This window comes from Gossypium arboreum, chromosome 11 (genome assembly GCF_025698485.1).
Source record: "Gossypium arboreum isolate Shixiya-1 chromosome 11, ASM2569848v2, whole genome shotgun sequence".
Lineage (NCBI taxonomy): Eukaryota > Viridiplantae > Streptophyta > Magnoliopsida > Malvales > Malvaceae > Gossypium > Gossypium arboreum.
In genome coordinates, this window is record NC_069080.1 from 21217405 (window position 1) to 21289493 (window position 72089).

General features: G+C 32.8%; 2 protein-coding genes and 1 long non-coding RNA gene across 4 annotated transcripts; all 3 read left to right on the forward strand.

Moving 5' to 3' along the window:
- The first annotated feature begins 26885 nt into the window (after positions 1–26885).
- LOC108473801 (receptor-like protein kinase FERONIA) lies at positions 26886–30299 on the forward strand. Its single transcript, XM_017775567.2, has one exon. The coding sequence runs from the start codon at positions 27314–27316 to the stop codon at positions 30059–30061; it is 2748 nt and encodes a 915-aa protein (XP_017631056.1). The 5' UTR covers positions 26886–27313; the 3' UTR covers positions 30062–30299.
- A 2012-nt stretch (positions 30300–32311) lies between these two features.
- Positions 32312–37842, forward strand: LOC128284380 (uncharacterized). Of its 2 annotated transcripts, XR_008274809.1 has the most exons (5): positions 32312–32520; positions 32636–32675; positions 33890–33961; positions 34087–34195; positions 37518–37842. It is a non-coding gene; the product is annotated as an uncharacterized LOC128284380 (long non-coding RNA). The 2 variants fall into 2 exon arrangements; XR_008274810.1 differs by lacking the exon at positions 32636–32675.
- An 18192-nt stretch (positions 37843–56034) lies between these two features.
- LOC108470805 (putative receptor-like protein kinase At5g39000) lies at positions 56035–59100 on the forward strand. Its single transcript, XM_017772279.2, has one exon. The coding sequence runs from the start codon at positions 56285–56287 to the stop codon at positions 58955–58957; it is 2673 nt and encodes an 890-aa protein (XP_017627768.1). The 5' UTR covers positions 56035–56284; the 3' UTR covers positions 58958–59100.
- Positions 59101–72089: the final 12989 nt, after the last annotated feature.

Sequence of the window (72089 nt, forward strand, 5' to 3'; positions counted from 1 at the left end):
GGTTGAGTGAGTGTTAGAGTAACTCAAGGTTTTGGGTTTGGGTCATCGTGAGTGCGTTTTGCAGGAAAAAAATAGATTTTGTTTTGTTAAATGGTAGTTGGTTTTAAAGTTAAAATTTATAACCAATTATAATATTTCCTTTTACTAATTATTATTATTTGATATATAAATTTTTTTTATTGGACATTTTTAGTTCTTCCCCTTTTCTTTGTTTTCTTTATTTTGGCTCTTCATTGTCTTTATTATTCAAAATGGGTTGCTGGGGAATTTTGGAGAATCACTTTCTCATCGTCAAAGTCGGTGTCGGAGCCTCGTAGATCGTAAAATAGGTGTGGGTTACGTATCTTTTTCTATCTTATTTATGAATTCTATCTCGACTTTATGAAAAGTCAACATCGTGTGTGTGAGTGTTCACTGTCTTATGCTTAGAAGTTGTGTGTTTTGGTTTATTTTCGATCTATCGAGGGCTAGGAAGTGATTCGTGGCTGATAGCACATTTTTCAAGGCTGTTTTAAGGTGGTTTCATGACCACACGGGTGGCCACACGGGTGTATGTCGATACATACGGCCTTGTGCTTTTGGGAATTAAGGTTTCTGGGCTGATTTGAGCATCACATGGCCGTGTGGCCAATTTGGGGAAATTAGTCAATTTTCACACGACCATGTCCCCTAGGCACATGGGCGTGTGTGGTTGGGAATTAGGGTTTGAGTGATTTGGTGCCACACGTCTGGTCACACGACCGTGTGGCTAATTTAGAGATTTAGGGATCCCATATAAGTATGTGTTTTGGACACACGGCTGTATCTGGTGGGCAACGACCATGTCAGCCCTGTACTCAAATTTAGTGCAAATGGATAGAGAGTTACATGGCATGTTCCCACGGTCATGTCCTTGGTTCACACGGCCGTGTGCTCCTTCTTATATGGGCGCTTGACATCCCACACAGCTTAGGCATTTCCACACGGCCAGAGCACACGAGCGTGTGGTCCAAAGACACTAAATTTTATTTTTTGTGTGTTTTACGATTTGAAAATGTGTCTATGTGTTTCAACCTTGGCTAAGTCTTAGAAAGGGTAATTAAGACTTTGATTTGGGCTGCGGCTTATGTGATATATGTAATTGTTGTGTGAGATGTTTGATTCTGAACCCGATTTGCTAGGTGTGTGTACATATCTGTTCCTATCTGACAGTCTGTGGATGTGCTCTTTGTTTTCTGTGTTAATGTATACATACATACACTTGCATAAAGTTTTGGATGGGATTGTAAAGTGAAGGGAGTTTGATTTTGATATGATCTGGCATTTTTACTGCAACATATTCGTACGGCAATTTATCGTATTGTACTGCATGTGGGTCAGTTTGCTGCGTACTATATTTTGATCTGGTTACAACTGCAACCGGACTATACAGCGGATTACCACATTGCACTTTACAGCATATACGCCAGCTCTGCTGCGTATTAATATCTGAGTGGATTGGTCTACATATATGGTGTGTAGGGTTGGACGGACCTACAGGGTCCTATATGGTGTGTTTCGGTTGGTTGAGCTTAAATAGTTCTTATAGGGTGTGATCAAGAGACGGAGAGGTGTGTCGGCTGGATGGGTGAGTTTTATTACTTGATTGCATTTCTTACGCATCTATTTGTATGTTTTGGGTGCTTGACTATTTGACTGTACTTTGTCTGTCTATTTGTGCATTGGTGTGCTCGAGTGCTGTGTTCTGTGGGGACGTTAGTTCCAAGTTTCTTTCTGAATCAGTGAATATCTGTAAATCTGATGCAATATTGAATTGATTTCCGTGATTTGTTTTTAGTCTTGATTCGGACTCACACTGAGCTTAAGTGGCTCACCCTCTCTTGTGTTTCCTTTTCAGGTGCATTTTAGAACTTTGACGTTGGACTCGGCATACGGAGGTTTCAAGCAGTCTTAGTGGGAAATAAACTATTAGTTTGTGTTTTCAGTTTCTATTTTGTTATTCAGTTTCGAAATATAAGGTTTTATAAAACTGTGGTATGAATTTTGATTTAAGTTTTATTCGCTTTTATTCTGCTTATATATACTACCTTAACTGTAATTTTACTGACTAGATTTTAAATGATTAAATATTGCGATTCGACATGTCAATTGTTTTGTAAAAATTTACCCACGATCACTTCGATGATCAATGTGACATCCAAAATCCGGTCTAAATTTCTAGGCTAGGTTTAGGGTGTTACATATATTGTGGGTATGACGCTTTCTAATATTGTGAAGTCAAATAATTATTTCAAACATCATTATTATTTCAAATACACATGCAAAAATATAATACTAAATTTTACTACACTCATGATATGGATTGAAAAATAATTATTACACATAAAAAATTATATTTACTAAAAATAATGATATTTACAATAATTATTTGATTTTATAAATAAAATATTTATTAATTAACAAGATGAATTAAAAAACTTGAAAACAATATAGTTATTAATTATAAACATTAATTAAAAATAAAAAGCTTGACACAATATGAAACAAAAACACATATTAATGCTTATAATAAGAGGAATTGAATCTAAGACTCAATGATGAAATCACAATTATCTATCCATTTTACCAAAAGAGTTAATATATTAGAAATATTAATTTAAAAAATTTAAAATAACATGAAATAAAAAATACAAATGTATGTAAGAGAGGAATCAAACATAAGACTTAAGGACAAAAACACTAACATTTAACTATTTGAACAAAGAATCTTAGTGATCAATTTTTAATGAAAACGCATCCTATAAGACACGTTTTCAGTTTTCTCTCTCCAAAAACAACCTATTTTCATAAATATTAAAAAACGGCCTATTCTCAAAAATATTACTTGGCATAAAGTAATTTTTTTCTTTTTCCTTTTCTTTTAATTGAATTATGATGATAGGATTTTCATTTTTCTGTTTGCTATTAAGTAGCATGGAAAAGTAAAAGAGATAAAATAATAACCTTCATTCACTTAACCTACCATTAGCTAATTTACTTTGTCTGATAAAGACTAAAATAAAATTTAATTTAAGATCTAAGTTCTATCTTTTCCTTAGTTTCTTGACAACCAAACATAGAACAAAAAAAAATAAAATGAAGAAAGAAATCTCAATATTAAAAACAAATCACAAATAAATTTCAAACATTTCAACATTGAATAAGGTGGCAGGTGGTGTTATGCCGATAGGTGAGCTTATCGGAAAAGGTGGGATCATGGTCATGATTTGTTGTTACCATCGTTAGGTTCCCTCTTCTTAGAAAGGATTTAAATGTCGACGATATTACTATTGAAATATTCACGTTGCAAAAAAAAAAAGTATTTTGGACTAATTATAGAAGTTCCTAGCTTTAGTCAAAAGTTAGAAAAATGTCATATCAATAATCCGTTAGTGAATTAATGGAATTTTTAATGACAGTGATCAATATGAATAATTATCTTAATTAAAGTAACTAAATTGAAAAAATTAAAGTGACTAAAATATATGATATAATTTACCTATTTTTTATATATATATATATATATATATATGAGATTTGAACTTCCTACCTCGTTATAATTATAAATTCAATTTTAACTATTAAAAAAAATCTAATTTTATCATTTTAACTAAAACATTATTTAATTTCCATTATAACTTTTTATAAATGTATCTTTTTCACATTCATGTTAAAAGTATCATAATTTAACAGTTATTATGCACTTTTCTTTTGCTAGCTGTCCCTGTTGACTTCCTATAAAATTAAAACCTTTCTCTTTTGAAAAATAAGAGCCATGTGCACTTTGATAAGGACAGTCTCAATCAAAATTTGGGATTTAATTAATTTATTATTATTTTCCTTTGAACATTGATTTAAAAATTGGATTCAACTTTCCTCTTCATAATGTTAATTGAATGTTGATTTGTTTGGATGAACGTCTATTTTTAGTATAGTATGTTTAAAATTTTTATTTTACATTATAATATTGTTATAGTATTTAATTTCACTATTATTATTATTTTTACATTAATAGTAGTTAAATACATCACCATCTAAAAGAACTATTACTAAACTTAGTCAGCAAAATGATGCTAGTAATCTCTATATTTTATCAAAATGCTTTTAGTCACCCTATAAATGGTTTTTAATTTCTTTTTCCATACTTTATAGAATTTTCAAACTCAATCTAATTTTAAGTTAACTACATGACGAAGATCAATATCACATCAACAAGTCAATGTTTATCTCAAAATTTCACATGGAAGAAAAGTGACATAATTTTATATCGGATAATTTCTTTTAAGAAAATAATAGGATTAATAGGAATCATAAATAATAATAATAATAATAATAATAATAATAATAATATGAGACATTATGGATAATGAAAATGATAATAAGATACAATAAATTGATGCATAAGTATCATATTGACTGAGTAATCTAAAAAGAGAATAAAGATAAACTTATACGACTTCAGAAAAATTCAAAAGCAAACTAGAGATGCATCACTTTAATCAAATTATTAAAAATTACATCATCACCCTGTCATCATTAAACTAACTTGACAATGAACTCTGATCAACTAAGAAACCACAGCCAAGAGACCCACCACAATAGTGGTGTACAAAAGGTCAAATCTCATTTCAATTTTAAAAATACAATCATTATGCTCTATCTTGATAAGGTCTTCCGAGAACAGTTTCAAATAAATTTGACGACACCCTTACCTTGACGTATCTCATATAAATGCCACAACATGACTAGAAATTAAAAATTAAATCACAACTGTTTTCAAAGAAAATAGAATAAAATGTATAAAATTATAAATAAATAATGGTAAAATTGTACTTTAAGCGCCAAAATGATAAAATTTTAATTTAGTCATTTAAAAATATAAATATATTAACTAATACAATGTTGAAATTATATTTTAACTTTTATCAAAATTTATAATTTAATTTTGCCTCAAAAAATTTTCTCGACTTCGTTCTTCATTTCTTTCGAAAACTATGAAAATGTAAACAAAAATTAAGATAACGTAGTCTAAAATTAAAAATAAAAAGATAAGAGAATGTTTTATTACAATTACTTGACGGTTCTAGTTTATTTATAATAAAATTTGCTGAAATTAAATATTTGTGATTTATATAAAAATTGGTGTTAACAAAAGTCTTAAGAAAAATATATATTTTCCCAAAATCAGTTCTTGTTCTCTTGACAATAAGTAAATATTGATTCGCTGATTTGTTGATTATTGATATGATTCATAATTTATTATTTTATATAATTAAAATTACGTCTATTATTTTTAAATTCTAAATCCGCTAGTTTTCTCTTTTAGCTTCTTCCCATCTATACTGTAAAATAAAAAGAATATAATTACCAAGCTGTGTCTAGACAAATAGCTAATTATATGTCTTAGCAAAATAAAATGTATGCTTTTTTTCTGCTTAGATGTAGCAAAGAATAATTACTTAACTAAAATCAAGAAATAAACAAGTGGTGGTGCGAAATCTTCATGGCAGCTTCTGTTTGAATGGATTGGTTCACTGATTTGCTAGTTGGATAATTCTGATAATATTTTAAGATAATTTATGGTTGTCGTGATGTGTTGTTAGAAACAAATTATTTGGAATCGTTGCATCATGCTAAGGGTACTTTGATGATATAGTAGCTAGATTCTATGTCATTCATGCCATGCAAGACCTATTACGGTGAGATTGAGATATTGATATTAAGCATGTGTACCGAGAATGCGATAGGATAACTGATTGCTTAGCAAAAGCTACAGAAGGAATGGTTATTGGCTACCTCTTGATTTTGTATTGAATGTGTTGTATGAAGATGTTACTGATTTATCTTTTCCTAAATTGATTACTATTAATAACTTTTACCCTCCTTAATAAAAAAAGATCGTTTTTCTTATTTTAAAATTTTCAATAAAATAATATGATTTAATTTAATGAAAAAATACTTATCTACAGTAAGGTAAAGAGAAATTTGAAAAAAATTGAATATCAATTATTGGATGAGAAAATGACTTTTTATAGTTGTACATCACAACTGAAAAGAGAAAGAAAAAGAGTCCATGACTCAATAACTTTGAATAAATCAATCAAATAAATATCACTGAAGAAACGAGATTTATTATCTAAACAAACCTAAAACAGATTATCAAATCCTAACAATTCCTCCCTTAAACTAAAAATGCTCTAAGCATTTAGTTTATGTCAAGTTATGCATAGACACACAAGAATCTTCTCAGCTTACAAAACTAATCCAACTTAATAGGTTTGGTCATCACATTTGCTAGTTGATCCTGTGAGTTACAATGCACCGGTTTAATGTTGTCAATCTTTGTCAGGTCTCGAAGGAAATGAAAACGCACATCAATATGTTTGATGCGACCATGCACTACTGGATTTTTGGAGAGCTTGATTGTCGAGCTGTTATCACAAAAAATAGTGATAAATTTCTCATGATTCTTGTCCAATTTCAACAACACCCTTTGTAACCATACTGCTTGATATGCACATGATATTGCATTAATAAATTCAGCTTTAGTGGTGGATAAACTAACTACTAGTTGCTTTTTAGAAGACCATGAAATTACTCCCGAGCTTAATAAAAACACATAACCATAGGTACTCTTTCTATCTTTTATATCTCTAGCATAGTCATATTATCAATAAAAGCAACAGGTTCATCTTCTCCTCCCTTTTTATAGAAGATTGCAAACTTAGTGGTACCTTTTAAGTATCTCAAAGCTCGTTTCACCACTTGCAAATGTAGCTCGGTAGGATTTTCCATGTATCTACTAGCAAGACTCACCACAAACATCATGTCTGGCTGTGCTGCAGTAGTATACATAAGACTACCAATAACTTGCTTGTAGCAAGTCTTACCCACTTTGACTCTATCTTCATCCTTTGAAAGCTTGGATCTAGGGACTAATGGAACCTGAATAGGATTACTTTCATCCATTCCGAAAATTTTCAGCACCTTTGATGCATACTTATTTTGACTAATAAAAATGCCATCAGATTTTTGCAACACTTCAATACCAGGAAAATACCTCATCCTCCCAAGATCTATCATGTCAAATTCATTCTTCATAGAATTTCTGAACTCAATTATCATTTGCTCATCATTACTAGAAACAATGAGATCATCAACATACAAACTAATAATTATCATTTTCATGTCTCGCCTTTTATGAACAAAGTATGTTCATAATTGTATTTCTCAAATCCTTCCTTCATGAAGTAAGCATCTATTAGGCTATACCAAGCACATGGAGCTTACTTATAAAGTGTTTTTTTTTTAGTTTGTGCTGAACGTAACCACTTGGCTACTCCACAAAAACATTTTCAGTTAATTCACCATGCAAAAATGTTGATTTCACATCTAGTTGGTAGATAGTCCAACATCTTTGAGTTACAAATGCTACAACTGTAACACCCCCAAACCCAACCTGGACGTTATGGCCGAATCTAGCTATATCACATGATAGGGTGGTTGAAAACTAAGTTAACGATAAAACCATTTCCATCTATAAACATTTAATTAACTAAAAAAAATACGCGTGTCCACTGTTTTGACTCAAATGTATCTTTTTAGTGGAAGCTTTAGTAATAATTTATTTTAAGTAGAACCGTTCTTCTTATGGAAAACCTTAGTTTTTTTTTTAGGGGGAAATTCGTATTTTTGTTATGTGGTAGTTTTAAGTTCGTAAAAGCGGGCAAAATTCTCAAAGTTAAAACAAAATAGTCTATAGAGTCCAACTACATAAAAATACCCCACAATCAAGTAAAACCATAAACGAAAGTAAAATAGTCTATAATATGTGTGGCCACCGTCGAGTCCTCCGCTGCACCGAACCGTCAAGTCTAGGGATTACCTGTACATATTAAATAGAAGGTGTGAGTTTATTTAAACTCAGTGCGTAATCCTCACAAAAAAATGCATACAAGCAATTAGTAGTAAATAGTCAAATGCAATCTGGGGCCTAAGCCCATTACAATTTTAGTAGTAGTTTGGGTTTTAGCCCATTTTAGTCCAGTATCAGATATGTATTAAAGCTTTAGCCCATCACAGTATCAGTAACGTAAACAGTAATCAGTAACAGAGTCCTACCCACTAACCTCTACACATCATCTCCGTCCATCCCTACACTCCATGTGGGGTTTAAAACACCACCCATCCCTACATTCTAAGTGTAACGACCTAATTTTCAGTGGTGTCGGAAATGGTGATTTGAGATCACTAAATTCGATAAATAAGATTGAACAAGATAGTAATTTAATATTTATGAGTCAAGTAAGAATTTAGAAGAATTTGTGAAATGGTGAAATTAGTGAATTAAAAGAATTTATTAGGTTAAACGGGTCAAAAATGAAGTATCGAGACCTCAAAGTCGAAAATCGAGCTATAAATATTTTTATAAATATTTATGGAGTGTCATTGAGTTAGTATTAAAGTTTCGTTAGAAAATTTTAACGTTTGGATGGCTAACTAATTAAAAAGGACTAAATTGAAAATAGCACAAAATTTGTTAAATTGTGAGTAAATAGCTTAAGTATTTAAAAAGATGGATTTAAAGAGCAATTAGACCCAAAGGTTAATGGCTGGACAGTTTGGGTATGAAATAAGCAAGAAAACAATATGAACAAGGGGCAAAATTGGAAATAGATAAAAGTTAATAGTTAAATAATGATGTAATTGAAAAATCTAGACATTTCTTCATATTTTCTCAGCCAAAACGCCATAGAAGGTCTGGAGAAAGCTGGTTTTTCATATTTTTACATCATGTGAGTTTAATTCTTGCTTTTTCTTGATAAGTTTTATGTTTTTATGACTTTTACAATTAGGTCCACTTGTAGAATTCATTAGTTTTTGATTTTATGGGTGAAATTGGAAGTTACCCTGGATGGATAAGGGAATTTTATGATGAATTATTATGAAATTTAAGTTCTAATTTCATATTAAGGTGGTTTTATTAAGTGATTTTGATAGGAAATGATATTTAGGACCTAATTGTGAAAAAGTTGTGAATTGAAGGTTGCTGTTGAAATTCAGAATATAAAAGGTTTTGAAATAGTTTATAATGATAAAATAAAGTGTTAATTGAGAAAAATTAGTTCAATTGATGGGTGAATTGAGTAGGGACTAAATTGTGAAAACTGTAAATTTTGGGGTAAAAGTGCAATTTCGAAATTTGAACAGCATAAATTGTGAAGTGAAATAGAAATCAAATAAATGCTAATGAGTAGAAATATTTTATATTATAGATCAAGAATCCAAAGAAGAACGAGGAAAAGAAAAAGTTGCGGAATAGTCCCTAAATTTTAATATCTTCTACAAATTAGCCAATTAAGTTCATATGGTTGGAATTAGATGTTTATTTGTGAATGATTGAAGTTTATAATGTGTTATTATATACGAATTTGTTGTGGGATTGTGTAGATTTTGTTAATGAAAGAATAAATGTGGAAATGCAAATTAGGAAAAACGCAGGATTGAGTACGTTCGTATCGTGACGTGTGATGAATTGACGGATAAGACCATGGTTGTTCCATGGAAAAGTGTGAAATGTAGGTATGGTATCATCCATACTGAGTTGTGAAATGTAGGTATGGTATTATCCATCTTGAAATGTGAAATGTAGGTATGGTATTATCAAATCCATCTTGAGTTAAAAAATGTAGGTATGGCATTTCCCATACCGAGTTGAAAATGTAGGTATGGTATTTCAATGAGAAAAACCATACTGAGTTGTGAATCGTGGCATTGAGCAACGACGTACTCAATTTCGTAAGCCGTTTCCTAATTTGATTATAAGAAATAAAAGAGAAGTGATCCAAATGAAAGAGATTGAGTAGTTATTCTTGTTGAGCTCAACTATGTGAATTATTATAATAATGGTTGTGAATCGCAGGAAACTTTAGTAAATGTTTTGGTATTGTTTGGAAATATTATGTTTGGTAAGCATTACTTTTAACCTATGAACTTACTAAGCTTCAATAAGCTTACTTGTGTGTGTTTAATATTTTATGTAGATTGACTTGAAGTGAAGTGGGTAGATCGGATCAACACAACAAAGCACACTATCCAGATCAATTCCGGTAGCTTTTGTTTTATGTTTGAAGATTTATATGGCATGTATAGAGTTTAAATGAAATGAAGTAAAGATGTTATAAACTAGTTAACAACATTTTGTACTAAAACAGTTTTTGGTTAGTAGCGATAGTTTGAGTTTGAAAATTTATCATAAATCATGAAAATCTAATTAGAGGTTGAATAAAATAGGAAATTAAATTTTATTGAATCTAGTTTCACATAGAAGAAACGGTGTAAGCAAAAGGCTTTCATATCGGAGATATTTGAATTTCGTGAGACAAGGTCGAGTGATTTTGAACTCCCTGTTCGATTTGTAAAAATCATTAAAAATTGTAAAAATTAATTAGGAGTTCTACGATATATGTATGGATTCCTTATTGAGTCTATTTTAAGAGAAATAAACGACTTGGTTATTTTAATTCTGTACATGGAGAAATTTGGTTCGTAGTGAACAGGGTCGAGTAGCTAAACCACAAAGCAGGGAGACTTCAACTAATAAACTGTACTAATTGGCCCAACCAAAATTCTAGAAAAAATTAGTAAGTAGATATATGAGCCTAGATTTGTGGAAAATTTACGGATTTGGATTTCGAGTTTTGTAACTTGAGATATGATTTTTTTTTCATCTGTAACGCAGTTGGACAGCTTGTTTGGAAAGTGTGATATAAATTGTTTGAATTTGTTTAAGTGCTCAAATAAGTTTAGTAATGCCTCGTGCTCGACTCCGGCGACGGTCTTGGGTAAAGGGGGCATTACATTTATTGGTATCAGAGCCTGGTTTAGTCGATTCTCGGAACAAATTTGATGTGTAAAGTGTTTAAAAATACATGCCATATAAATCTGTGATAGTGTGATGTGAATGATCCGATCTAATTACTAATTTTTGTTATAGATTGTAAAGATGTCGATAGACCCGATGGTGCTAGTCGGGAAGAGGAAGTTAATAGTAGAATCTGAGACTTACGAGTAGGGAACAAGTGGTAATGTCCCGATTTCTTTGATGAGAGAGGAAGAACTTAAAAATATGATTTACGGATTAATGAATCAGTGGTATCATGAAACAATACAAGGAAGAAGTCAGGCACAACAACCTCCTCCTCCCCCTACTGTACCACCAGTTACAACCCCGGTTGCTCCTCCTTTAATAGATGAATCTAGCAAAAGAACACCAATTGAAAAACTCAGAAAGTTTGGAGCTGAAGAATTTCGAGGGAGATCGGACGATGATCCGGTTAAGCGAGTATTGGTTAAAGAGTTTGGAGAGAGTTTTTAAACAGATGATGTGTTCTCCGGAGGACTATTTGGGATATGCAGTTTCGCTATTGAAAGAAGAAGCGTATAATTGGTGGGAAACCATTGAGGCAGTGGTACCTGCAGATAAACTTACCTGGGAATTCTTCCAAAACGAATTTAAGAAGAAGTATGTGGGAAAGAGATATTTAGATAAGAAGAAGAGAGAATTTCTTGATCTTTGACAAGGGAATAAAACAGTGGCCGAATATGAAAGAGAATTTGTGTATCTCAGTAGATATGCTCGGGATGTTGTACCGACAGAGGAAGAAATGTGCATTAGATTTGAAGAAGGGCTTAATGATGAAATCAGAATGATGATTGGAGGTACAGAGATTCGAGAATTTGTGATTCTGTCTGATCGAGCTCAAAAGATGGAAGAAGTGTATAACAGAAAGATGCAAAGAGAAAGAAGAGGTAAAGAGGTATACAAAAGAAGTTTCTCTAGACCAACTTCGACTTTTCCAGCCAAAAAGTTCAGAGATGATTCTGGTCGACCTATTACAATCCCGGAACGATCGAATAATAGTAAAACGACTCAACAAGATGTCGGAGTAACTAAGAAACCAAAGACTAGTGTTAGTAGTGTGCAAAATATTCCGAGACTTAGATGTAAAAATTGTGGTAGATTTCATATTGGTGAGTGTTGGGGAAGAGCCGGAGCTCGCTATAAATGTGGTGGAACTGATCATTTTATTCGGGACTGTCCTCAATTATTAAAAGAAGATAGAGAACAAGGGAGAAGCAAGCAAATACTCCTCGAAAGGTAAACATTGGTCAAAGTAGTACTCTGGACTGTTCATTCCGAACGAGAGATCTGCACCGATCGAGAGACAAGAGTACTGCGTACATATGCTATCCGGCAAGGGAAGAAGCTTCGCTCCGGATGTGATAGCTGGTAATTTCTATCTTTTGATGATTCTGTATGCTTTAATTGATCCCGGATCTACACATTCATATATTTGCTTTGCATTAGTGTCGAAAAGAAAATGATGTTGAGTCCATCGACCTTGAATTGCAAGTCGCTAATCCACTAGGGCAAAGTGTGTTGGTTAATTTAATATGTCGGAATTGTCCACTTTGAAAATACAAGGCTGTGAATTCTCTGCTGATTTAATGTTGTTACCTTTCCGAGAATTTGATGTTATTCTTGGAATGGATTGGTTGATTGAACACGATGCCATAGTGAATTGTAGAGAAAAACGGATTGATTTAAAATGTCAGACAGGGGAAATAGTTTAGCTGAGTTTGGGGATAAAAAGAATGATGTCAGAATTATTTCAGCCTTTACAGCTCGAAAATTGATTCGGAAAGGTAATGAAGCATTTCTAGCTTATATTCTTGATACTCGGGGTTCTGAATTGAAGATGGAATAATTGTCGATTGTTAATGAGTTTCTTGATGTGTTTCGAGGAATTACCGGTTTACCCCGGATCGTGAGGTTGAATTCACAATTGATGTAATTCCGCACAGCTCAATATCAATAACACCGTATAGAATGGCACCGGTGAGTTAAAAAGTTGAAGACACAGTTGCAAGAGTTATTGGATAAAGGGTTCATCGGACCGAGTACATCACCTTGGGGCGCTTTTGTCTTATTTGTGAAAAAGAAAGATGGTTCGTTGCGATTGTGTATTGATTACGAGCGGTTGAATAAGGTAACAATTAAAATAAATATCCATTACCTCGTATCGATGATTTGTTTGATCAACTGAAAAGTCTGCGGTGTTCTCAAAAATAGACCTTAGATCTGGGTATTATCATTTGAAGGTTAAAGAGTGTGATGTGCCAAAGGCGCTTTTCGAACTCGGTATGGTCACTACGAATTTTTGGTAATGCCTTTTGGTTTAACGAATGCCCCTGATACATTTATGGATTTAATGAATCGAATTTTTCAGTCTTATTTGGATAGATTTGTGGTGGTATTTATTGATGACATATTGGTCTATTCAAAGACGAATCCGAACATGCACAAAGACTTGAGAATTGTACTACGACTTTGAGAGAAAAACAATTATATGCGAAATTTAGTAAATGTGAGTTTTGGCTTCATGAGGTTGGATTTCTGGGTCATATTATATCAGCTGAAGGAATTCGTGTGGATCCAAGTAAAGTTTCGGTAGTGGTGAATTGGAAAACACCGAAGAATGTAACTGAAGTGCGAAGTTTTCTGGGATTAGCAGGATACTATCGCCGTTTTGTAAAGAATTTTTCCATGATTGGTTCACCAATGACTCGTTTATTACGAAGAATGTTGAGTTTATGTGGTCGATGAATGTCGTGAGCTTTGATCGATTAAAGAAAATGTTAATGAAGCTCCGGTCTTAACTCAACCGAATCGGTATACCGTATGTTGTGTCTGATGATGCATCTTTAAGTGGTTTGGGTTGTGTGTTAATGCAGTCGGGAAAGGTAGTGGCTTATGCTTCACGGCAATTAAAACCACATGAAAAGAATTACCCTACACATGATCTTGAGTTAGCTGCAATTGTTTTTGCCTTAAAAATTTGGAGACACTATTTATATGGTGAGAAGTGTTATATGTATACGGATCACAAAAGTTTGAAATACTTAATGACTCAGAAGGAACTGAACTTAAGACAGAGACGGTGGTTAGAGTTCTGAAAGACTATGATTTGGTTATTGACTATCATCCAGGAAAGCTAATGTAGTTTCTTGATGCCTTGAGTCGAAAGTCATCCTTGTTTGCACTTCGGGCAATGAATGCTCATTTGGCTCTTAATGAAGAAGGTGTTGTATTAGTAGAATTGAAGGTAAAACCAATGTTTCTTCAACAAATTCAGAAGCTGCAGAATGAAGATCCAAAATTGGTGCTGAAACGGCAAATGGTTCGGGATAATTTAGATTCGAGTTCAAGATTGATGATGAAGGTATATTGCGCTATCATAATAGGATTTGTGTTCCAAATAATTCGATTTAAAGAATGATATTCTTTCGAAGCACATAATAGTATGTATTCTATTCATCCGGGTAGTACAAAAATGTATGGTGATCTGAAAAAGACATATTGGTGGCCTGGTATGAAAAGAGAAATTTCAGAATTTATTGCAAAATGTTTGATTTGCCAGCAAGTTAAAGCAGAGCATCAAGTGCCAACGGGTTTATTACAACCCATTATGATTCCTGAATGGAAGTGGGAGCATATTTCAATGGATTTTGTGTCAGGATTGCCTGTGACTCCAAGAAAGAAAGATTCGATATGGGTGATTGTTGATAGATTGACAAAGTCAGCACACTTTATTCCAGTCAGAACAGATTTTTCACTTAATAAGTTAGCAGAATTGTATGTGTCAGAGATTGTGAGACTACATGGAGTTCTAATATCTATCATTTCAGACCGGGATCCGAGGTTTACTTCAAGATTTTGGAATAAATTGCAAGAAGCTTTAGGCACCAGATTGAATTTTAGTACAGCATTTCATCCTCAAACAGATGGACAGTCAGAGCGAGTGATTCAAATTTTAGAAGATATGTTAAGATGTTGTATACTCGAGTTTGGTGACAGTTGGGAAAGGTATTTACCATTGGCTGAGTTTGCTTACAATAATAGCTATCAGTCTAGTATAAAAATGACACCATTTGAGGCTCTTTATGGTAGAAAATGCAAGACTCCATTGTGTTGGTGCGAATTGAGTGAATCAAAATAGTTGGGGTTGATTTGATTCAAGAAACCGAAGAGAAAGTCCGGATTATTCGAGATAGTCTAAAAGCGCTTCAGATCGTCGAAGTCATATCTGATTTAAAACGAAGAGACATAGAATATGCAGATGGGTGATCGAGTATTTTTAAAAGTTTCACCATGGAAAAGGGTGTTACGATTTGGTAAAAGGGAAAATTAAGTCCGAGATTCATAGGGCCATATGAAATTGTGGAAAGGGTTGGTCCTGTGGCTTATCGTTTGGCTTTACCTCCGAACTTGAGAAGATTCATAATGTGTTTCATGTGTCCATGCTAAGGCAGTATAGGTCAGATCCTTCACACGTAATTCCCCATACTGAAATTGAGCTTCAACCAGATATGACTTATTCAGAAGAACCAGTGAAGATTTTGGCTCGTGAAGTTAAGGAATTGCGGAATAAAAGAGTACCATTGGTTAAAGTATTATGGCATCGACATGGTATGGAGGAGACAACCTGGGAAACAGAGGAGTCAATAAGATCACAATATCCAAATCTATTTTCAGGTAACAAATTTCGAGGACGAAATTTTTAAAGGGGAGAGTTGTAACTACTAATTTTCAAGTGGTGTCGGAAATGGTGATTTGAGATCACTAAATTCGATAAATAAGATTGAACAAGATAGTAATTTAATATTTATGAGTCAAGTAAGAATTTAGAAGAATTTGTGAAATGGTGAAATTAGTGAATTAAAAGAATTTATTAGGTCAAACGGGTCAAAAATGAAGTATCGAGACCTCAAAGTCGAAAATCGAGCTATAAATATTTTTATAAATATTTATGGAGTGTCATTGAGTTAGTATTAAAGTTTCGTTAGAAAATTTTAACGTTTGGATGGCTAACTAATTAAAAAGGACTAAATTGAAAATAGCACAAAATTTGTTAAATTGTGAGTAAATAGCTTAAGTATTTAAAAAGATGAATTTAAAGAGCAATTAGACCCAAAGGTTAATGGCTGGACGGTTTGGGTATGAAATAAGCAAGAAAACAATGTGAACAAGGGGCAAAATTGGAAATAGATAAAAGTTAATAGTTAAATAATGATGTAATTGAAAAATCTAGACATTTCTTCATATTTTCTCAGCCAAAACGCCATAGAAGGTCTGAAGAAAGCTGGTTTTTCATATTTTTACATCATGTGAGTTTAATTCTTGCTTTTTCTTGATAAGTTTTATGTTTTTATGACTTTTACAATTAGGTCCACTTGTAGAATTCATTAGTTTTTGATTTTATGGGTGAAATTGGAAGTTACCCTGGATGGATAAGGGAATTTTATGATGAATTATTATGAAATTTAAGTTCTAATTTCATATTAAGGTGGTTTTATTAAGTGATTTTGATAGGAAATGATATTTAGGACCTAATTGTGAAAAAGTTGTGAATTGAAGGTTGCTGTTGAAATTCAGAATATAAAAGGTTTTGAAATAGTTTATAATGATAAAATAAAGTGTTAATTGAGAAAAATTAGTTCAATTGATGGGTGAATTGAGCAGGACTAAATTGTGAAAATGTAAATTTTGGGGTAAAAGTGCAATTTCAAAATTTGAACAGCATAAATTGTGAAGTGAAATAGAAATCAAATAAATGCTAATGAGTAGAAATATTTTATATTATAGATCAAGAATCCAAAGAAGAACGAGGAAAAGAAAAAGTTATGAATAGTCCCTAAATTTCAATATCTTCTACAAATTAGCGGTAAGTTCATATGGTTGGAATTAGATGTTTATTTGTGAATGATTGAAGTTTATAATGTGTTATTATATACTGAATTTGTTGTGGGATTGTGTAGATTTTGTTAATGAAAGAATAAATGTGGAAATGCAAATTAGGAAAACGCAGGATTGAGTAACGTTCGTATCGTGACGTGTGATGAATTGACGGATAAGACCATGGTTGTTCCATGGAAAAGTGTGAAATGTAGGTATGGTATCATCCATACTGAGTTGTGAAATGTAGGTATGGTATTATCCATCTTGGTGTGAAATGTAGGTATGGTATTATCAAATCCATCTTGAGTTAAAAAATGTAGGTATGGCATTTCCCATACCGAGTTGAAAATGTAGGTATGGTATTTCAATGAGAAAACCATACTGAGTTGTGAATCGTGGCATTGAGCAACGACGTACTCAATTTCGTAAGCCGTTTCCTAATTTGATTATAAGAAATAAAGAGAAGTGATCCAAATGAAAGAGATTGAGTAGTTATTCTTGTTGAGCTCAACTATGTGAATTATTATAATAATGGTTGTGAATCGCAGGAAACTTTAGTAAATGTTTTGGTATTGTTTGGAAATATTATGTTTGGTAAGCATTACTTTTAACCTATGAACTTACTAAGCTTCAATAAGCTTACTTGTGTGTGTTTAATATTTTTATGTAGATTGACTTGAAGTGAAGTGGGTAGATCGGATCAACACAACAAAGCACACTATCCAGATCAATTTCGGTAGCTTTTGTTTTATGTTTGAAGATTTATATGGCATGTATAGAGTTTAAATGAAATGAAGTAAATATGTTATAAACTAGTTAACAACATTTTGTACTAAAACAGTTTTTGGTTAGTAGCAGTAGTTTGAGTTTGAAAATTTACCATAAATCATGAAAATCTAATTAAAGGTTGAATAAATTAGGAAATTAAATCTTATTGAATCTAGTTTCACATAGAAGAAACGGTGTAAGCAAAAGGCTTTCATATCAGGAGATATTTGAATTTCTGTGAGACAAGGTCAGAGTGATTTTGAACTCCCCTGTTCTGATTTGTAAAAATCATTAAAAATTGTAAAAAATTAATTAGGAGTCCTACGATATATGTATGGATTCCTTATTGAGTCTATTTTTAAGAGAAATAAACGACTTGGTTATTTGAATTCTGTACATGGAGAAATTTGGTTCATAGTGAACAGGGGTTAGAGCAGCTAAACCCTAAAACAGGGGAGACTTCAACTAATAAACTGTACTAATTGGACCAACCAAAAATTCTAGAAAAAAATTAGTAAGTAGATATATGAGCCTAGATTTGGGGAAAATTTACGGATTTGGATTTCGAGTTTTGTAACTTGAGATATGATTTTTTTCATCTCAGAACGCAGTTGGACAGACTTATGCGGAAAGTGTGATATAAATTGTTTGAATTTGTTTAAGTGCTCAAATAAGTTTAGTAATGCCTCGTGCTCGACTCCGGCGACGGTCTCGGGTAAAGGGGGCGTTACACTAAGTAGTATCGAATAGGGCATATATTCAGTATATGGTAGCTGAGCTACAAGATAAATAGGCTTAAATCCTTTCAGTACACTTCCTCCAAATATCATCATCCCAGCCCAATGCAATGCAAACATACAACATGTCATGCTTTTATGCAACCATCAATCATACGTGTATATATATATATATATATTAGTAATCATGTATAATTTATCATGCATCACATACACTCAGATCATATATTTAGGGGTCTAGGTAACGCTTACCGACCCTACAGTAGGTTCACAGTCGACTTGGGCGACCCGTGCAACCCTAGGAATCATTTCAGATAAATGGGCTTACACGCCTATGTGGCTTGCCCGTGTGGGCCCACATATCTGTATGGCCCAAATTGGCCTTGGCCTTGTGGATTACACGGCTTGGCCCAAAATCCCACACGCCCGTGTAGACTACCCGTGTGGGCCCACACACTCGTGTCGCCTACACGGCCCAAATCAGTCTAGCCCATATGTCGCATACGACCTACCTGGCCATCACACAGGCGTGTCTTGTACACACGGCCTGGCCTCGTCGATCACATGCCCGTGTTATGGCACACGGCCTACCACACGAGTGACCACACGCCCATGTGGTGTCGACAATAACCTCATTTTCTGCTTTTTCGAGTACACACCTAGTTTCGTTTGAAGCTAAAATGATCCCCGAGCACTCCATAAACTATAAATGATAATCCAGAGTCTAATTTCAGTGATACTCATGGAAACTAAACGAATTTATAACAAGACAAATGACTTTCAACCATTAAAATCCTTACCTCAGCTCGAATAACAAGAACTTCGCACCCTTAAAATGTTAATGGCTGATCTCTAGCCCCTCGATTAACTCCTAAACAGCAAAAAAACCCTTCCTTAACCAATATTCAGAATAATGTTAGAATTCAAAAAATACCAAAACTTACCGAGCTATCGCAGACAAAAGCCAATAACGAAAGAGAAACAACAAAAAGAACAAAAGAAGAAGTTTGATTAAGGAGATAACAAGGCAGAGAGACGAGGAATTACAGTAAAATTTTAGCAGCAAGAAGGGACAAAAAAGGCAGCGGCAACCAACAAAACAAAAAAAAGGAAAATAAGCAGTGGTAGAGAGCAGAAGGAACGTCAGTTTCCTGAAGAGAGAATTTTGGAGAACATGTGAGTTTTACCAAATCCCTAGTACATCAAAACCCTTATTTTTCTCCCACAAATCCTACTAACATCCCCACTACTTGGAGTCCAACATCAGCACAACTCTAGCTGAAATTAAGAGTAAAAATTTTACCTTCTCGCCGACATTGAGAATTAAACACATGACCTCCATCACCCAAGACTCCAATTAACCACCAGACTAGCAGGCCAATTCTAACATACTTTTGTAAATAATTAAATATATGTCCACTCCCTAAACACAAGGTTTAGATCAGAAAAAAATATTAAAATTTTGCCTAAGCTAGACTTGAACTTGGGACTTCTCATACATACCAAAACACATGACCACTAAAGCAGATACACAATTGTCACATTTCCACAAAACCCGAAATAAAAATTTTGGGGCGTTGCAACAACCATTCAAGTTGTTTCCATACGAGTAACAGGGGCAATTCTTTAATATAATCTACTCCATGCCGTTGTAAATACCTCTTCACAACAAGTCTAGCCTTGTATTTATCCACCTCTCCAGTCTCATTAAATTTGGATTTATAAACCCACTTCACTCCTACCTTTTTTGCTCCATTTGGTAATTCTGTTAGTTCTCATGTATTAGTTTTTCTCTGTTGATTCCATTTATGCATCTATTGCTCTCCTCCACTTTTCACTTTTAATAGCTTCTTGAGACTAAACAAGATCGTCAACTGTAGACACTATAAAATAAACTTCATTATCTTCTTTAGAAAGCCCTTCCCAATTTCATAATCTCTCATCCAATCTAGTGGTGCCCTGTTTCTCTTTTCATCTGTACTAGAAGCATCATCTCTAGTTGAAACATCAGAGGAAGAATTCTATGTCTGCATCAACTTCAGATTCACCTTCCTCTTTAGTCTCATTAATTCCAATCACAACATTTTCTTGATCTCCCCATTCTAAGTCATACACAGCAGTGTTTTCATACTTTTCATCCCAATCCCATGCCTTATCTTCTTCGAACACATCCCTACTTATTATAATTTTTTTTGAGTTTGGATTGTAAAGTCTATAAGCCTTTGACTCATCACTTATCCCCAATAAAACACACCTTATGCTTTTTATCATCTAATTTGATTTTTTTAGAATCAGATATATGAACATGATAAATGCAACCAAAAACACAAAAATACTCAACTGAGGGTTTGACTCCGCTCCATGCTTCTTACGGTATCTGATCTTTGACAGCAAGAGTTGGGCTTTGATTCAAAACATGTATTGTCCAATTGACTGCTTCAGGCCAGAAGGTTTTCGAAATCTTCTTTGCGGAAAGCACGTTACGTACGATATTTATAATGGTTCTATTCTTGCGTTCTGCTAGTCCGTTTTGCTGCGACATATATGCAGCTCTGAGTTGTCTTTGAATTCTATTATCATTACAAAATTTTGTGAATTCATGTGATGTAAATTCTCCTCTACGATCAGTTCGCAAACATTTGATAACCAAATCTAGTTTTTTCTCAACACGAACTTTAAAATTTTGAAAAATAACAAAAGCCTCTGCTTTTTCTGTTAGAAAATAAACCCAAGTTTTTCTACTGAAGTCATCAATAAAAGTAATCAGGTATTTTTTTCCGCTATTTGAAGCAGGTTTGATTGGTCTACAAATATTAGCATGAATTAATTGAAGAATTTTGCCGCCCTCCAAGTGCTTTTCTTTGGAAATGGTGCTCTGTGCTGCTTTCCCACCATACATTCCTTGCAAAGCTCTGATGAAGACTTGAGTTTCAGTAAGCCATTAACCATCTTCTTCTGCTGAAGTGTTTTCAGACCTTTATAACTCAAGTGCCCATATCTGCAATGTCAGAACTGTTGAACCTTTTTTCTGTGATTGTGCTAAAATAAGAAGGTAGTGCAGTAACAGCATGTAGCTTGAACATTCGATTTGCAACCATCTTTTTATCCATGATCAACTCTTTCTTAGAGTGATATACCTTGCATCTATCATGTTGAAATAGAACAACCAGCCCCTTCTCTTGCAACTGCCCCACACTTAGCAAATTATTCTTTAATTATGGCATATAAAAAACTCCTGTGATGATCTGCACCATTCCATCCAATAGTAATTTTACATTGTGCTTTTCTGTTACAGCCAAGCTTGTGTTGTTGCCTAACTTCATCGTCTCCTGAGTTTTTGCATAGTTTTCCTCTTTGCTTGGGCATTCCCATTGAAAATGTCTTAATTTTTGACATTTGTAGCATTCCACAGTGGTTTTATCAAGACTCTGTCTGCCTCTTCCCCTTGCTCTTCCTCTGTAACCACCTCGGCCTCAACCTTTTGAACCAAACTATTCCCCAGAAAAAATCTTCAACGCTTGTGCTTCTTTAGCTAAAGAACTCATGTTGATGCATTGTTCATGCACCAGCAAGCTGCTTTATAATTCATCAATAGTCAAGATGCTTGTGTCTTTAAATTCCTCAATGGAACACATTACATAGGTAAACTTGGAAGTCATTGATCTCAGAATTTTTTAGACCACTTCAACATCTGTCTTGTTCTCACAATTTATTTTCATCTTGTTGACTATTGTGAGAGTTCGAGCAAAATATTCATTGACAGATTCACCAGTCTTCATTTCAAGAATCTCAAATCCCTTTCGCAGAACTTGAAGGTGTACATGTTTTACTCTTGTTGCACCTTGAAATTTCTGTTTCGTAGAATCCTATATAGTTTTGAATATATCCTTATTAAGGATTGCCTTAAGGATTGAACGATCTAATGCTTGAAATAGATAGTTCTTTGCCTTCAAATCTTTCAACTTTTGATCCTCGACCTATTTGTTCTCTACCTTTGTTAGGGCTTTACCTTCTACTGTTGCAAGTACCCCCATTTTCTACTATGATCCAATATTCCTTTGATTGTAGAAAGTCTTCCATGAGCATTGCCCAGTGGTCATAGTGTCCATCAAATTTTGGAACAACAGGCTATACAAATGAACTTTCTGTTGCCATCTTCAATACCTAAAATATCACATAGAGAGCTGTTACTTCTAAATCAATCAGGTCCCTTGAGGAAGCGTTGATACCAAATGTAAGGTAAAGAGAATTTTAAAAAGAATTAAATATCAATTATTGAAGGTGAAAATGACTTTTTATTGCCATACATCACAACTGAAAAGAGAAAGAAAAGGAGTCCATGACTCAGCGACTTTAAATAAATCAAACAAATAATATCACTGACAAAACGAAATTTATTATTCAAACAACCTAAAATAAATTTATCAAATCCTAACATCTACACCCGTGATCTATTAATTATTGTATGCATTGTATAAATATTTTTCTTCACATATATAAACAATTTTTTGTGAAACATATATTAAGGTCAATGGATAAGAATCGATTTCATATATGAAATTGAAATGTTGTGCCTTTGTATGATAAAGAGAGGTTTTGGGAGGCAGCAGGAGAATGATCAAGGTTTGAGTTTAGCAATGCTGGTGGCTGGTGCTAATGATAATGGTGATGCTATTGAGCACCAACCGACACTGTGCGGCCGACATGGTTAAGAAGAACAAGAGCATCGGCAGCCGGTGGTTCTTAAAATAAGGAGTGCTAGCAGCTTTCAGACGACATAAAGACGATGGAGTTGGTGATGGATTCCGAAGCAAGTGCAGCATCCAACTTTGGCAACAGTAAATATAAAACAACCAGATCCCTTGACCCTGCGACCGTGATAGTGGCGAGTCTTGCCTTCCTGATAGTAATTCAGGCAGAAAGGTACCTCCAAATTGTACGCCACCGCTATTGATTTGCCACTCGCTCGCATAAGCATTTCTCATTTTCATTATCATCATCATTGTATGACTTCTACAGAAATCATGAAATTTTTTTTGTTCTATATTTATGTAAAGTAAATGTTCATATTGATAAATGTAAATTGATCCTTAATGATTTAAAATACTAATCAATACCACCTACTGCTATTAAATGCCAACAACCTTATTTATTAAATACCGACAACTTGATGTCCACACTAACTTACTTTCTATGGGCATGAAGTGAATTGTATGATAGCAGAAAAGTTGCATGGTCATGGATAGTCTTTTCATAATTTGATTGAGGGTTTGAATTGAAACAGCAACTTGCCATTCAGATGCAATGTTTGGACTATTATTCAACAAGGCAGAACTTTCCAATTCATTGTCACACAAAATTTTTTTGGGCACATCCCCTTCAATTACAGTGATTTATTCGTGCATTCATTGTTTTTTTTTTTTTTTTGAATGGGTTGGTTTGAGGGGAGAAATGAGGAAAATTCTTTTAGGGATTAAAATTAAATTATAAATTTTATGATATAAAAAATATAATTTTATTATTTTAATAGTTTATATTTTATAATTTTTAAAAGATTAAATTAATTTTTATATTTTTAGGGGACTAAAATAAATTTTATATTTATTAATTTAAAATTTTAAAAATTTTAAATAGTATAAATGAAAATTTTCCTTAAAATAACCCAGCGGGCCTGGTTGGTTTGCTAGTCATTTTCTCGACATCACCTTTGTTTTTCCTTCTAAATATCTTGTTATAAAATTATGTTTGTAATTTTAGAGATGTAGATTAATTACTTTTTAGCTTCATCTCTATATCTATATTGTATAAAAGAATTTATGGAATTTGGTATCACAAATTAATCCACCATTAATTTTATTAGTAAAATTTAAAATTATTTTTTAAAATGTTTTTATCTTTTAATTTTTAAAATTGTATTTTTAAATAAATTAACTTAAAACATTCTTTAAATAATTATTTTTTATCTATATCATGAGTATTACATAACTTAGTTATATATACTACAAATTCTACCATATGCGTATCGTATGGAAATCACAAATTTAGAACACAAATGTGTGTTTAAAAATATCATATAATAAATAATGAAATATATGATTTAAAACTAATTAATAATAATAACATATGAAATATACATGATATTAAAATAAAAAATTAGATTAAATTGTTTATAATTATGTTGTCATCAATCTTGAGTCAAGTATTAGTTAAGTTAACTTGTGGTGCCAACTCAATCAAATATATTATTAATAAGAAATCTTATCATATGCATATGCGTGTGAAAATCATTGATTTAAAAGGCAAATGTGTATTTAAAATAACATTCAATTGTCAACTGATGGAGGTAATAGGCGTGCATAGTAAAATTAAAATGTATAAATAAATTAAAATAAAATCTTGATTGAGTGGTAAATATAAAGTTTTTCTTTGACATAGGTTCAAATCTTATTATATATATGTTTTATTTTTAAAATTAAAATATTAAAATATCCTCGAATAATATAAATTGTTTTAAATATAGAAGGTCATTTTTATAATTTCCTAACCGAGTTGGTGCCTGCTTGATTCGTGGCACCAACTCAATTAGGAATTTTACTAATAGTATAAGTAAAGATTCCAAAACATAGTTAAACATGAATAAAATATGTAATTAATAATATAATCTATAAGTCACATAGGAGTTAGCGTTCGATCGAATTGAGTTAAAAAATTTCGAGTTAATCATGTAGATGAGTCCTATTTATCATCTAACTCGATTTAAAAAATTTTGAATTGAGCTGAGTGAAATAGAATTCGAGTTGAACCGAATCGAGTGAAATTATTCCAGTTAAATTAAAAAAAATTAAACATGTCAATTTCAAATCTTGATACAGTATAACTAATTCTATGTTAGAGCACATAAATTTGAAATCATATATATTTGAAAAATTTTTCAAAGAAAATTAATAAAAATAATAATATACTTTAGTATGATAAACTTGAATATTTAATTAACTTATTTATGTCCTAAAATTATTATTTTAGAAAAATTTTAAAATTTTAAGTTTCTTTATATATTCTTTAGGTTTTTTAAATTTTATAATTAAAAAATATAAATTTTAGAACTTTTATAAATATTTTGAATTTTTATAGAGTTACTAGTTTGCTCATTTTCAAAATTAATAGGGACTAAAAGGGTATTTATACCAATTTGTTATTCGAATATTATAAAATTCAACTCGATTCGAACTCAAAACTCGAATAACTCAATTGAGTTAACTCGAAATTTAAATTTTTTTAAATTTTTTCTAATTGAATCAAATTTTAGTCACCCCTAAAAATCACGTAACCTAAACCCTTAAAATTTTTTTTCCAAAGTGTGAAAAATAGAAAGAATTTTTTGCAGCTCTAGATTTCTAGAAATGGATGTTTGAATAGTATTTCCTTTGATATTAGGTAAAGATATTATTGCATTTACAAAACAACATAATATTATAAATCCAAACTCATCAGATTGCAGATAGCTGGGGTTTTTTACCCCAAAATATTAAAAAAAAATTATACACGAAAATAAGTTGTCAGCCAGATTAATTACGAAAATAGTATATTTTTTTGGGTCGCGCCTATTTGACAGGCGTAACCTATTTTTTTAATATTAATTTTTTTTCCTTAAAAAGTATTATTATTTTTAAAATATTTATATTTATATACAGGTAAAAATATGGTTAAAATACGAGTAAAAAATACCCGAAATGGGTCGAGCTTGTCATGTCAAATAGGCGTAACTGCCACGTCAGCTCCCCCTGCTCTCTTTTTTTCTTCTTTCCCAAATTGCCCTTGTGTTGCACTTAAATTTATATTTAAATCTTCGGTAAAACTATAAAAATTTATATTTAAAGTTTCTTAGGAGGCTAGATAAGAGGAGTTTTTTTAAATAAAATATTTTTTTATTTTTATTAAAAATATATAAATTTATATATGGATCAAAATACAGGTAAAAAAAACCTGAAACATAATGTGTATCCATCTCAAGAAACTGCGAGCGAAGTTTTAGCGATGGATCGTTCTCAGTATAATATGTATCCATCTCAATTTTTTGTAATATTAAAATCCATAATACGAGTTTTTTACCTAAATAAATAAATAAATTTATATATCAAAATAAATTGTGAGCTAAATTACAAAAAATTTAGGCACATCGACATATTATACTAGGTATTGAAATCCTCCTAAAAAAGAAAAAATATTTTACGAAAACACTTAACACAAGGGCAATTCAGGAAAGAAGAAAAAAAGAGAGCAGGAGGAAGCTGACGTGGCAGTTGCGCCTACCTGACAAGCGCGACTAGTCGCGCCTACCTGACAGGCTCGACCCATTTCGGATTTTTTTACCCTTATTTTAACCATATTTTTACCCATATATAAATATAAATATTTTAAAAATAATAATATTTTATTAAACAAAAAAATTAATATTAAAAAAGAGGTTACGTCTATCACATAAGCACGATCAAAAAAATATATTGTTTTAATAATTAATCTAACTCACACCTTATTTTAGTATTTAATATTTTTTTGGGGTAAAAAACCGAGATAGCTGTCTTTATTTTTTTAATCAACCATTACAAGGAATATAATCCCTCACGCTAAAAAGCACCAGTAAAGTGGTGCCAAAAGCTAAACTCCTTTTGACAAGTCTTCCGTGACTCTCATTTGCATTACAACATTATACCACTGATATTATATGATTGTTTGGCTTTCAATCATTTTCTTCATCTTTTCTATCTTTGGTCGTCAGTCAGTTTAATATTTTTATATAAAAAAAAGGAACCGTACCATTGTTGTAAATTGACCCCCGGGAAAGAAAACGGAGGAAGATGAAGGGAAAAGAGAGAATGTTGTATGAAATTTCAAAGCAATACACTACTTAAAGACTTCATAATTTCTTTCTAGCTTCCTTCATCTCTGATCCCTTTCTTCGTATCTGTCTCTCTGTTTTCCCTCCATAACAATGGAGTTTACAAGCAAAATTCTAACTAGTTTCTGCCTTCAAAGCCTGTTATTTCTCATGTTTCCATGTCTCTTCCTCTTCTTCATTGGACACCTTTCTGTCCCTGTTGCCGCTTACACCCCCATCGAGAACATCACAATCGACTGTGGTTCTTCCACCGGCGGTCAATCTACCGATGGCCGTCCTTGGGACGGAGATGTCAACGGAAAATTCACCCCTTTAGAGCAACAAAGCAATAACAATAAATCATCCGTGCCTTCAACAGCACTTACACAGAACTCGGTTGAGCAGGTCCCGTACATCACAGCCCGTCTTTCTCGCTCTGAATTCACCTACTCCATTCCCTTAACCGCCGGTCAAAAGTTCATTCGCCTCTACTTCTACCCGACAACATATCCAGTCTTTAACGACCCTTATAATAAAGCTTTCTTCTCTGTCAAAGCAGGTCCCTATACCCTTCTCAAGAATTTCAGTGCTTTACTCCATGCGCAAGGCCAAGTTACTCTGATCAAAGAATTTTGTGTAAACGTTGATGAAAGTCAAAGGCTAAACTTAACCTTCACCCCAAGTCCTGATATCTCTGATTCTTTTGCTTTTATCAATGGAATTGAAGTTGTTTCCATGCCCACCAATCTATATTATACAGCAGGTACTGAAGATGAGGTGCCTTTTCTAGGCCAGGCTGAGGGACGCTCCTACTTCCTCGAAAACAACACTGCCCTTGAGAGAGTGTATCGACTCAACGTCGGTGGGAACCAAATCTCTCCGGGAGATGACACTGGAATGTTCCGGAGCTGGTCAAGTGACGACGACTATTTGACAATAGCGAATCCAAGCGTTCTTCCCGTTAATAACTCTGTTAATCTCACCTTCAGCAACATACCATCGTTCTCGGCTCCAAGGGATGTTTATGTCACTGCCAGAACCATGGGACTGAACAAGACTGAGAATGATAAGTACAATCTGACATGGGAGTTTCCTGTTGATTCTGGGTTCAATTACTATGTAAGGTTACATTTCTGCGAGTTTCAGATAGAGGTAACGAAACAAGGTGACAGAGTCTTTGAGATCTTCTTGGCTAATTTAACAGCAGAAACTCAAGCAGATGTTATAACCTGGAGTACCGGGAATGGGTTTCCAGTGTATAGGAATTATGTTGTGGCAATAGGAAGAAACGGAAATCAAAAGCAACAAAATCTCTCAGTTGCTTTGCATCCTGCCCCGACATGGAGGACTCTTTACTCTGATGCCATCTTGAATGGGCTAGAAATCTTCAAATTGAGCAATGGTGTTGATCTTTCCGGACCTAATCCGGACCCCATCCTGTTAAGCCCTCCAGGGAATTCACCACCGGTACCAACCAAGTCCAACAACACCAGCAAAACAATAATTGTTATCGTGGTTGGTGCAATTGCGAGCTTGGTTGTTCTCTCTCTCATTTGTTTCTTGATTTTCCGGCGAAAGAGGAGAGTCAAAGATTCAGGTTCCAATGACGGAGCTTCATGGTGGAGCCAATTTTCCTTTACAACGAAAACCACCAAATCAACAAAGTCAACCAAGTCCCGTGGCTCATCTCTACCCTCCGATCTCTGTCGCTACTTTTCCCTGTCTGAGATCAAAGGGGCAACCAACAACTTCGACAGTGTTTTCATTATCGGGGTTGGCGGTTTCGGTAATGTATACAAAGGGTTCATCGATGGTGGGGCTACCCCTGTTGCAATCAAACGGTTGAATCCCGAGTCTCAACAAGGGGCTCACGAGTTCAAGACCGAGATCGAGATGCTCTCGCAGTTACGCCACCTCCATTTGGTGTCGTTAATCGGATACTGCAACGACGAAGGCGAGATGATTCTTGTGTACGATTACATGGCTCATGGTACACTTCGTGATCATCTTTACAACACTGAAAACGCTCCTCTCGCATGGAAACAACGTCTACAGATTTGTATTGGTGCCGCTCGTGGGTTGCATTATCTTCACTCGGGTGCAAAACACATCATCATTCATCGAGACGTGAAGACAACGAACATCTTGTTGGATGAGAAGTGGGTGGCTAAAGTTTCGGATTTTGGGTTATCTAGAATAGGCCCTACCAACATGTCCAAGGCACATGTTAGTACAGTGGTGAAAGGTAGCTTTGGGTATTTAGACCCGGAGTATTATCGTCGTCAACAATTGACGGAAAAATCTGACGTATATTCATTTGGTGTGGTACTATGTGAAATACTATGTGCGAGGCCACCAATTAGTCGAACGGTCGAGAAGGCACAGATAAGCTTAGCAGCATGGGCTCAACAATGCCATCGAAGAGGAACTCTTTACAAAATCATTGATCCATTTTTGAGGGGTAAGATTGCACCCGAGTGTTTAAAAAAATTCGCTGAAGTGACAATGAGTTGTTTGCTGGACGAAGGAATCGAAAGGCCATCGATGGGCGATGTGGTGTGGGGACTTGAGTTCGCACTACAACTGCAAGAAAGTGGTGAGGCCAAGCTTAAATCTGTTAATGGTGGGGCTGCCACTGAAGCAGACATTGATGAGGAGGCGCCCTTTAAAAGCCAAAGCCTTGAATTGGAAGATGACAGTGGGGACGTTTTCAGTAGCCTCGGCGATCATGTCCTCAACTCCAAGAGCACTAGCACTTTCAGTTTGACGACAAGTGATGATCAAAGTTTTGCCAGCAAGGATTCCGAGAGACTCTTGTCTAAGGCAGTATTTTCCGAGATTAGAAATCCGGAAGGACGATGATCAGTTATGTGATCTGTTGATAGAGTAGTAGATTGTTAGTTTCAAGTTGCAAGTCAAAACCATGGCAACTTCAACTATGAAAAAAGAATATCCTTGAAGCTGGTAGTGATGACCAAGTAAATGGTCGTATTTAAGTATTTGTATGGTAGCTTCTTTAAATATATTAGATTTTAAGTTAGGTATGATGTACCTCATATGAATTACTTAATGCCTTTGACCAGCTTTTATCATTTAATAACGGTGTTATTAAATGATTTTTCTACAATTAATTAATAATTATCTCTGTTTTATAATTTCTAAAATAATTTAATATAAGGAAATTATTTGATATATTTTGTAAAATTGTTAGAGTCCACAACCAAAGTTAGAATTGATATTAACATTATATCGTGTCATCTAATCATTGCAATTATGACTAAATGATGAAAACTTTCAATTTTCTTAATTTTGGTATTTAAATTAATTATCCTAACAATTTAATTGTCAAATCAAACCAATGAATAATTGACTATTTTTGTTATCAGTTATATTCTACTAATTTACCAATGATTTATTCCTATTAATAGTCATAATGCAATAGCATTTTACAAATATTAATCTTTGTAATTACGAAATTTACTATCAAGTTTTTCTATTATATTTGCTATTAATCGCAAATTATAAAAATGAAGTAATCATTTTATTATGAAAATTTTGCAATTTAATTTAATGATCTAATATTTATAAGTTAGCTTGGAAAATTAATATAATTTTAAATCTAAATTGATGTAAAATAATAATAATATTTGAAAATGTAGAAAATTTTTAATAGCTTACGTAAAATTTGGCATTTTAATGATGAATTTACAATTATTATTGTATCCATCATAATTTGTTACTCTGTTATGAATTATTAATTACTATATCATCTATTATTTACTATAATTTTTTAATAATTAAATTTAAATTTTTAATTATTTTGTTAATATGTTAGTCATTTATTAAATATTTTCATTTAAAATTATTCAACACATTAACTGAGTCTTGAAGTAATTTCAAAAGTTACAAATTCCCCAACAGTTGGTTTCTTCTATACAAATAAACCAGGCCCATCCTCTCTCAACTGCTCCACTCGTTTGGGCCTCAGCTAGGGCCGTGGGATTGAAGGGTTCGTTAATACATCAACAGTTGGTTTCTTCTATATAAAATCCTCAAATTGGTAATCAATTTTTTCAGTAGAAAAATGTGTAAGTTTTGAGCTAAATGCATATTTAAACCTTTGGTAAATATATAATATTTGAAAAAGTGTTGACAAAACCAAAACAGTAACCCAAAATATCTTTGTATCAACATGCAGAAATATCAAAAGGAAAATGGTACACAGCTGCTTTGTTTTGAATCCCAACATCCATATTTTTAATGTAGACAATTATAAAATTATGGTTAAATTTTGTAATTAATTTCTGTATTATGTGTAATTGTGATTTTAGTTCTTATACTTTAATTTGGTTAATTTTAGTCTTTATATATTTTATTTTTAAAATTTTAGTCTTAACCAAATGGTAAAAATCAAATTCTATTATTTCCAAAAGTTGATTCTACAAATATCTTATCATATGTGTAATGCCATGTTAACTTGTTATTTTCATATATTACTCACGAAAAAGTCAGTTACTGGATTTAACGATTGTTGTTTGAGTCAAGATTGAAATTTCAAATTTTGAAAAGTATAGGGACCAATAATGATCTAATTGCAGAATATGAACTAAATTTACAACTTTACACATTCCAAAGGACTAATAGCAGAATTTAATCAAATAAATTTAACTTTACCTTTTGATCTAGGATTGAAATTTCAATATTCAATAAGTATCGGGGCTAAAATTGACTAATTCAAAAGTACATAGACTAGAATTGATCAAATTGAAGTATAAGGATTAAATCCACAACTTACACAAAGTATAAGGGCTACTAATAGAACTTGACCTAAAATTATAATTTAATTATAATTTTACGTACTTTATAATTTTGTATAATTAATATTTTAATAATTTTATCATTATATTAGTATAAATAATCTTTTATGAATTTGAATAAATTAAAATTGTTTAACTAAGTGCTCAATATAAAATATTATTCAATCGTTAAATATATTGATATACAGGGTGCATTTGTTTGCAAGGATTCGATTTTTTAGAAAATATTTTCCTAATTTTACGGTGTTTGGAAGCTTGAAAACATTTTACATTTGGAAAATATTTTCCTAACATGGGTAAAATGACCTGCAATTTGGTAAGACATTTTCCAGAAAATGTAGTCTTCTTCTCCTCTTTCCCCTTCCCCTTCCCCTTGGGTTGCAAATCAGTGCCATTGCCAGGTACCTTACCCCTCGCACTAAATTCCTCAAGAGCTGCGCGATTTCGAAGAACGACGACGAGAAAGTTTGGTCAATGACCTTTTCTGGTTCCTTCTTCATCCAGGTAAGGCTCCTTCTCCTTCTTCCATTCTTCATATTCTCTTCCAGGTAAAAGTCCATCGTATATCTTCTCTTCTCAGTACATTCTGCTTTGTTTCCTCTCTTTCTCTCTTTCTTAGCCAAATCTACCATGGATTATTTGCTGGGTCTTGGCTTAAGGTGATGATCATTCTTTGATTTCTAACATTTTTATTTTTTAGTTTATATTTATTTTGTGTTTCTAGAAACATTGATGTTAAAGGGATCTTATTCCGAAATGCGTAACCTCCTTTGTTGTTTGACTTGTGTACTAGGAATTTTATGAGTTAATTTCGTTTAAGATTGTTGTTTATACCATATTTTGTTTTGGTTTTATACTGTATTTGGATGTTTGATCCATCTTGCCATAAATTTGATCGTTTCTTGGGTTGGTGTGGGCAATTTGTTTTTACTTACCATTTCATTTCTGACTTAAATCCAAAAATCTGCCTTTTTGACTTGATTTGATTAAAAAAAAACAAAAATCAATATGCTAGTAATATAAAGCTACTTGAGTTAATAGAGAAAGTGTTGATAGGTGGAGACAGTGACTCCAGTGCACGTTTCCTAGAGTTTTTACAGAATAGAAATTAGCTTGCAAAAGAAGGTATAATTCAACTTAGTCAATACAAGAGAATTTAGTTTATTTCTTTTCTTCTTTTCTTTGTTGGGTTCTATTCCCCTTAATGCCATGTTACTCAACTCTGTGGTGAGTTTCGGATATGGGTATGAGTCCGACATGGGTTTGCTAAACTTTTTCTAAGTTCCTTTGTTTAAGTGGAGGATCAATCCCCCACACTTATTTCTGAATATTTGTTGAGCACATGTGTGGTATGCTTTATTTTAGGGAAAATAAAGAATTCGAATAACATGTCCTCCAGTTTGGTGGCAATTATACATGTTTTATTTGTGAGCTTGACTTAATTCTGAATGGAGATCAACTTATTTGAATGTCTCTCATTTGGTTGCTTAATGTTTTACCCAAAAAGAAGAAAACTATTCTTCAAAATGGTATTAAGTGATGGATTTGTTTTACCTTATGAATCTTATTTATGTTTTACCTTATGCATGCTACATTTTTCTTTTCTCTTTTAATTTGCAAATTAAACGAGAAATTTCAACAATGAAAGTCATCCTACTCCCAAATGTCATCCGCTTGTATGAGGTTTGGCACGAAGTTTTACTAGTTTAGTTACTTTATTGATCTTCGTACATTTCTTCCTTGCTTCTCATTTGATCTCTTTCAAATCTGACTTGCATTTTGTCAGAAGAAGACTCCACTTGGCTTTTAAAAAATATTTTAAGTATGGTAAGGCTATTTTTCTTGGTAACTTCTAGCAATATTCTTGGTACAGGTGATGGCTAGCAAGACGAAAATATACATTGTTCTGGAACTTGTGACTGGTGGTGAACTTTTTGACAAAATTGTAAGAAATTTGTGTTTACTCTTGTAATGTCAAAGTGCTTCAGGAATCAAATCTCAGTTGTGTATCAACGTTTTATTATCATATATTAATCTGGTTTTTATTGTCTTGTTATCTTCATTTGCCAGGCAATCAAAGGGAGGTTGAAGGAAGATGAAGCTAGAAAGTATTTTCAGTAGCTTATTAATGCTGTGGATTACTGCCATAGTAGGGGGTGTTTACCATCGAGACATCAAGGTACGATATATATTTTGTGTTGATTAGCTTCTTGCCTATAAACATTAAATATTTTAACAGTTTGTACCATTGGTGCATCCATCAATTAGTGTTGATTATTCGATACAATGTGATTGCTATGAATCATTTGCAATGTATTGCTTTTGGAAGATACCTTGTTGCTTGCTTGGGTATGTTCATTTCAAAGACCTTAAACTTCAAATAAAGATTTTATTTTTTATCTATGGATTAGCCTTGCACGATATTTCATTTAGTTTATAGTTTTTGTGGTGACATTGTCTTTGTTATTTGCTTTGCTTATGCCCTTGAATTTGAATTTTGGACACCTAGATATTATTTTCAATGTCAGTGAATAGTCATTTCAACACTCTACTTTTTTATATCTTTACTTTTTAAGAATATATAGGTTCTTCTTATGTCTAACATACCATAATCATAATTCCCTTTAATGCACTAAAAGGAATATGCACTACTTTGTTAATAAGTAAGGTACAGGATGTTATTGAACTTTGGCCTGCAATGCAATAGGAAACCAGCAACAAACCAACATGTAGACCAGTACCTAAGCTGAACCATAGAAGTAGCAGCATTTTGTTTATTTTGTTTATTTGTAACTTGATTTAGTTCCTTTGTAATTTATACTTAAAGTTAGTAGGAGTAGTTGTTGATTTATGTTTGATGTTATAGCTAGTATGTCAGCTACATTTTGTATGTAATTCTAGCTAAGCTTTAGTCATGTATTAGTGGGAATAGTTATACATTAGGTAACTGCCATATTTCATTGTAACATAAATGCTTCTCAAGTCAATGAAAAAGATCTGGTTTTTGGAGGTCAAATTTAGTTTTCTTCTTGTTCAAACTACTTTGCATTCGTTTTTCTTTTTCTCCTTTAGTTTTCTACTAAAAAAACCAACACATGTAATCTGAACTACTTATATATATGGCATATAAATTTATTAATATATCTAAAAACAACTTTTCTAAAAAATATTTTCAGGAAATCTGCCAAACAATAGAAAATATTTTACACAGATTCATCCAAACACTAGAAAAGTAAATCATTTTCCAGAAATCATTTTTTGGAAAACATTTTACTGGCAAACAAACGGAGCCATAGTGTTTTTAAATAATACAACAGAGATATTGAATTGAATTGATTTATCAATTCAATATTGAAACTTTGCACATATGATTAGCACAATTATATTATTAAATCTAAATCTAACAGTTGAACTAATGATTTTTTTAGTATGATTAAAATATCTTTTATGTTCATTTTACGATTCATGAAGATTAATTCTTTTTGAGTTTGTGGTTACTCTTCCTAACAATGTCACTTCCTAAGCTTGAACTTGAGTTCTCTCTACGAGAATGTTATATATTTTACCATAACACCTAACATTGGTTAATTGATAAAATATTAATTATATTGCAAGTGAAACTTTTTTTTTAATTTTACATTAATGTGTTGTATATTTATATTGTATTTAAGGGGTTTATTGAGTTAACATCGCCCTTCCATCGGATCCCAACTGTAACGCCCTGATTTATTTAACTTTGGTTTTATGAAATTGATAATAATTGAGTATTTGCTTTAGTGGTTAAGTGTTTTGATTGTGTGTTTGAGGTCTTGGGTTCAACTTTCACTTTTAGAAATCTATGTTATTTTTTATCCTAGCCTTATCTTTAGTGGTTTGGCTTACATATCACTTTTGGTCAACTCCTATTAGAATAAGCTTGCTGGTTCAAATGTTAAGGCGTTAGTACCTTAGGGTCTTGTGTTTGAACCTCTTTGTGAGTGAAGGATGTTAATTTTTGCTTCTGTGAGTGTATGCCAATTGTGCAATAGAAGTTGGATGGAACTGGTACTTTGTAGTAGTTGGATGAGTTAGTGGGTCAGTTTTAAGGGAGTTGGTTGGTTAGTGGATAGTAGGGGGAGTTGGGATTTTATTCTGAATTTTATTTTATTTTATTTGTTTTCTTCCCAAAAATCCCTCTTCTTTTCTAACGTTCTTCCATTTTCTCTCTTTGCAATCTTCCTTTTGTTTACTCCTTCTATCCTATTTACAATCATTCGTTCTTATCATTGCGTTTTAGATTTCTGATTTTCTTTGTTTGGTTTGGTAAGGGGGGTTTTGTTTATCTGTAGCTTTTGATTTTTGTAAGGCTATTTGGAATTTTACCTTTGAAATGGCGTAGTGGTGTGTAGTTAAGGGATTTAATTTTCTGTGAATGTGTGTTGCTTGAAGAAGACTGTGAAGCAGCGAATTTCGTTCCAACGGCCTAATCTATGATAGTGATTGTTTTCGTCATGGGTAAGTTTGTGTGCATTGTTCAGGTTATTGTTGTCGAATTCGTAAACCGTTTGCTAAGTAGTTGTTGGGATACTGTTTTTAGGTTTCGAAAGGCTCGGGATTGCATTTGCATTAGAATCAAACTAGGTGTTAACAAAAATGGAGAAAACGACGACTGGCAAAAGCCAGAAATCTAGCTTGTCGACACCATACGGGCATGTGCCCGTCCGTGTAGTAGGCCATGTGCAACACACAACTGTGTGACGGGTGTGTGTGGCCGTGTGGGCTACACGGCCAAGGCCTACTTGGGCGTATAGGTCATTGGCCAGACCGTGTGGGCCACACAGGCAGGGCCAATTTGGGCGTGTAAGCTCACACGAGCATGTGAGCCCATATTTCAAAATTTTTCCCTAAGGTTTTGCATGTCGTTCTGATCAACTGTGGGCCTTCCGTGGGATCAGTATGGGCATAAATAAACCTTAAAGCATGTGGTTTGATAAACTGATTGTATGGTATCTAGCATAAGCAATACCTAAATGTATGTAACGTAATGCTAAATGTGTGATCTACTATGTATATGCATATCTGTTATTTGTTATATGAGTATGTTAGATATGATAATTCTGGTATCTGGAATCTGATTATTCTGTTTTATCTTATATTCTGATGTATTTGATTGTGGGGCGGGATATGTGATATATGGATGATGTATTTTGTGAGGCATTGTATCGTCGATACACTGGCAGCATAGTTACGATTACTCTAATAAGTGTTGTACGGACACTATGTGGTGTGTAGGGCTAGTTGGGTGTTTTATAACCCACGTAGTGTGTTGGGATGGTCGAAGTTAGTGTGGAGAATATGGGGGTAGGACTTTGTATATCTGTATGATTTTGTTGATAATCTAATTCTGTTAAGGACTTATGTCTATATCTGTTTTGTCATATAATAGAATCTAAATTTATATTTCCGTTGAGTTACACACTGAGTTTCTTAAAACTCACTTTTTGTTTGTCTATTCTGTTCAGGTAATCTTCAGGCTTAGGTTGGTCGGTGCGACAGAGGCTTAGTTGTGACCACACGTTCATAAACTCAGTTGTGACCACACAGTCATAAACTTTGTTTTCACAAAAAAGATTATTTAAATTTCTGGTTTTTGGGAGTTTGTAATTTTTGGACTCTCTGGATTGTTAGGTTTTAATTTTTTAGATTTGGGTTCGTTTTGAATTTTCCTACGACGTTCGACAAAATGTTTTACGAAAACAACTATTTATACAATCAATCGTTTTTGAGAGAACATATGTGGTTTTCAAAAATAACAACTTTTAAGCTTCCGTTGCAATTATTGCTTAATTTGAAAGAGTAAATAATCAATGGTTTTCACTAAGGAGTACAACAACATATTTTTAATAAAGTGGTACGATGTTTTTAAAAAGAAAGACGAATTTTTAACATTTCTTTGTAACATCTCCAGATTCGGCCATAACGTCTAGGCCGGGTTTGGGGTGTTGCACCAACTAGGTTGAGCAATTATAAAAAAACCTTCCTTTTATAAAATAATAACTAAATCTCAACTCACTTGAGCAATTATCAAAAACTTTTTGTTTCATAAAATAATAAACATAACTGTGAGTACATTTTTATCATTTTAAATCATGTGAAATATTAGAAAAATGTGTTTGATAGAATTGAATCCAAAATATTATAACTTTTAGTGTAATAACATGAGGAAAACTTTATTTGTTACATATGTATTACAATATTTCAACATAAAATAAGGAATAATTAGTACAAATTTAAACTTGAAATTAGAAATATGAGTAATAACTTTTGTAAAAATAAGACCTCTTTGAAATAAGCGAGAATTTTTCGTTTTATTTGCTCAAAATAAGTCATGAGAGTGATTAAATATTACAATTGAATTAGTTTATTGCTAACTTATATACTAAAATGTGTGTAAAAATAATACTCCTAGCAAAAATAGCATTAATATATTTACCATTTCAACTAAAGCTTCATTTGATCAAGAAATATTTTTTTATAAACTTATTTATTACATATTTTTCACCTATATTGTAGGTATACCAAAATTTAGTATTTATAATTATCTTTAAAAGTTGTCTCCCGCCTTAAAATTGCTTGATTTAAATTTAAAGGGTTTGTTTTAATGACACTTGAGCATGGGTATCAAATATAAATTGAAGGGTAAAAATGTTATTGTAACGCCCCCAAATTCTTGTTTTTGAATCGTTAAATTTTTTTAAGTGAATTGATCTAATCCAATGGTTAAGTGTTGTGTTTGTGTGTGATAGGTTTTATGTTCAAATCCCTATTTTTGAATTTTTGTTATTTTTATTTCAACCTTTGATTTAGAACATTTGACATATCTTTAAATTATGGGTAATTGTTAATAAGAATGAGCTTGTTGGTTTAATAGTAAGGTTTTAGCTTGCCTAGAGGTCTTGTGTTCGATTTCTATGGGGTTGAGGGTGATTTTTTTATTTCACGTTCACAAATAGGCATGCTAGATTATACATTTCATCTATCTATATATACAGATAAATAGATTGACCTATAAGTTCACACACGTTATCTTTCTATACAGAGTGATGGTATCAACTCATATGACCATGTTCGATTCGATGGAATAAAAATTAAATAGAAATTAGCTTTCAAAGAGATGGCTGAGTGGTTGATAGGTTTGATCCTAAAAACTGGTATAGTTTGAGGCAAAGAACTATTGAGGGTTTGAATCCCTCTCTCTCATTTTACTCGATGAATAGATTTCTTTCTTTATTGCTTTTTCCTGGATTCTTAATTAAGAATCTTAATATTAATAAAAGGTAATGGCTCGGCTGGGTGGAATAACTGAGCCAAAAAAAATATATATATAAAATGAGTTGAAACGAAAGGAAAACAAAATACTTTTTAAATATCAATTGATTCCTTTAATATATATAGTGTAATCAAATCGGTCCCTACCTTATGCATTGGATCTCATGTCTCAGTTATATTAGTTAAGTGGAGTCGTGGAAAGATCACGATCAATTCCTTTTTCAAATCCCGCTACGACTGCACGAGCTCTTCCTACGTGCCATAAATGACTCACGAATAGGAAGAATCCTAGAAAAAAAATGAGAGGTAGCTTACCAACTTCTCGGAGAGACATAATTAACTGTATTTATCTCGGTAGCTACACCATCTACAAAATTTAAAGACCTTAAAGGAGCATGCGTCATATATTTGCCAAGGTTGTATGTCTTTTTTCAACCTATTCAAGTCCAAACCATTGGGACCTCTTAAAGGTTCTAACCAAGGAGTACGCATATCCCAAAAATGCATAGTTTCTCCTCCAAAAATGACTTCTTTGGTCGGGGAGCACATTAGATATTTACCTAACCTAGTAGGCCCTTGAGCGGATCCCACATTAGCCTCAAGACGTTGGTCTCTAACTAGAAAAGTAAATACTTGAGCTTGAGAAGCTTCTGGTCCAGTGAACCCATAAAACTCACTAGGATAAGTGGTATTATTAAACCAAAAAAAAAAAAAAAGAAAAAGAAAAAAAGAAAGCACCTAAAGTATAAAATAAGTAAGCCTTTCCCAACCATACACATACTCGGTGTTTAAGTTAGTTTTGAATTCAAAACAACCTGAATTGATGATAACAAGGTAGGATTTTGAGGGAGTGGAGGGATAATCTCCTAATTTTTCTCCCCAAAACACTCCCTCATAATTTTCTCCCTTCCACTCCCCTCATTTTTCCGTTTCTATTCTTTCTCCACTCCTCCCATACATATTTTTTTGTTTTGCTGTACTGAGTGTTGGAAAAAAAAAACCCTTTTTTCGATTTTCTTTTCCTCTGCTACTTCTCTTTTACCTTTGATTACATTTTTGCTATTCTAAATGCTAATAATCCTAGTGTTCTTATTGGATGTCCCTTGCTCTTGTGACATTTTTTTGCGGTTGTTTTATCAGTTGGTAAGTTCTACATCTTCCATATAGAAATTTTGTTTTAGCATTTTCTCTAAGGGTGATAGATAGTTTTAATTAATTGGTCATTGGGGTGCTCTAATTGTTTCGCGTTCTGTTAGGTGAAGATTGTGAGAAGCGCGATTGACCGTCGGCAAATTAGGATACTTGTAGGGTTATTTTTTTGATTGGGTAAGTGATCAAATGTTTGTGTTAATGGTTGATTAGTGTTGTTAAGGCCAAACGTTAGCGCTTGTAGGCGAATTAGTGACTTGGAATTAGCATATCACTGATAATTCTCATGTTCTTAATGTCATTTTAGGTTCTGAAATCCTCGTTGTTGTGTTGGCATCAAAAAATGACCAAGTGTGTGACCTAAATCCTAAAAATTTGTGACACCCCAAACTCGACCGGGACGGATCAACTCGAATTCGAAGCGTACATTAGCCACCTAAGTGACTCTCTAGCTAACGACCTCCCAAGACACACCCTGACCTTATAAAACCTCAATCTTATCCATTTATTAATTATTTATTAATGCGGAAGTAATTTGTGAACTAATTTTAAACCTTTTATAAGTAATTTAACAAAATGACATTTTTTGTCATTTTACCACATACGATTAAACTAACACAAATTTAGATCTATACATTTACCAACCCTCTTTTAGTCAATTTATGTAAGCCTTAAAAATTTTAGCTTAATCCAAGTTTATTTTCTATGTCTAATTCAAGTTTTATCATTAATGACTAAATCGTAACAATTTCAAACTATCAGTACTATACCCGAATATTAAATTTAGTGAGTTTATAACAAATTTTATCAATTACAAGTTTAATTCTAAAATTTTATCAAGTTTTCTTATCATTTAAAGCTCTAATTAAACTTATCAAGTTACATGACTAATTTGTAATTTAAACAAACTAGAGAACTAATTTAAAAAGACCAGAATTCAAACCCCCAACAGTCCATTGCAATTTTTTTCTGTAAAAAATTTTATTTTAAACTTGATTTTGAGTATTTTAATAGCCAATTAAACCCGATTTAGCTTCAATTAAATATCATACATATTCATCCACCTTCAATTGAATTTATTAACACCAATTAAGCTTCAATTAAATAGAATTAAACATCCAATTTCATGCATATCTCCCACCGGTTAATTCAAACAAGTGGCGTACCTTTGTCGCTAGTAAACCACTTTATGGAAGCTGTAATATCCCGAAAATTTTTACAGTAAGATACTATCCTTGATATAGTAAAATAAGGAAATAAAGTGACAAAAAAGGGAAAATTCAGTTATGTCAATATTGGGAAGTATATTATGATATATTAATTGAAGAAATGACTAAATTGTAAAAGTGAGAAAAGTTTTGTTGCACAAGAATAAATACTCAAAATTTGAAGGGCTAAAGTATAAATATAAAAAGTTGAAGGACTAATAGTGCAAATATTTTAAGGGTGGAATGATCTAGAAACTAAGAAAAATGGATGAATTAGGACTAAATTGAATAGGAAAAGAATTATGAGGGACTAAATCGTAATTTTACCAAATTATGTGATGATTCATTGATGGAATTTAAAAAAATCTCAAAAGACAAAATGGTTAATTGGAAGAGAGAGAAATCTAGAAAGAAATGATGATGTTGATGATATTTTATAATTATTAATTAGATAAATATTATTTTATTAATATTTTAATAATATATTTTATTATATTATTATTATTTATTAAGTATAAAAAGGAAGGAAAGATGAAGAATTTTCATCATCTTTCCCATGCAAACCAACGTGAGAAGAAGAGAGAAAGAAAGAAAATTTTGCTTTCTTTATAATTTGGTCCTTTCACCAAAACTCCACCATTTTCACTTAGAAATCAAAAGAATTTCCATAACCATCAAGAGAGAAAGATCACAAGGAGACTATGGGGAGCTAGAATATTAAGTTATATTCAAGAAATAGAAGCTGGAGGAGAGAGAAAATCATCAATGAAACAAGGTAAGAATTTTAAGATTTCAATATATTTTAAGTAGAGTTTCTCATGTAAGGTAATATCAAAAGCATGAAAATGATGTTAAGGTAGAGTTTTCTTATATAAGGATCCATGTTCTTGATATATTAGTGAAGGGAAAAATGAGAGAAAATAATGGGAAATATGGTAGAGAATGGAAATAAGAGTGTTATAAACTTGGTAATCAATATGTTGCCCTAAAATAGTTTTGGACGGCAGCAATAGGCTAAATTTGAAAAATCACCAAAAATGGTAGAAATTGAATTAGAAGCTGATTGAGATATGGAATTAAAGCTTATTGAGTCTATTGTCATATAAAAGAAATATAGAAAGTAAAGGAATTCTGTATTATGAGATATGTATATTTTTGTGAGACTTGTTCAGAATGATTTCGAGATCCCCTATTTTGACTTGTAAAAATCATTAAAAATTATACAAAAATAATTTTGGGACATAATTTATATGGTTAGAGTCCTAAATGAGTCTATTTATATAAGAAATAAATGATAACATCATTTGAATTATGTTTAAAGAGATAATTAAACTTTAGTGAAGAGTGGTCAGGACTGTCAAATGGAAAAATAGGGGAGACTTTAATTAATAAACTGTACTAATTGGCTAAACCAAAAATTCTTAAAATTTTATGGTAAAAATACATGTGAGCCTAGTTTCAAATAAAATTAACAGATCTTAATTTGGAGTTCTGTAAGTCAAGATATAAATAATTTAGTGACTATGACTCAAATGGACAACTTTGAATATACATATAAGTAAATAGTGAAATTATTGATAATGTTACTTATAAGCATATTATATAAATTAAGGATGTGGAATGGAGAGGAGGAGGAGGGAAATAAATATATGAATTTTCAGCTAGCAAGGGTTTTACTAGGTTTTTCACACAGGAAGAAAAAACAGAACCAAGTTATCCGGATGAAATATGAAGCTCTTGTTGAAGCTAGAGCAATAAAGTAATAATTCCGGATGAAATATGAAGCTCTTATTGAAGCTAGAGCAACAAGGTAATAATTTCGGATAAAGTATGAAGTAAGTTTGAGATTCAAAGACTTAGGAGTTGCAACCAAACGAACAGAAGCAAAAGGGATGAAAAATTGAGAGAAGTATTTCATCTGGGTAACATACATACTGCTGTTTGTTGCCACCGTTAATAGGTTTACATTTAAAATGAATAATTTGTATGTTTTAGACTCAGGGACTAAATTGAATAAAAGAAGATTTGTAGGGGTAATTTTGTAAAAATGTCAAAAATGACCAAAATGAAGGAAGTGAATTGTTTTATTATTTAAATTATAAAATTGAATGAAATTATTAATTTTAGATAAAGATCCAGGAGGCTCAAATATGAGACTTGAACATGATAAAGAAAAAGTTTTTGAATTAGTAAAACTATAAATACGAATAAGCAACAAAGTAAGTTCGTGCAACTTGAATTGAGTTATTGAATGTTTAAATTATACATTTATGTGACATGAATATGAATTGAATGTTTACATGTATGTTTTGGGCTTTAAGGGCCCAATAGAGGGACGCCATGATTATTTTCAGAATATGAATAATAAATGATTCAGAATTATCTAAAAATGTTCAGTAAACTCTGGTAATGCCTTGTACCCTATTCCGGCAACGGATACGGGTAGGAGGTGTTATAGAAGCTTCATTTAAACAATGGTTAGTGTAAACATCGTGCCTCACACACCGTGTTATCAATCACCGTGTTATCAAGAAATAATACACCGTAAATTATTCAATAATCAAACTCAAACATGCATATATGATATTATAAAACCTTTCAAAATTAAAAATGTCCAATGTCCAAGTCCAATTACAACCAAAATTAAACTAAGTCCCAAAGTTCCATAATGCCCAATTAACATATCTAAAACGTGTAACTAAATATCTACTAAGTCTTAATCTCTTGGAACTCTCTTGCTCAGCTCCTCAATCTCATCAGTTAACTGCATGAATGTGAGGGTGTGAGTTTAAAAAGTTCAGTGAATTTTAATAAAACGACAAGTAAATTAGCACCAAAATCATGCTTAAATTGAAATCAACCAAATACAAATTTTCAATCACAATATCAATCCATAATAGTTCAATGTCATATGTTCAACCATGTATCAAAAATCATAATTAATCATGGCATATAATCATCAATTTAGCATATAACATTTCATACATTTATATTGGTATATACAATAATGGCTTAATTGGGTGATCATACATCGGATAAACGAATCTCCTTACTCCCAATCAGAATCAGTCCTAGATTGAGCGGGCCGAGGCCACACGGTCCCTTATATCACCTCAAATCAGTCCCATTGAGTGGAGACACAAGCTCAACACTCCCTTATCTACTCAAAATCAGTCCACCTAGAGCCTCATTGCTCACAAATAACTTAACAATATGGTGAGTATTCACAAATCTTATAGCATACCAACCATATCCAATGGATCCACCATGCTATAATGGCAATATAACCAATCAATCATAACATAATTTCAGTCAATAATGTGCTCAATTTAAAGTGCCAAAATACATATGTGAATCATGTAACATAACCATTTTGACATCAAATTAAATTTAGCATACCAATTACCTATTATCAATGTTCATTTATCAATTGAAATATCAACATACCATGAACCAAAAACTCCAACATGCTTGCTTAGTTCACCATTATAATCAATCAAATCATGCACATAAAATCACTAGATGCTCACTTACTAACACTTAACAAAAATTTCATCGCTTAAACATATATCAATAATCTTACAAAATTAACCAACCAAAACTCTATTAAATATTTGCAATCAGTAATTAATCATCCAATTAAGCATAAGTGAGGGTCAATTTACCAAATCGCCCTTTAATAACACTCACCACACAACTAACTCAACTACAACCAAGTGATCAACCAAGCAAATCCAAGCTTCAATTTCGATTAGCTCGATCCTCTTCAAGATTTGGAGCTTCAACAAAGATGAGATAGATATTACCACCTCTCAAGAGATATAAAAAATACAAGTTTTCATCAACTAGGCTACACAAAATTCTCACTTAAAGTTACCTTACTGAATTTGTATCATCAAGTCGAAAACTCGATTCCTCAAAAAATCGATCATTCTAGCCCTCCTAATCACTTCCAAACATCAATACTAGACCAAGTAAACATATACTAAGCATCAATTTCACATTTAAATCAATTTCACAAAAATTCGGAAAATTGGTTTATGAAGATGATGAAATTCGAATTTCTTTAAATTACTTTACAAAACATGTTTAATCTTGATAAATAAGATAAAAAAACCTTCTAATAGATCTATTTTGAGTTGGAACATCCATTGATTTGTGGATTTCCTCTCAAAATTTAAGATCCACCATTAAAACACCTTAAGCTTTTGCAGAAGATGACATTGATAAAAAAAATCATGTAATTATCACTCAAATCATGTAAATATGCTTATAATCATCATAAAAATAAGTTTAAAAATAATAATTACCTTTGATTCATTCTAAATATTTTGATTCACAATATTGATTCAAGAATATTGAGAAATTTCAAAATATTTTTGACTATTTTTGTGAATAATTTCAGGTGAAAAGAGAGTATTTTGATAAGGAAATTTGTTGAAACTATTCTCCAATGATAGATCTTTAAAACCATGTAAAGAAAACAAATTTTATAGGTCTCTAATTTGATGCAAATGAAGTGAAAAGTAGGCTAAATGCATTGTGTTTAAAACTGAAACCAACCCATCAGAAATTTAAAAATTGAGAAATTTGCCCAATGACCACTCTTACATTTCCCTTACTTTACCAATTGATCCTTTCCCTCCAAAATTCTGAATTTAAATGTTTATTTTCCAAATAAATACTCCAAAATTTCCCTTATTTTACAATTAAATCTAATTTAATTAATATTTAAATTTAACTCAAATTAACCCTCAATAAAAATTATTTTAACATTCTTTTATGACCCAAATTAATTATGTTAACTAATAATTATTTAATTACTTTAAAATTAATTTTATAAAAATATTTTTATTTTTCGGATTATTTTTAATCGATTTTAGATAAAATTGACCTTCTAAATTAAAAAAAAAATTACTATTAACTTGATAAATTCTTAATTTCACGCTCAGAATCCAAAAAATATACCTGAAACTACTAGACCCAATTAAGGGATATTACAAAAATAGTAATTGACTCGATGCCGAAAAACCACACTATCGACACCACACAGCCGTGTGCTAGACCATGTGGGTCACATGGGTGTATGAGCTCATTTTTAGTAAATTTTAGTGAAGGTCGTGTTTGATGTTGTTAAGTATGAATCCAATTTCAGTCAAATTTGAGAAATAATCTTCTAGTTAAACTCTGTTTATTTGTTTCAATCAAACACTGATTAGTTTAGATTATTTTATTATTATTTGACCTATGAAATTAGCCTATAAATAGGCTCTTTTACAACATTAGAAAATACACACATTAGATATTAGAACTCATAACACATTTAGAGAATTTTGTGTTCATGTTTTAAGGGTTCTTTGTTTTTGGGTTTTAAGGGTTTAATTTTTATCTCCATCTTTTGTACTCTTCATTTTTTTGCCATTATAATAAAATTATCTTTGCCCATGGCTTTTTATCATCTTTGGAGGGGTTTTTCCACGTGAAATTTGTGTGTTCAATTTCTCAATTTATTCCGCTTTTTTTTTACTTGTTACTTAATCGGGTCAATCCTAACAAGTGGTATTAGAGCTAGTTCAATTTTCATAGATCAACCCATTCAGATATGGCAGCAATAAGGTTTGAAATTGAGAATTTCGATGGTGAGACAAATTTTAGTCTGTTGTAAGTTTGGATGATGGCAATTCTAGTTCAAACCGGCTTGAAAAAGGTTGTTATTGGGAAAAATCCTGAGAATCTAAATCAAATAGAATGGGAAGAGCTTGATGAAAAGGACTTGTCTACAATCTAATTATGCCTCACGCATACGGTCTTGTAGGAGGTATTGATGGAGAAAACCTCATCCGTCTTGTGGAAATGGTTAGAAACTCTTTATGCGACTAAGTCTTTAGCTAACCGTTTAGTGTTGAAACAAGGTCTATTTACGTTTTGCATGAACGAAGGTGAGCTTTTTAGAGATCACATCAGTCAATTCCTTACTCTTTTAAATGATTTAAATAATGTTGAGGGTCATATTGACGATGAAGACCAATATTATTGTGCTCTTTACCCCATTCATACAAGTTTTTCAGAGAGACCCTAATTTATGGCAGAGACAAACTCTCGTTCGAAGATGTGGAGGGTTATTTGTTGAGTAGAGACAAACTCAACAATGAGTTTGGTTTGGATAGCAAGGCAGATAAGCAAGCTTCCGTTTTGATAGCATCAAAGAAACGAGACAACAGGTGTCGCTATTGTAAAAAGTTAGGTTACGTCAAAACAGATTGTTATAAACTGCGAAATAAAAAAGTTGCTGAGGGTAACGAGGAAGATGTAGCTGGTGCTAATTTGGCCAATGAAAGCGGTGATGATTTCTTGTTAGTGTCAACTAGTGATAACTCCAAGCTCACGTCCGAGTGGATCCTATATTCAGGATGTTCTTTTCACATATGTCCTAATAGAGAATGGTTCTCCATATACAGTTCGGTTGAAGATAAACGATTCATCTAGTAAGGTAATTGGTATTGGTACTGTTAAAATTAGGATACACGATGGGATGATTAGGAACTCTCAAATGTTAGGTATATACCTGATTTACAAAAGAATCTCATCTCATTGAGTATTTTAGACTTGAAAGGATGCAGAATCAATATCGAGTCGAGTGGCATTAAAGTATCTCGTGGAGCTCTCATTTTATTAAAAGGTAAAAGAACTGGCAATCTTTATATTCTGGAAAGTTCTACAGTGACTGATGAAATCAGACGTCCCTCGTCCGTTACAGAGTCGAAGTCAACTCGTTTGGAATTGAGACAACTTGGTCATAGGAGGGAAAAAGGTATGACCGTTTCATTGAAGAGAGGTTCTCTTTTGGAAATTTTACCTTGAAGATAGGGGCACATGCCCGTGTGGCCTGGGACATGCCATATGGCTAGCCCGTGGGGTTCCCATGGCCGTGTGCCCAGCCCGTGTGGAATTCTAACTTACAATTTCTTAAGTATCAAAGGGGCACATGGCCTGGGCACACGGCCTGAGCACACGCCCATATGGTTAGGCCGTGTGGTAAACTGATTTTTAAGCTATTTTCACATGTTTTTGACACACGACCATGCTTGAAACCTGTGTCCTTCACACGACCAAGACACACGGCCGTGTCTTTTGCCCGTATACTATCCTTACTTCACATTTAAGAATGCAGGGGACACACGGTCTATCAACATACCCGTGTGTAAGCTGTGTGTCTCACACGGTCTAATCACACGCCCATGTGACATGCCGTGTGGACTCAAAATAAACCTTATAGTTTAAATTTACCAACCCTGCATACCTCGAATACCAAGTAATTCAAACTCTAATCTTTCAATCATTCCAAAATATGATTAGATACATCCATTTACACATTAAAAACATCAATATTACGATCTAACTCAAGTGAATTAATAAATGTTTAACATCAAACTTCAAGACAGTAAACTTTAATACCAAATGGTTCAATTCAAAATAACTAAGGAAAAGACCATATTAAAGCATAAACTTGGCATTTGTAAGTTAACCATTATCATTCTTTACACCATTAACACTCATATTTAAAATGACTTCCAAAAGACAACCTAGGTACATGTCATTTCACAAGACAAGATACATCACCAAGTATTTGAGTTCGGGCTTGGCTTGGATGCTGTAGTGTTAGTTACTTTCGCACGGAAACAAACCGTATGCTGAGTATGCACTCAGTGGTATTTCTATAAACCAACACTTAAACAAATATTAACACCAAAATGCACTAAGTTAATTAATTCAAATTCGATGGCACTAGTTATATTCAAAGTTCTTTTTCAATAAAACGTTCAGTTCAATGATGTCAATCAGTAACAGTTGATTTTCAGTACAGTGGCACATTCATTCAATAGTTTAGTACATTAATCTACCCCTATTAACATAACTTGGACCTGGACGGATACACAAATCCAACCCACACACTGGGATAGCACATAGTGCTCATCGGTCAAAGCCGAAACAGTAACAGTATGGTACAGAGTATCTCATCAGAATAAATCCAAAACAGTAACAATAAGCGACACACAAGTGTCTCATCGACCAATGGTCGGTATATCCTAAACACTTCTAATCCTATGGCATGCCAACTATATCCATCTAGCCCGACGCTGTTAATAGGGTATTCAAATCATTTCATTTTAATGCAAAAACAGTAACAGTTTCCATTACATCATTCATCATACATATTAACTAATTAAAAATAGCAATTACATTTACTAAATTATTAAGCATGGTTTATAGAAATACTAACCGATAATTCTTTGACGTATTCCTCGTTCACTCTCTCTTTCCCCTTTTTTGACGATGTTTTCGGCACTATGTTAGCTACGAGAAATTAAACAATTTAAAAATTATCAATATACTATATCACATTACACATTTCAATTTCTACACAACTTTTGCTTAAATTCTAATTTAGTCCTATCACTATAACCATTCTTTCTCTTCAAAATAAATCCTATATTTTCACTCAATTATCACTTTAAACCATTCTGACTCTTAAATTTTATAACATAAAACATTAATTATAGAATCCTCTCAATTTAGTCCCTACTATTACAAAACTTATATTTTCTTTTACAATTTATTCCTTTTTCACTTCTAACTTGAATTTCCATCAAATTAACACTTAATTCTTCCATTTATTCGATTTAATCAACATCTAAAAATTCAATAACTTTCTAAATTTCAACATAATTCAAGTAGGGCTTTGTTCTAGGATTCCAAAAACATCAAAATTACAAGAAAATGGACTAAATTGACTTACCAATTAAGCTTCAAATCTCAAAACCCTATTTTTTCCTTTCATTCCTTTTCCTTTTTCTTTCTTTCTGTCCTTGTTCTGTTTCGTTTTCATTCTTTCTTTTATTTCTTTCTTTCTGTCCCTGTTCTGTTTCGTTTTCATTCTTTCTTTTATTTCTTTATTCTGTTTCTTTTATTTACTTTAATTATTATATTATATTATTATTATATTTTACTTATATAATAAGTAAACATATATTTATAATACATATGTATGTATTATATTTTATACATATGTAACTAATTTTTACCATACACTTGTCACTTAAGGTTTATTTACTAATTTAGTTCTTTGACTTTTCTTTAATCAATAATTAAATTTTTACACTATATTCAATCTAGTCCTTGCACTAAATTAGCTTTAATTCAAGCTAATTCACTTAACCAAAGTCTAATTAACTACACTACTAGCTTCGTAAATATTTCTAATAAATATTTACGAATTCATTTTGCCAAAATAATGACCCAAAAATTTAATTTTTTTTTATACCCGTAAACTTTGGGTCATTACAGAATCGATATACACAGTTTCCAAGCAGTCACACCCATACCCACATTACTTAACCACAGAAGCAAATACTCATTTATTAGGTAATATCACATTAACGAGTCACTTAACTAATGCAATGATTGAATATAACAGATATGTTTGAGTCAAAACAGAGTCCCGATTACCCTTACTAAGACCTAGCCAAGGGTCAAAATACACAAAACCACAAAATAGGTCATAAATCAACATAGTACAAAATTTGGCGAGGTAGGACCACATGGCCATGTACCCCGGCCGTGTGGAAATGCCCTGGCCGTATGGCGGTCTACACTTCTATGTGGAGGCCACACACGCCTGTGTGGAGAGGGAAAACACCCGTGTGAACTGTCTGTGTAACTCACTGTCGAAAAATGCTAAAATTAAGAACAGAGGAGACACAACCTTGTGGAGATCTCACACGCCCATGTGGGACACATGCCAGTGTAGCCAGGCCGTGTGGTACCAAAAATAATTCAAAACCCCAAATCCCCAATTACACACGGTCATGTAGACTGCTCGTGTGCGGCATGCGCCCGTGTAGACTGCCTGTGTACGGCACACACCCGTGTGGCCACCCATGTAGTAACGAAACCACGCTAAAACAGCCTTGAAAACACGAATTTCGACATCAAAAGATCCTTATCCTCTTATAATGCAGAAGCACACCCTAACTAGTCAAATGTTATGCAATTTAACAGTAATACAACGTTATAATTATGCAATCACTGGAACACCCGAAAATACCGAATTTTACAAAATTGATTCAATAATTCACAATTAAATTAAAAAGTTATGAGACCCACACATGAATTTGCGATTCCAAACACTAAAGAAGATCGAAAATCCTTCTCAACAAAATTCTATAATCTCAATTACACAAACAAAAACCAATATCATTACCATACCAATCACATGAATAACCTAAAATTTCTCTACCAAAAACCAAGAACACCACTTACCTCTACTCGAAATCTTAAACTACCCAAACCATATCAACAAAAATTAAAAAGGAGAATTTAATGACAAAGAAATGAATAATTTTTAAATCCCAAAGAAAAATAAAGAGAAGAGAAGAAAAATAAAAACTGGCAAGAGAGAGTGGGGAGAGAAACAAAAGAATGTGAAAGTGATTTTAGGAAGTTTTATCCAAAAAACATAATTAAAATTCAAATTAAAATAGGTATTTTGGACTTTAAAACAAACTAAATTAAAATTATTTCCCCAAACCACATACATGATGGCTCAAACTCAAAACTTAGAGGTACGCTAACATACAACAAATCACTAGACCAGCAAGCCTATTCTGACACTAAAACGCGGACACAACTTCAAATACCCGAACTAGCCACTGACCCTACCTACAAATCACAAAACTTCTAACCTCAAATCTAGGTTGTTACAGGTGACGTCACAACGTCAAATGTATGCTATCGTGATGAGAAATGGCATGTAATGTCATGTTGAGATGAGGAACCTCGTCATCTCAACGAGGCCAAATAGTCAGTGGACTGACTTCATGACGTGACAAACTGTTTGCCGATGTCACAACGTCAATCCTGTGTTTTAAAATTTTTACAATTCAGTCTTGATTTAATTTCGGGTTAATCTAAAAGCTTTCGTAAACTTATTTAGGACCCAAGAATGATTCTATATTGTATTGTTTGTTTATACTTTTTTATGAATAATAGCTTGATGATGTGAATTTGTATTTAATTTTATTGCAGCCGCTCAGGTAATAAATATGACACACTATAGCTCGAACCCAATGATTGGGTCGAGTATAAGATGTTACATTTAGTGGTATCAAGCTATAGGTTTAGCCGATTCTCGAACTAAATCGATCTCATAATTGAGTCTCGAGGTACATGTAAAAGTTGAGTCGAGATTTGGATGTTGATTATAAAATGTCTTTGTTTTATAGTTGAAAATATCCGGTAAATCAATAAATGATGTTGGGAATGATGTTTACAACAATGTTCGCTCCGTTGGGAGTGATAATAGAATCAGTCGATGCTCGACAACATAAAAATGATAGCCTTTGATGGGAAGAAACAAATCCGCTTCGTTCCATAGCGAAGACTCTTTAACGAGTAACAAGAGCTGTTCTGCAGGTTGTTCCAGTTGTTGTAACTCGACAAGCTCCGATAAAGAAGTTGCTTAAATATAGTGTGACTGAATTTAAAGGATTGAAAGGCGTCGACCTCTCATCAACTAAACCATGGTTAGAATCAACGAATTAGATTCTGCAACAGCTTGAGTGCTTTCCGTGCGAATGTGTCACATGTGTAGTATCTCTCTTGAAAAATGAGGCATATCAATGATGGTTGACCGTTACCCGACATGTGCCAGCCGATAAGGTTGATTGGACTTTTTTCAGCTAGAGTTCCAGAAGACGTATATCAACCAATTGTACCTAGAAGACTGTAAGCAATAGTTCATGACTTTAAAACAAGGCGAGATGTTTATTGTTGATTACGAACGTGAGTTTCTACGACTTAGTAAATATACCTTGGAATTAGTTCTGACGGAGGAGGAAAGCTGTAAATGTTTCTTGTGTGGTTTATGTGATGAACTCAAAGTCCAATTATTGGCACACAGAATAAAAGTGTTTGTTGATTTGACCAAATGAGCGAAAATGGTCGAGCAAGTATTGAGCTTGGACAAGAAACTAGAGCCTTCCCGAGCCTTCAAAAAATGACTCGGGACTTCTAGCTCGCATTCGTTACCTAAACGAGCTAGAGAGTCTAGAAAGTATTGGAGATCAGCTCTGAGATATGTCAGGTTCGAGAGAGGCCGAAACCAACAACTAACAGTGTCAGTAGGCAATGTGAAAAGCCCTGTTAGAGATGTCGATACCCCGAGCTGTGAATTGTATGGGAAATGACATAAGGGTGAGTGTTGGAAAAAGACCAATATGTGTTTCCGTTGTTGGTCTTTGGACCATTTTACCCGTGATTGCTCGAGGAATAACGTTGATTCACCTGTTTCTACCCAGAGGTTCTCTCCTGTTGTTAGGGTTGAGGAAATAAATGTGGTGGATCTATATCAAGAGGTACTGTGAAGAAAGGGGTTGAGCATATACAACATAGAGATATGAGGTTAAAGCCCTAGTATGAGCATACGTAGTCTGTGTCCGTGAGGAAGTCGATGCTACAAATGTAGTAGCATGTATTTTGCTTTTATATTTAGTACCCGTATATGCCCTGATTGATCTTGATTCTTCCCAATCTTATGTGAATTCTGGTTTTTTGAAATCAGGTAGTTTAATATAATTAATATTCTTTATTATTTTAATAAAATAGAATTTAAACTTACAATATTATCATTTAATAAAAATACTATTATTAACATTTGTTGAAAAATGTTTTATATTACTATTTTAATAATAAATATATATATGATAACTTATAAATATTTAATTATAAATTTCTCATAATATAAAATATTTGTATTTTAAAAACAAAAATATTTTAAAAATGATATTTAATAATTATTATAATAATTTAAGAGTTTTAAAATATGTATTGCTTAATGTAATATTAACATAAAATAATAATTTAAATAGCATTATTTGAGTTTAACTTAGATTAGGATAATTCTAGAAAGTTACTTTTAGTCTCTTAATAATAACATGTCACATCATATTTTTTAAATTTACATGAATAATATAATAAATCAAGAAATATCAAATTAACTCTTATTATTATTTTTAACTTTAAAATTAATAAAATTAATTTATTTTTATAAAATTCTAAAACCATAAACTCTAAAATCATAAACCCTAAATCTTCATTTAATCCTTTGCCTAAAATCATAAAATTTAAAATTCTAAATTCTAACCAACCATATCATACCTTGGGGTTACCATTATTATTTGTTAATTTTATTTAAGTGTTTTACATTAATTTATTTCATTAATTAAAATTAATTAGGTTTAAAATATTGTTAAGGAGAATTAATCTAGTGTTAGAAAATGTATAATATTAATTAGAAATTCTTTTTAAAAAAATATGAAGTGAAATGTTTTTATTGGATGCTTAAAAGTGATTTTTAGAATCATCCTAATATAATTTAAGCTCATATTGTTCTTGTTTTTAATGTTAAAAATTATATTCGTTTCATGGTCTGAGCTTAGTCTTGTTCTAACTGAATATTTTAAATATAATTGTTAAGCTAAAACTATTTGAAATATTGATATTGAAAAATTAATAGATTAATGATAATAAAAACTTTTAAATAATTAATATCTTAATATATATCTCAATATTTATATACAAAATGTGATAAAAATATTTTGATTGTAATTATATTGAGATAAATGATATATTGTAATTATTTTAATATTATTAATATTTTAACAATTAATAATAGTGATTTATACATTTAATATTAAGATAACATTTTATTATTAAGATTTATCATTATAATATTAATTCTTAAAATATAAAAGAAATTATTAACTAATATTTTAAAATTGTTTCAAATATTAATATTTTAATATTTATTTCAAAATTGCTATTTAAAGGAAAAGATTTGTAAGAAAATAGCCAAATAACATAAAGCCTTTTTTTTTTAACTGAATCCACCAAATATCAAGAAATCTGTATTTTTTTCCGAAAATTATTTTCCAGAAAGAAGATTTGAAAGTGAATTGATTTTTCTTTTTTTCTTTTGAAAGCACATTTAATTTGAGACTTATGCCCTGAAGAAAGAGTCAAATTGGGTCCTAGCTTCAGGCATCCACAAATAAGATGTGGATGAATAGAATGACCACTGAAAACAGTTTGCTCTCAAAAAGCTATCCTATATATGCTGTTAAAAAAATCAATAAAATCTTATTAAAGATACGTGCTCAAACTATATGCTTTTCGCTTTCCAGAAAATTGTCGCGTTCCCATGGTTGAATCAGTCCCATGGCTTCTTTTCCAAAGTTAGGGGTCCCATCCCATCCACCCATCCCCTGTTTTGGTTCGCAACTTTAAGCTATCCAATGGAAAAATAAAAACAGTCGGGTCTTCATCACCTTATCATCAAAAGCTGTGCATCACTAATTATATCAAGTTTACTTGACTTCGTTAAGGTCTTTAAAAAACCAACAGCAAACAGTGAATATTGGTGAGATACCCTTAAAAAGCCACCTACCCGTTCTTTCCTCAGATTCCATCTTCATCGCCTGCTAATTAATAAGCATGAAAAATTTTCTTTCTAATCTGTAACGAAGTAAGATTTATAATTCAATTCGATGCTCCCTTTCTTTCTCTTCCTCCATCTCCTCTTCTCTTTTACTTCAGCCGTGAACTCAGCAGCTTATACCCCATCCGATTATATTCTCCTCGACTGTGGTGCACCATCATCATCAAATCTAGTATCCGAAGATGGGCGGAAATGGGTCACTGATGAAAGGTCCAAATTCGCTACCTCTAATTCCGAGAACGCTTCATCTAAGTCCACAGCCACCAGGCAAGATCAGTCTGTTACTCAAGTTCCTTACATGACTGCTAGAGTTTTTCATGATAAATTCAATTACAGCTTTCCAGTATCAGCTGGTGTCAAATTTCTTCGTTTTTATTTCTACCCGGTTCAATACTCTGGCTTTGATGGAGCCACTTCTTTCTTCTCTGTTACCGCTAATAATCACCTTCTCCTGAAAAACTTCAGTGCCTATTTAGCTCTTTCTGCTGAGAATGGTCGGCCAGCCTCGTTGATCAAAGAGTTTATGGTACCTTGTTTCGAAACCGAGAAGCTGATTGTCACCTTTTCGCCATCGCCCAACTCTTTTGCCTTTGTAAACGGTATTGAAGTTGTTTCCATGCCGAAGGACATGTATGTAAAACACCAAGAAGACTCTGTATCTTTTGTAAATAGTAAAATTCCCTTCGACATTCCTGATGCTACTTCTTTCGAAACTGTTTATCGTCTAAACGTCGGTGGAGCAACCGTGGCAAACGTGGATGACACCGGAATGTTTCGAACTTGGCTGGATGATTCGCCTTATATCTTTGGAGGTGCATTGGGAGTTGTTCCTAGTCGGTCCATCGTTACGATCAATTACACCAACGACACCCCGGCTTATACAGCTCCGGTTATTGTCTACACCACGTCAAGAACTATGGGGCGAGATCCACATATCAATATGAATTACAATCTCACGTGGAACTTCCAGATTGACGGTGGCTTCAGTTACCTCCTTAGGCTCCATTTCTGCGAAACTCAAATGGAAGTAACGAAGGCAGGCCAACGTGTCTTTGACATTTTCATCAAGAATCAAACGGCACAGCATGATGCCGATGTCATATATTGGAGTGGCGGTAACAACATCCCGGTCTATAAAGACTATGTTTTGTTGATTCAAAATGAAGGTCAAAGAAAGCAAACACTATGGCTGGCTTTACACCCTAGCACAGATGTTCTTGGAAGGTTTCGTGATGCAATCCTCAACGGGCTAGAGATCTTTAGACTCAACAATTCAGAGGGTAGTCTTGCAGTGCCAAATCCTGAACCAAGTTTGAGTGCTTCACCACCGTCGCCCAGCGTCCCGAAAAAGAAAAAGGGGTGTTCACTAGTTATGATCATTACCATAGCTGTCTTTAGTGGCGTATTTGCTCTTTCTCTCATCATATGCGTTTTCATTTACAAGCATAAAGTTAGGAGAGTAAAGGATTTAGCTGTCAGCGAACCAAAATCATCATGGGCGCAACTACCTTGCCCATCAAACTCCACATGTGCTACCAGCGTTTCCTTACTACCGTCCGATCTTTGTCGTCGGTTTTCGATCGTCGAGATTAAAGAAGCAACCTTGAACTTCGATGAGCAATTCATTATCGGGTCAGGAGGATTCGGTCACGTATATAAAGGTTGCATTGATGGCGGGTCGACTACGGTGGCCATCAAAAGGTTGGATTCATCATCAAGGCAAGGGATCCGGGAGTTCCAAACTGAACTCGAGCTACTCTCCAAGCTACGCCATGTCAATCTCGTGTCCTTGACTGGTTTTTGTGATGATCTGGGGGAGATGATACTCGTCTATGAGTACATGGCTCGGGGGACCCTTCGTGATCATCTTTACAAAACGAAGCACCCTCCTTTACCGTGGAAAAGGAGGCTGGAAATATGCATTGGAGCTGCCCGTGGATTGCAGTACCTCCACGCAGGTGTGAAGCAGGCAATCATCCACCGGGATATCAAATCAACCAACATACTATTGGACGAGAACTGGGTGGCCAAGGTTTCTGACTTTGGATTGTCTAGACTGGGCCCAACAGACATGTTTCAAAGCCATGTGAGCACTGTAGTAAAGGGAAGTGTTGGGTATGTGGATCCTGAATACTACCGAAAGCAACAGTTGACTGAGAAATCCGACGTTTACTCGTTCGGTGTGGTTTTATTCGAAGTATTATGCGCTCGACCGGCAATGATTCCAGGGCTACCAAAGGACCAAATCAGCCTGGCTCGATGGGCCAAGATTTGCCTGAAAAGAGGAAGCCTTGAAAGCATTGTGGACCCCAACTTGATGGGTGATATTTCATCATTGTGCCTAAAGAAATTCGGGGAGCTTGCGGAGAGTTGTATCAAAGATGAAGGAATAGAGCGGCCACTCATGAATGAAGTGGTTTGGGGGTTAGAATTTGCATTACAAGTGCAAGAGAGTGGGAACATGAACATCGTCAACATGGAAGGTGGCGATGAGGTGATGAAGTCCTGCAGCAGCCAAACCAGTCCATTGAAGCCGGGAAGAGGAGGAGGAGGTACTACCACGGATGATGATAACGAAGAGTTGTTTAGTATCTCAGGTGGGAAAGTGTCGGAATCAGGGAGCACGATTAGCAGTGTAGGAAGGAGTGTTACACGAGGTGATCTTGATAGAACCAAATCTGAGAGTGTCTTCTCTGAGATTATGAATGCAAAGGGGAGATAGAGTGTTAGAATGTAACACTTAAATATTACATACTAGATGCGCATTATTTACACGAGTGTAAGTACAATATATTTAGTGGATATTTTCTTTTTATTTGATAAATTCATTATAATTTTGAATACAAAAATTTAGTTCTCATAAAATCTAAATTGCACAAAATTAGGCAATGGTAATGAAATTATTGGTGAGATTGGTTAGCAAATTATTATTATGGTTTTTACACACTTTCATAATCTTTTCGAATAATGGCAAGTTTTACTCTTGTATTTTAATGAAATTGTCAATGTCCTCCCTATACTTTTAATTTATTCATTTTGGTGCCTAATTTTCTTTCCATCTTCTATTTTGGTACTCACCTTAATAGCGTTAAAATGTGTCAGAACTTGACATGTGGCCCATTGAATGAGCAACACGTGTCATGGTTGTTCAGAGGATAGGGACTTGGGAAAGAATTTTCCCTTTTTATATTTATGGGTTTGAAACATGAAAAAAAAGTTAATGCCTCCTTTCAACCCTCATTCATCACAACCAACAACACTTTTTTTTTCCCTGAACCAACCCCCTTCTTTAAACCGTAATAAGCCCTCCATGGACACTTTCCCTTTCACTTCCGCCTCTTTCTCGCCCTCAATCTGTCCTTTTTTGCCCCTTTATCCATTGCTTTGCACACCACGATTGCCTCCTTCCTTTTCATGCCTCTTCGATGTATCTTCCAACCCATTCTCAGCCTTTGCCGTCAATTTCATTGACGAAAAAGAAAGGGAAGAGGAAGAGGAGAAGGAAGTAGAGAGGTGGGATGTAATGACCCGATAGTCGGGTAATCGAAAAGTGCATTTTTAATTCACCGTTTTCGTAAAATGAATTTGTAAATATTTTTTAAAAATATTTACGAAGCTAGTTGTGTGGTCAATTAGGTTTTAATTAGGAGAATTAGCTTGGATTAAGGTTAATTAAGTATAAAGACTAGATTGAATAAAGGGTAAAAGTTGAATAATAGACTAAAGAAAATTTGAAGGATTAAATAAATAAATAAACCATATGTAACACTTGTATAATAAAAAGTGATACAAGTGTATGCTAGGCGTAAAATATATGTGGAAAAATAATGTACATATGTATAAAATACTAATATATATATATACTTAATATTTAAGTATAAAACATAATAATATATTATTATAATAATAACTAAATAATAAAAACAAAACAAAAAGAATGAAAGAAAGAAACAGAATTGAAACGAAACAGGGGAGAAGAAGAGGGAAAGAAAAAGGGAAATTAGGGTTTTTAAGGTTTCAAGCTTAAGTGGTAAGTCAATTTAGCCCATTTTCTTGTAATCCTAGAACAAAATACTACTTGGTTTATGTTGAAATTTTGAAAGTTAGTGGATTTTTAGATGTAGTTCATGTTGAATTAATTGAAGAATTAGGGGTTAAATTGATAGAATTTTAAGTTAAAAGTGAAAAGGGATTAAATTGTGAAATAAATTATAGGTTTTGAAGTAATAGGGACTAAATTGAGAGGATTTTGAAATTAGGGATTTATGGTGAAATTAGAGAGTTAAAATTTAGTTTTAAGTGTTAATTGAATGAAAATAAAGAATAAATTATGAAGAAAATAAAGTTAGTTTTGGTTAAGGATTAGAATTTAGGCAAAAGTTAAGTATAAATTGAAATATTCAAAGTGAAATTGTGTTGTATTGATGATTTTTAAATTGTTTTAATTTTCGTAGCTAACGTTGAGCCTGAGACATTGACTAAGAAAGGAAAAGAAAAGATTAGCGAGGAGTAGCTCGGAAATTACGGTTTGTATTTCTATAATCCGAATTTAATAATTAATTATTAAATTTATTACTTAATGTGTATGGTAAGTAGATTGAGGTAAGCAATTGTTATTATGATATTGAATTGAATGGAATTAAATTTTATGAGCATACGTGAATAGTTGAATTGAAATTATGAGAATTTGTGGTTGGTGTAAATTTTGATTGAAATCGAATTGAGAAATTGGAATTGAAAATCATATTAATTGTACCGGGCTAAGTCGGATATAGTTGGCATGCCATAGGATTGGAAGAGTTCAGGGATACTTCGACCACGAGTCAATGAGACACTGGGTGTCAAACTATTGCTTCGGATAAATTCGATGAGGTACTGGGTACCAATTTACTTCGGCAAGGCCGATGAGACATTAGGTGTCAACTTATTACTTCGAATTATTCGATGAGGCACAGGGTGCCATACTGGTGTGTTTTGGTTGGATCCGTGTATCCGCCAAAGTCCGAGTCATGTTAATAGAGGTAAATAAATGAATTGGAAATAAAATTTATATTGAATGATATTGAATGTGAATTTGAAATTGTACATTGAATTGAATTGTATAAATGAAATGCATGAACCAAGGGTTCATGAAAAGAGTATTGTTATTGCCAAACGATATGTGAATTCAAAGTGAGAAATGCTATTTGAAATAGCTATTGATGAGAATTAAATGTGTGATATATGATTTATATGTGAATTGATTAATTGAATGGATTTGGAATTGTATGAATTAAAATGTATATGTTTAATTATTTTGTTTAAACGTATTCGGATTATAGAAATACCACTGAGTATATACTCAGCGTATGGTTTTCGTGTGCAAGTTAGGTGCTAAAGTTGATTGTTGATTCAACATCCATCCAATATCCCGAACTAAAAAACATGGTGAAGTATATTTCTTTTTGGTCATGGCATGTACCTAGGATATTTATGTATGTTATTTTGGGAAATGATTGTAAATAATGTTATAAAATGATATTATTTACCTATAAACATAAATATATGTATAACATGATAAGTTACAGAAATGGAATGTTTAAGTCAATGTAAAAATGAGTATGAAATAAGTTAAAATTTAGGTAAAATTGATATGTTATTAGAATTGGCTAGAATACAGTAATGTTGTTCAATTTTGATAAAAATATGTAAAGAACCTATATTGGTATGTTGGTTAGGTCATTAGGTAGATTACTTGGTATAATTTGAATGTATTTGTTTGTGTTTTGGATTGGTTGAAAATTGGTTATTGAGTTGCTTGAGGTTCAAGATTTGCAGGGTTGATAAACTTAATGAAAAAGGCTCATTTTGAGTCCACACGGCCTGAAGCACGGGCGTGTTTAGGGTCACACGGGTGTGTGAGCCCTGTACTTAGGAAAAATTTTAAAACTTCGCTAAAAATTCTCTGAGTTTTCAATTGAGTCCCGATTTGTTTCTAACACATGAATTGGGCCTCGAGGGCTCAATAAAGGGACATTATGATTAAATTATGATGTGTATGTTATAATATTATATTATTATTCGTATTTGTTCTAAAATATTCGGTAATACTCCGTAGCCCTGTTCTGGCGATGGATTAGGGTTAAGGGTGTTACATAGGATTTCTCCAACAATGAAAACAAAGCAATAAGTGGCACTTGGTAGTGTTGGATGTAACAACCCGATTTTTAGTGGTGTCGAAAATAGTGGTTTGAGACCATAATTCCGACATAGTAATTCGTAAATATTATTTAATTAATATTTGCAAGGTCTCTACAGTCATATTAAAATTTGGGTGAGAAATTTTAACGTTTAGATAGTTTAATAAGTAAAAAGGATTGAATTGTAAAAACTGCAAAATTTGAGTAATTAAATAAAAGGGGCTAAATGAATAATTAAACCATGGAAATTTAGTTAGCGGAATGAGATGGTGTAATGCATAGGTGGATGGTTTAATTAATATTAAACATTGATTAATTAAAGTTAATTAAAAAAGTTGTAAAAATTATAAAATTACCATGGTATATATATATTAAGTTAAAATCAAAAATTAAAAGAAATTTGACAAATTCCTCTCATCTTCTCCATGAAAAAGCTTAGCAAAGTTAGGGTTTTGCTCCTTTTGATTGAAACTTTAGTTGTTAAGCATTTTAATGCCCGTTTTTAGTAATTGTTATGTTTTTGAACTCGTATTAGCTTGATCTAGCTATTCCAATGACTAATTTGCGAAACTGTTAAATGCTATAAATGTTGCCATGGATGAGTTAAGTTATTTCTTGAAGTTTATGATGGATTCTAAAGTTTTATTGTTTGGGTGAATTATATTATGAAGTGATTTCTAGTGATTTTAACGTTTAATGACTAAATTGATAAAATGATAAAAAAAAAAGTGTGTGTATTTAGTGTGAAATAATAGTGGATAAGGACTGTTAGGAGATCATGGAATGTTAGTTTGAAATTGGGTTTAAATAAAAAATGATTAATTTACATGATTAGGGCCTAAGGACTAAATTGAGTAAAAGTGAAAAGTTGTGGGTAATTTTATTAATTATCAGAAAGGGACTTAATTGCATTAAGTGATTTATTTTTACTGATGAATTAGTTAATTGAATGAAACTATTGTGTTAGATCGAGAACGTGTGGACGATCATGGAAAAGAGAAAATTGTAGAGTAGTCCCTAAATTCCTATACTAACTAGAACTACTAATGAACTTATATTTTATGTAAATAAAATCCTACTAGGTGATATATCAAATGTTTATATTATTTTGGAACGAAAATGGAATACCGAATATACTGAATTATTGCTCAATCGAGCAAAACTTTCTGAATATACTGAAATGTTGCTCAAATGAGCAAAACTTACTGAATATACTGAATTGTTGCTTAATCAAGCAAAACTTACCGAATATATTGAATTGTTGTTTAATCGAGAAAAACTTATTGAACATACTAAATTGTTGTTCAATTGAGCAAAGCTCACTGAATATACTAAAATGTTGCTCAAGCAAGCAAAACTTACCGAATATACTGAATATGTAATGACCCAAATTTTTAGGTCATCGAAAAAGTGAATTTTCGGGACTTCAATTCTGAAAATATGATTCGTAAATATTTATTAGAAAATATTTACGAAGTTGAGTGAGAGGTTAATAATACTTTAATTAAGTAAATTTAACTTAATTAGGGTTAATTTAGTGAAAGGACTAAATTGAATAAAGTGTGAAGGTTTAATTATAAATCATAGAAAAGTCAAGGGACTAAATTAGCAAATAAAACTTATGTGACAAGTGTGTGGTATGTATAAGAACATTTGTAATATTATTATTGGTACAAATGTATGTATAAATATGAATTTACTTATTAAATAAGAAATAGTAATTATAATTTAATAATATAATATAATAGTTATTAATATAATAAAAGAATAAAGAAATAAAATAGAAAAGAAAGAAAGAACAGAGGAGGTGGAACGAAATAGAAAAGAATAAAGAAATAAAATAGAAAAGAAAGAAAGAACAGAGGAGGTGGAACGAAATAGAAAGGAAATAAAAAGAAAAGGGAAAATTAGGGTTTTAAAGTTTGAAGGTTATTTGGTAAGTTAATTTAGCCCATTTTCTTGTAATTTTGATGTTTTTGGAATCCTAGGAAGAAATACTACTTAAATTATGTTAAAAATTAGGAAGTTGATGAATTTTAAATGTTGATTAAGTTGAATAAATTGATGAATTATGATATTAAGTGATAAAAATTCAAGTTAGAAGTGGGAGATGGATTAAATTGTAAAGAGAGATAAAAGTTTTGTTATAGTAGGGATTAAATTGTTTAAATTGTAGAATGGATGTCTTATATTGAATATTAAGAGTTGAAACTTGTTTAATGTAGGTATATAATGAAAATTATAAGGTTTATTTGAAGAAAAAAGAATGGTTATGGTGGAAGAACCTAATTGGAAATATAATAAAAGTTACATGGAAATAAAAGAATGTGTTATTAAATAACATGCATTGATAATTTTAAATGTTAAATTTTATGTAGCTAACATAGCACCGGAAACGCCATCGAAAAAGGGAAAGGAGAAAGTGAACGAGGATATCGAGTAAACTCGAGAATTTCGGTTTGTATTTCTATAAACTATGCTTAATAATCTAGTACAATGTAATTTGCTATTTTTAATTATAGTAAGTATAATGAATGGTATAATCGAATTGTTACCGTTTCTGTATTATAATGATATGATTTGAATACCCTATTAACAGTGTCGAGCTAGTCGGATATAATTGGCATGCCATAGGATTGGAAGTGTTCAGGGATATTCTGATTGTGTGTCGATGAGACACTATATGTGTCGACTACTGTGACTGTTCTAGATTCGTTTCGAAGAGGTACTCCTTACCTAACTGTGACTGTTACTGCTACTGTTACTGTTACCCTTACGGTGTATTCTGGCTTCAACTGATGAAACACTGTACATTATCCCTGGTGTGTGGGTTGGATCCGTGTATCCGTTCATGTCCAAGTTATGTTAATAGGGGTAAATAAAAGTACTAAAGACTGATTGTTATTGTTTATGTAACTGTGACTGATTTACGATGTTGAATGACATTGAATGATATGAAATATTTATGAATTGCTTAACTACATGAAAAAGATACAAAATAAATGTAGGAGATGAAGCTATTAAGAGTATGAAAGTGAAAAGTTTAAGTTACAATGTATATATAAATAGCTTATTATTTGTTTAAGTATTAGCTTATAGAAATACTATTGAGTACATACTCAGCGTATGGTTTGTTTCCATACGCAGGTTAGGTACAAAGTAATTAAAGTTTTAGCATCCGAGCCAACTCCCGAACTCAATACTTGGTGATGTACCTATTTTTGAATAATGGCATGTACCTAAGTTGTTTAATAATATTTTGGTTATAAGCTATGATAATGAAGAATGTTAATAAATAGTTGATGGTTGTAATGAGAATGCTATATTGAGTAGTCTTTTTGAATTGAATATAATGGCACATAGGTGCAACATTGAAATGGTTTAGTTTAAGGAATTATTAAATATATGTGTTAGATTATGATATGATAGTTTAATGAATATTAAGTGTGTTTAATCATGTTTGGACTGGTTGAATGGAGAAATTTTTGAAATGCTTGTTGTCTACAGTTTGTAGGGTTGGTAAATTTGTAACACCAGGTTCATTTTGAGTTCATGTGGTTTGTCACACGAGCGTGTGACCAGGCCGTGTGAGACACACGACTTGCACATGGGCATGTTGTTAGGCCATGTGTCCCCTGCACATATATTGTTACAAACAAGTTAAAACACGGGCGTGTGCCTTGGTTGTCACGGCCGTGTCTTAATGTCAGTTTAGTATACGGGCAGGCCATACGGACGTGTGTCATGGCTGTGTTTAAAAGTCAGTGTTGTACACAGGCTGAGGACACGAGCGTGTTCCAAGCCACACGGGCATGTTAAATTAGCCACACGGGCATGTGGTACAGTTCTAAAAAGGAAAATTTAAAATTTCACGAAAAATCTTTAAGCCTCCGATCGAGCTCCGGTTTGCTTAAATTGATCCTAATAAGTACTGTAACCTTATTAAAGCTATGTTTAGACATATAGTATTGCATTTATTTTTATTATTATGTGTAAATGTATTGTAATGATCGATAATGCTCTATAATCCTGTTTCAGTAACGGGACAAAGTTAGGGGTGTTACATTTAGTGGTATCAGAGCTATTCATATTTAGTCGATTCTAAGACTAAATTGAGCTTCGAATTGAGTCTGTTAAATTTGAGTCGGGATTGGATGCTGATATATATACTGATAAATTGATTTTATTTTATAGTGTGAAAGAGATGTCTGACGAAAGTATCGAGGAACCAATCAAGAAATGTAAGTAGAGATGAATCATATGATGTAAATGAATTTGAATCTGAAACCCCAAGTGTAAACTCGGTAGGTAACCAACCATCGAATACTGGAAGGGATAATACAAAAATATTTAGAATGATTGTTGAAGCTCTTCAAAGAGCGGTAGGAAGTATGCCTGCTACTATTTCTACTCCTGCTACCCGAAGAGCTCCTATTAAGGAACTACGAAAGTATGGAGCTACAGAATTTCTGGGATCAAAGGGAACTAATTCAACAACAGCTGAAAATTGGTTAGAGACTACCAAGAGAATTTTGAAGCAATTAGAATATACGCCACATGAGAGTTTAATGTGTTATTTCTCTGTTACAAGAGGAGGCTTACATATGGTGGGAATCAGTGATTCAGAATATTCCAGAAGAATAGGTAAATTGGGAACAGAATATTACAGGCTTACATCTTGGCTTCTGTAGGAACATATTCCCTGGCATACTTACTTAATCAAACAAACTCTCTTTTATATTCTGAGACTGTCATATTACCTTGCTTCAGCTCAAGAAACTCTTTACATTTCTGATCAATAAATCGTTCACTAATATATTTCTTCCGAAACTCTTCTTGAAAGAATTCCCAGGTTACCCTCTCTTTCGGTACCACTGAAATCAAATTCTTCCACCAATTATAGGCTGAATCTCTCAACAAAGATGTAGCACATTTCAAACATTCTTCAGGTGTATAAGATAATTCATCAAATACCCGGATAGAATTTTCAAGCCAGAACTCTACTTTCTCTGCATCATCATCAATATTTGCTCTAAATTCTTCAGCCCCTTGTTTACGAATTCTATCAACGGGGGTTCTGTGAAATTTTATCATATCCACTCCTTGAGGCATTTGAGGCATAGGTTGAGGAATTGGGGGAGGTGGGGGAGGTCGTACATTTGGGTTCGTACGAACGAACTCAGTGTACCATGCACTCATCATTTGGAGAAAGGCTTCCCGATCCCTTTCTCCTCCTCCCTGACCAACAGTAGGAGGTGGGTTTTCAGTCGGCACTGCCCCTTCAGCCGGAGTTGGCGCATTACTCTCTACTTCATCTGCCACAACTGGATCGGGATCCATTTACTATATAAAAATTCATTTAAAAAGGTCAGAAGTCGTCACACTATCACAATTCATACATATGGCATGTATAGCAAAATCCGTACATACAACACGTAGTCCGAGAATCGACTAAACTTGGCTCTGATACCACCAAATGTAACGCCTCCACGCCCAAGACCATCACCAGAGTCGAGCTTGAGAGGTTACCGAACATAATTTATTAATTTAAGAACTTCAAATCATTTGTTTCTACATTCACAACTTTCTAGCTACTCGCGTCACACTAACAAGAAAAATCATATCTCGAGTTATGAAACTTGAAATCAAGATCTGTAAATTTTCCCTAAATCTAAACTCATATATCTATTTACTAATTTTTTTCTAGAATTTTTGGTTGGTCCAATTAGTACAGTTTATTAGTTAAAGCCTACCCTATTTTAGGGTTTGACTGCTCTGACATATGTGTATTACGAATCAGATATCTCTCTATACAGAATTTCAATGACTATGAGGTTTGTTTTTCATAAAACTAGACTCAATAAGGAATCTGTATATATAAATAAAAACTTCTAATTATTTTTTAAAATTTATTATGAATTTTAAAGTCAGAACAGGGGATCCAGAAATCACTCGCCCTGTTTCACAAAAGTTTAAATATCTCATAAAATATAATTTATATGTCTGTTTTATTCAATCCACATGAAAATAGACTCATTAATATTCAATTTCAGAACTTACTAATTATTTAGTTCCATTTATACTATTTTTAGTGATTTTTCAAATTCATGTCATTGCTGTAGCAATATTCTGTTTTAAGGCAAGTTTCATCTTTCCATGAATTTTTATGAACTAGATAACCTATTAAACTTCCATAATATCAAACATGATCTAAATTAGCCATCACCATGACTTATCAATATCAAACATTTTCTCAACCAAACATGGTCATATCATAAAATTATTTACACAAAATAGGTATATTGCTATACATGCCATACTTAAGTAGTTGTACAAGCCATTTACCAAGATAAAAGTCCTTTGGATAGTGTGATCGAACTTTCGACCTGTCCCGATTCCCGAGAAGCTTGTTCAAAACTACAGTGAATGAAAAGGAAGGAGTAAGCATAAATGCTTAGTAAGTTCATATGTAAATAACAAGTAACATAACAATACAAATATACCAAACAACTTTAGCATGGTATCACCAAAACATATATCACATTTCTAAATATCATTCATCATCTTACCACCTTATCGTTGTTGTATCTATTTTCAACCCGAGGGTTAAGAACATACCTGTCCAAAGTGTCTATTTCACAACACTTACCAAAACGTCACTTGCATCTTAAGTGTTCTTCCATTTCACTAGAAATTTCACCCGTTGAACACATCGGAATACAACTCGGATACACGAATAATTTGCACATAAGTGCCTCATATGTAATCAAGAAATCATGTAACCCGCCCCTAAGTGAACTCAGACTCAACTCAAAGAGCTCGGGCGTTCGCATCCATAAGTGAACTCGGACTCAACTCAACGAGTTCGGATGCCTAGTTACATCTCACGAACTCGGACTCAACTCAACGAGTTCGGACATTCGCATCCATAGGTGAACTCGGACTCAACTCAACGAGTTCGGATGCTCAACCATCCTAGTGACATGTCACTTGTATCCTAATCTATTCCTAAGGTTCAAACGGGCTTTTCCTCGAACACTTATCCTTGCTTGTCTTCCGTAGAATGCCAAATCAATACTCGGTAACAATTATATTTAACAAGTAGTTCACATAATTTACATATTATTTGAAATTAACCACAAAGCATACATTTCATAACAAAATTCAGCATAACATATAATTAACATCAATAACTTAAAAATAACCATTATGCTACATTATTTACACATGAACTTACCTTGGTACCAAAATATAAAGATTTTGCAATTTAGTCCACAATCTTTTCTTTTCCTCGATCGCGACTTGAATCTCGTTTCTCTTTATCTATAATGCCAAATTAATCTTATTTAATACATACATTCATCAAAACAACATTTAATATGAACTTTGGAAAAATTACACTTTTGCCCCTAAACTTTTGCATAATTACACTTTTGCCCCTAGGCTCGGGAATTAAACTTTATTCCTTATTCTTATGTTTTATAACATGCTGATCACTTTTCCCTTCTATGGCAACATCAAATTCTCTCTCTAACATATACTTGTGACTATTAGGTATTTTTGCCGATTAAGCCCTTTTACTCGTTTTCACTCAAAACCGAGTAGCACAAGTTGTCTAACATAATTTAAAACCTCATATTCTATCATAAAACATCAAAATACACAAATTTCACCTATGGGTATTTTTCCAAATATAAACCCTAGGTTGAATTATTGCTAACATAAGCTTAATCGAGCTAACGGATTCCAAAAACGTAAAGAACATTAAAAACGGGACTTGGAATCACTTACTATGGAGCTTGGAAGCTTGAAACAAACCCTAGCTATGGAGAACCCTTGAAATTTCGGCCTAATGAAGAAGATGGACAAAATTGGCTTTTAATTTTGTTTTAATTCATTTTAATAACTAAATGACCAAAATACCCTTACTACTAAACTTTCCAAAAATTCCTTCTATGTCCTAATTTTGTCCATGAACTTAAAATTGGTCAAATTGCTATTTAAGACCTCCTCATTAATATTCCAAAACAATTTCATACTAAAACTTCTAGAATGCAAGTTTTGCAACTTATTCGATTTAGTCCCTACTTTCAATTTAAGCACTTTAGGCATAGAATTTCATCACGAAATTTTCACACAATCATGCAATCATATCATAATCATCAAAATAATTATAAAATAATTATTTCTATCTCGGATTTGTGGTCACGAAACCACTATTCCGATTAAGCCCTAATTCAGGATATTACAGTATCACAAAGATCTGAATCTGCTTCTAGAGGTCGAGGATTAGGCCGAAGTGGTTCAATTGCTAGAGGAGGTATTAGAAGAACTAGTGAAAATGCTACCCATCAATCTGAAGTAAGAGCTCCAGCCCGAGCATATATTGTAAGAACTTGAGAAGAGGGAGATGCCCATGATGTGGTAATAGATATATTCTCATTACATTCAGAACCTGTTTATGTTTTGATAGATCTAGGATCGTCACATTCCTATGTTAATATAAAACTGGTTAAGATGGGAAATTTAAAATCTAAATTGTCTAAAGTAACGATAGAAGTGTCTAGTCTATTAAGGCAAACTGTGTTAGTGAATCAAATATGTTGAAGATGTTCGTTAATGATTCAGGATAAAATCTTTTCTGTTGATCTGTTGATTATGCCATTTGGCAATTTTGACATAATACTGGGTATGGACTGACTATCAGAACATGGAGTAATTTTGGACTGTTATAAAAAGAGATTTACTGTTCAAAATGAAGATGGCAAACAGATCAAAGTAAATGGCATTCGAACTAGTCGTTCAGCTCGAATCATTTCTTCTATTAAAGCTAGTAAGCTTCTTTATCAGGGATGTGCAGCTTTCTTAGCATATGTTATTAATTCTAATTCAGTCGAGAATCAGTACAATAAAATTCGAACTGTATGTGAATTTCCTGATGTGTTCCCTGAAGAATTGCCTAGACTACCTCCTGGTCGGGAAGTTGAATTCGCAATTGAGGTATATCCTGGTACAGATCTAGTGTCAATACCTCCATATCAAATGTCACCTATTGAGTTGAAGAAGTTAAAGGTACAACCGCAAGACTTATTGGATCGAGGTTTTATATGACCTAGTACATCGTCGTGGGGAGCTCCGGTGTTATTCGTTAAAAAGAAAGATGGCTCGATGCGATTGTGTATTGATTATCGACAATTGAATAAGGTGACTATCAAGAACAAATACCCATTACCTCGCATTGATGATTTGTTTGATCAATTAAAAGGAGCTTCTGTGTTCTCAAAAATTAATTTGAGGCTAGGATATTATCAGTTGAAGGTCAAGGAGAATAATATAATGAAGACAGCATTTCGTACACGGTATGGGCACTATGAATTCTTGATGATGCCATTTGGATTAACAAATGCCCCAGCTGCTTTTATAGATCTTATGGATCAGATTTTTCAACCATACTTGGATCAGTTTGTAGTAGTCTTTATTAACGATATTTTGATATACTCAAAATCAGAAGCTGAGCATGAACAACATCTTCGAATGGTTTTGTAAATATTGCGAGAGAAGCAATTGTGTGGAAAATTGAACAAGTGTGAATTTTGGTTATCGAAAGTTGTATTTCTTGGTCATGTAGTATCAACAGAAGGGATTAGAGTAGATCCAAAGAAGATTGAAGCCATA

What these genes read in the sequence shown, in the direction of transcription:
- LOC108470805 (XM_017772279.2), top strand. Translation starts at nt 56,285, where the DNA reads ATGCTCCCTTTCTTTCTCTTCCTCCATCTCCTCTTCTCTTTTACTTCA.
- LOC108473801 (XM_017775567.2), top strand. Translation starts at nt 27,314, where the DNA reads ATGGAGTTTACAAGCAAAATTCTAACTAGTTTCTGCCTTCAAAGCCTG.